Source organism: Mobula birostris, chromosome 3 (genome assembly GCF_030028105.1).
Source record: "Mobula birostris isolate sMobBir1 chromosome 3, sMobBir1.hap1, whole genome shotgun sequence".
Taxonomy (NCBI): domain Eukaryota; kingdom Metazoa; phylum Chordata; class Chondrichthyes; order Myliobatiformes; family Myliobatidae; genus Mobula; species Mobula birostris.
This window is the reverse complement of record NC_092372.1, coordinates 147,272,422-147,343,031: the sequence shown is the minus strand read 5'-3', so window position 1 is coordinate 147,343,031 and position 70,610 is coordinate 147,272,422. Positions and strand designations below refer to the sequence as shown.

Below are 70,610 nucleotides of genomic sequence, written 5' to 3'. Positions count from 1 at the left end.
CTTCTCTTGCGGAAGCTCTGTTCCTGAAACAATACAAATATATGCCTAATCAAACCATTGCAGATAGGACTAGAGCTCCAGAGAACTGTGCAGCATTTTCTCTGTTCATTTACACTGCCAGCTGATTTGGGTGGTCATGATGTACATATGAGGACAGGATCAAAGCTATCTCTAATATTGCCTTGGTTCAACGGTAGCACTTTAATCTTTGAAATTTGAAGCTAAGGTCCTGACTGCCTGAGAGGGAGCAAAAGAAATTTTGAATCATTCACGGGCAAGAGACTTAAGTTACATGGATAAGGTGGGGGGGTTAGGATTGTTCTCCTTGAAACAAGTATTTGAAAGAGAATCTGATAGAGTAATAAAGTTATATGGCATGGAGAAAGGCTCTTGAGCCCAAATCACTCATGCCAAACAGATTGTCTATCTGAACTGGTCACATCTGGATCAACAACACCACTGTTGTTAGTGAAATCTCTGACAGCGACAAAGAGGTGTACAGAAGTGAGATAGTTCAGCTATTGAGTGTCACAACAACAACCTCATACTCAATGTCAGCAGATCCAAGGAATGGATTGAAGACATAAGAAAGGAGAAGTCAGGAGAACACACACCAGTGTTCTCCTTATTGAGGGTCATCAGTGGAACTTCAAGTTCCTGCACATCAACAGCTCTGAAGATCTATCCTGGGTCCAACACATTGATGTTACCATGAAGGCATGTCAGTGGCTCTAGTTCATAAGGAGTTTGACGAGATATGATATGTCACAAAAGACTCTTGCAAATTTCTTTAGATATACAGTGGAAAGCATTCTGACATGTATCAATGAAGTTTCCAAGGGAAATTAAGTAAGAGGTCTTTAGGTTGGCAAGTTCCTTGTTTAAATTATCTCATTTATTTTAATATTTTAAATTATTTAAGTGTTTAAAGGTATTTTAGTTAACTTTTAAAAGTTTAATGATTTTTAATTATTTATTGTTAATGGGGTTTAAATGTCTCTGAATGCCCAGAAACTTTTAAAGCAATTACAAGTCAGTCACAATTGACTGCTGATAAAACCTGCCCTGAACATTGCTACCTGTTATAAACTGTTGAGTGATGCTTGGGGAATCGAGTATCATCGCTGCACTGCCCGAGGCCTAGCATCTGTCTACAGCTCACATTGGACTCTAGGATTGAGAGACCCAGAGAATTAAGTCCTCTGCATCAGTCAAGGAAGTTGGATGTGGGGAACATGGTGAATGAACCTGGGCAGGGAAATGGACAAAAATGATCTGACTCATTTTTTTTTAGCTCTGTATTTGAATTCTCTCTAATTAACATGATTTATCTCTCTCCCAATTTCTTTTGAATATTCATTGGCTAAAAACTGTCGGCCCTGTAAAGAACCTTTTATCCTCACGATTGTCATCTCACACCTCCAGCAATTTTCAACACAAAAATATTCTGAGCTGATGAATTAAGAAGTGCTATAGGTTATGCGGCCTGTCCCACTGTAACATATGCTGGCTTGAGAGGGAACTGCGCCCTCCTGTGGGTCAACAAGCATGCAGCTCACTGTGTCCAAGAGATAGAGATGTGTATTTATGAAATCAGGTGGTCCCTGAGTGTGATAAGACCTAGCAAGTTTGGACAATCAACAAAGCGTACACCCTATTTGCATAATTAACATTACAATCAGTTTTAATGCAAAATTAGAGTGGCACCAGCTTCAAATTTTTAAATCACAGATTCCATAGGAATATGATATAAAGGCCACCTAGCCCATCAATATACCAGATCACAAAGCAATCCTATCCTTTCTCTCATTTTTCCTGTAACCTAGTCTCCTCACATTCCGGATACGAGGAAATCTGCAGATGCTGGAAATTCAAGAAACACACACAAAAAGTGCTGGTGGAATGCAGCAGGCCAGGCGGCATCTATAGGATCCTCCCCCTTCTCCAACTCTGTATCCCTTTTGCCAATCAATTTTCCAGCTCTTAGCTCCAGCCCTCCCCCTCCTGTCTTCTCCTATCATTTCGGATCTCCTCCTCCCCCTCCCACTTTCAAATCTCTTACTATCTCTTCTTTCAGTTAGTCCTGACGAAGAGTCCCGGCCGGAAACGTCGACTGTACCTCTGCCTATAGATGCTGCCTGGCCTGCTGCGTTCACCAGCATTTTTTGTATGTGTTGCTCCTCACATTCCAATCAACTCTACCCTTGTTCTACCACTCAGTAACATACAGAGTGTCCACTTCAGTCAATGTCGTAATTTAGATTATCAGATCACACTGTTTATAAGATCCAAAATTTTGATATTGTTTTCTAACTATGCAAGAGAAATAAGCATTCCTGATGAGGCCAGTACTCATTACTCAGGTCTAGAATAGGATTTTGTTTGTGACAGTGAGAGATCAGCAATAAATATCCAAGACAGAAGGGAAATTGGAAATGGGAAAGTTCCCGTTAGTTGCTCTTGTCCCTACAGGCAATAAACGTGCAGGTTTAGCAGTGCTGTCAAGGAGGTTACTGCACTGTGTCATGCAGATGCTACGTACTGTAGTCACTGATGGCAGGTAGTGGGCAGGGGGTGAATGCAGAGCCAACCAATCAGATTGCTTTGTCAAGGACACTACAGAGCTTCTTGAATGATGTTGCACTCACTCAGGTAGGTGGAAAGTATTGCACCACACTCATTTTAGATGGAGGAAAAGCTTTGAGAAGTGAAGAACTGAGTTGTTCACCCCAGAATGGTCAATCTCTAACCAGATCTTATAGCTTCTGTGTCTATGTGATTGGTCCAGTTAACTTTCCAAACAATGTATTGTTAACAGCGTGGGACATTTTCAATGATAATGCTGTGGAGTATTAATCAAATTAGGTAAGAATCACTTTGGTTGAAGGTCACCATTGCCCGGTACTATCCTAGTGTGTATTGCTTACAATGCTTACTCACATTGTCTGATAACTCTTAGCACTTTTGTTGAAATGCAGATGAAAACAGTGAAAGACAACTTGCAATTCTCAATCTTGTGAGTATCTGGGAATGAATTTCTACTGTAAATTCAGAGGAATGGACCACCAGACTGACTCAAAAGGAGTTCGTAGAGGAAGAAGATTGTGAAGGAAGAGGAAAAGAGAGTTGATGACGGGGTTGGGTTAGGAGAGGTTAGGGAGACAGATTGTGAGAAAGATATTGTGTGTATATCAGATATAGTGGAATGTAGAGGAAGTGTTCTTCAGACAACTGTGGTTAAAATGTGAGGTTAATTGCTCTTTCTGAAGTAATGATGGAAGAGTACTCATTTGATGAAGCTGATCGATATTTTTACTTCTGCAACAGAGCTCCAGGACACCCAAAAAGGAGTGTAACATCTAGAAATTATAACTATTGCGCCACCTCTACAAAAAACTACTGAAATTAAAACTCAAATATCTGCATATATGGGCTTTGGGATTCGATTTCACATTTACTCGAATTCAGAATCAGGATCAGATTTAATATCACTGCATATGTTGTGAAATATGTTGTTTTGCAGCAGTACATTGCAATAATAATAATAATAATAATAGTAAAACAATAAATTACAATAAGAAGACCACAAAACCACAAAACACAGGAGCAGAATTAGGCCATTCAGCCGATCGAGTCTGCACTGCCATTTCAACATGGCTGAACCATTTCCCTCTTAACTCCATTCTTCTGCCTTCTCCCCATAACCTTTCACTTCCACCCAGTGACCTGGCCTCCACAGCCACTTGTGGCAACGAATTCCACAGATTCACCATCATCTGGCTAAAGAAATTCCTCCTCATCTTTGTTCTGAATGGACATCCCTCTACCCTGAGGCTGCGTTCCCCTGGTCTTAGACTCCCCCACTGTAGGAAACATCCTCTCCACATCCACTCTATCTTGGCCTTTCAACATTTGATAGGTTTCAATAAGATTCTACTAAATTGCAGCGAGTACAGGCCCAGAGTCATCAATCAGTCCTCATACGATAAGCTTTTCATTCTCATGCACCTCCTCTGAACCCTTTCCAATATTAGCACATCCTTTCTTAAATAAGGGGCCCAAAACAGCTTATAATACACCAAGTGAGGCCTCACCAGTGACTTATGAAGCCTCAACAATACATTCTTGCTTTTATATTCCAGTCCCCTTAAAGTGAATGCTAACATTGCATTTGCCTTCCTCACCACTGACTCAACCAGCAAATTAACCTTTAGGGAATCCTGCAAGGGGTCTCCCAAGTCCCCTTTCACCTGGGATTTTTGAAATTTCTCCCCATTTAGAAAATATTCTAAGCTTTTGTTTCTTCTACAAAGTGCATGACCATACACTGTATTCCCTCTCCTAATCTATCGAAATTCTTCTGCAGCTTTCCTGTTTCCTCAACTCTACCTGCCCCTCCACCTGTCTTCATATTGTCCACCAACTTGGCCGCAAAGCCATCAATTCTGGCATCCAAGTTAATGATATACAACATAAAATGAAGTGGTCTCAACAGAAACCCCTGTGGAACACCATTAGTCACTGGCAGCCCACCTGAAAAAGCTCCTTTATTTCCACTCTTTGCCTCCTACCAATGCTCCATCCATGCTAGTATCTTTCCTGTAATTCCATGGGCTCTTATCTTGTTAAGCAGTCTCATATACAGCACATTGTCAAAGGCCTTCTGAAAATCCAAGTGCACAATATCCAATTCTTCTTCATCTATCCTGCTTGAAGTATTTGTATATATAATGATTAAATAAGTTGTGCAAAAAAGAGAATAAAAATAGTGATGTAATATTCATGGGCTCATTGTGCAATCTGATGGCGGGGGGGAAGAAATTGTTTCTGTAACATTCAGTGTGTACCTCCTCTTGATAGTTGCAATGAGAAGAGGGCATGTCCTGTGTGATCAGGATCCTTAATGCGGATATCCACAATATGAGGATATCCACACTGCTGGGGATGCTACTGTCCACGATGGAGCTGGATGAGTTTGCTACTTTCTGCAGCTTTTTCTGATCCTGTGTGGCGGCCCCTTCTTACCACATGGCGATGCAACCATTTAGAATGCTCTCCACAGTACATCTGTAGAAATTTGCAAGAGTCTTTGGTAATATACTAAGTCTCCATAAACTCCAAATGAAATGTAGCTGCTGTTGTGCCTTCTTTGTAATTGCATCAGTATGTTGAGCCTAGGATATATCTTCAGAGATGTTAACACCCAGGAACATGAAACTGCTTACACTTTCCACTGCTGATCACTTAATAATGATAGGTGTGTGTTCCCTCAACTTCCTCTTCCTGAAATCCACTATCAATTTCTTGGTCTTACCGACACTGAGTGCAAGGTTGTTGTTGCTACACCACTATCCAGCTGATCTATCTTGCTCATGTATGCCTCCTGATCGCCATCCAAAGTTCTGCCAACGATATTTCTGTCAGCATCAAGTTTATAGATAGCATTTGAGCTGTGCCAAGCCTACTTAAAATTAAAATTAAAATCAACTCAGTTAAAAACACACTTACCAATTTATTGAGCTGTTGACCTGATTCCTTTGACTTCTGGCCATTTGAAGTGAATTCTTTGTATAAAGAGTGGTTTAAGAATAGGGTGCTGGTGATTACTCTGCATTCTTTGGCATAAGAGATAGAACAATACAGTACAGGAACAAGCTCTTCAATTCAAGATTTAATAGCATAGTATGTTGCACTAATGTCGATGGGATTATGAAGTTTTACAAAGCGCCTTCTATTTAACTCAGTAGTTAGGTCCCAATCAGAGAGGAATGCTGACCCACATCATACAGGTTTTATGTCAGTTGAAATGGAAATGGAATTTGGAGTGCATGAACTCCTGGGGCATCCAGTACCAGTCCTTGGTTTTTAAAGCTTGGGGTATCGTCAATATGAAGTGCCTTCTTTGGTGGAAAAAAAGCATGATTTGGAAATCAGGATTCACAAGTGCTGCACAGACAAGTGTTTGAAAAGTAAAAATCTGAAAATGATCAAAATCTGAAATAAAACCAAAAAATGAGAAGATACCTAGCAGGCCAGGTAACATATGCTGTGAGAGAAACAGAGTAATTTTAATATATTTATTTCTTTTTATCAGATCTGGTTAAGTGAGAAAGCAAGAGTGTTTTAAGTTGCAGAGAGTGAAAAGAACAAACAGAATATCAGTGATACAATGGAGTCTAGGATTTTCCAGGTGGCACAAACAGTGTTAGACTATCTAGAGAGGGTTGTAAGTTGTAGTTGATCTGCCTGGAGGAGTGCTGACAGAGGGAGATGAAGAAGAACGGTGGAGACGGAGGGATAAAACGAAATAGTGTGGCAAATGTGAGAAGCAGGCTGCAGAAGTTTTAGGAGATTTAGCATAATAGGAAGTGCTGGAAAGACTTAGCAGAGCAGGTTAAAATCTGTGGAGAGAAAAAAACTGAGTCAATATTTCAATATGACTGCTTCACCCAGAAGGGCATTTTAGTTCATGGAAGAGGTAAAAGCAAGTGCTGATTCTCCTGTGAGTGCTTCGAAAATGCTGAGAATACAGGGGAATTTAGTGGAAATGAAATCCTTTTGCAATGCTGAAGGGGTAGGAGGAAGGGAAGGGAGAAGAGATGAAGATGTGCTTGATGTTTGATTTTAACTGAAAGTGGTAGAAATTGGAGCATAGGAGGTGATAATGAGAGGAATCTAATCTTTAATCTGGCGGAGAGGAGAGGAGAGGCTGAGAGCAGAAGAGCAGAGCCAAGGCTCCTGTGAAGGGTCTGTATCACTGATATTCCAATGTTCAGGTTGGACGAATTTCCCCTCTTCAGTGACCTGTTGCATAATTTCCAGCAGTTTCTTGTTTCAATCCTGAAACCTCTCTCCCAGGGCAGAATAAAACTCAGTTTGAGATGAAGCCTGTGAATAAAGTCAATAGCTCACATTTAACAATTTTAAGAACATCCCAGAACATAAAATGTAGAACATATACAATGGACAGACAGGCCTTTCAGCATATGATGCCTGTGATTACCAATCTAACTAAACCCACCTGCCTCCACGAGGTCCATTCTCCTCCATTCACTGCCTGTTAACATGCCTATCTGCATGCCTCTTAAATGTTAATATTGCATCTGCCTTCACCACTTCCCTGGCAGTGCATTCCAGTCACTTACCACTCCTTGCATAAAAAAAGCTTGCCTTATAACTCACCTTTAAACTCCCCCTCCCACCTTAAAGCTATGTACTGTATACTTTATACTTTATACTTTATTGTCGCCAAACAATTGATACTAGAATGTACAATCATCACAGCGATATTTGATTCCGTGCTTCCCACTCCCCGGATTACAAATCGATAGTAAATATTAAAAATTTAAATTATAAATCATAAATAGAAAATAGAAAAATGGAAAGTAAGGTAGTGCAAAAAAAACTGAGAGGCAGGTCGGATATTTGGAGGGTACGGCCCAGATCCGGGTCAGGATCTGTTCAGCAGTCTTATCACAGATGGAAAGAAGCTGTTCCTAAATCTGGCCGTACGAGTCTTCAAGCTCCTGAGCCTTCTCTCGGAGGGAAGAGGGACAAAAAGTGTGTTGGCTGGGTGGGTCATGTCCTTAATGACCCTGGCAGCACTGCTCCGACAGCATGTGGTGTAAAGGGAGTCCAAGGATGGAAGATTGGTTTGTGTGATGTGCTGCACTGTGTTCACGATCTTCTGCAGCTTCTTTTGATCTTGGACAGGACAACTTCCATACTCTAGAAGAATGCTTTCTACGGTGCATCTATAAAAATTAGTGAGGGTTTTAGGGGACAGGCCAAATTTCTTTAGTCTTCTCAGGAAGTAAAGGTGCTGGTGGCCTTCTTGGCAGTGGACTCTGCTTGGTTGGACCAAGTCAGGTCTTTTGTGATAACTTAAAGCTATCAGATCCTATCATATCGTATTTGACATTTTCACTCTAGGGAAAAAGGCTGACTTTCTACCCTCAACTCAAGAGGTTCTGCAGATGCTGGAAATCCAGAAGGACACACACAAAATACTGGAGGAACCCAGCAGGTCGAGCAGCGTCTATAGAAGTTAATAAACTGTCGACATTTTGGACCAAGATCCTTCATCAAGACTGGAAAGAAAGGGGAAGATGTCAGCATAAGGGGGGGGGTGTAAGGGAAGGAGGACAGGCTAGAAGGTGAGGGGATGATGTCAGAAGCTGGGGGGGGGTGATAGATGGAAAAGATAAAGGGCTGAAGAAGAAGGAATCTGATAGGAGAGGGGAGTGGACAATGAAAGAAAGGGGACAAGGAGAGTGGACATGAGGAGTCTTTGGGCAAGTGAGAAGAAGAGGTAAGAAGCTAAAGTGGGGAATTGAAGAAGGAAGAGAAGAGAGAAAAAAGTCTGAAAGTTGAAGAAATCAAGGTCAGATTGGAGGCTACCTGGATGGAACATGAGGTGTTGCTCCTCCATCCTCAGAGTGGCTCCACCGATGGGTGAGTCCTCTCAAGCCAGGGGAAAAAGTCCAGCTCCCACCTGGAGATTTTCCCTTGAGAGTAGAGAGTTGCAAGTTGGCCCCATGCTATGTGGAACCATTTATAATGGAGAAGCCTCCTATAGACTGAGCCCACCATCATCTATGGAGATTGGTCTCGTGCTCCATGTTTCAGTTCAAGCCCAGTTTTAGATGGCACTGGTGAGATAGACTGACGCTTTACTGGTGGCAAACAAATCTACTAACGGCTCTATTAATCTGGACAATGATCACTGCAGTCAATAGCCTGTAAACCTCCTTTTGGAGCTTTGCTTTTGAACTGCCTGCGTAGCCTGGCATTTTTCTTGTGTTCTGGGGGTTTGGTGAAATGGAGGCTCAAAGGTGCAGTACAGCAGTGTGGCAGCGCCATGGGTACAGGCCAAATCAAGGCAGCAGAGCCCAGGCCCCACAGCAAGGAACGAGCTGATGTTTGGCCATTGCTGGAGCGAACTTGTGGTCGAATTGAAACGGGCCCACGAGCGAGGAATGAGCCAATGCTTGGCCGATTCAAGTGCAGGGCCGGATTAAAAAGGGCACGGTGTCGGGGCCAGAGGTGAGGGACGGGCTGGAGTTTACTCACTGTTCTGTGAGCTTTACTCATCCCTGCACTGAACTGAGCCTATGCCCTGCAACTAACGAGCTCCTGCACTGAGTGCAATGATGAACTGGCTTCATGACTGTGGACTCACCTTTTGTGAACTTCAGTTCTGAGTGTTATTTGTTTGCTTTTTATTGTTTGCACAATTTGTTTTTTTTTTGGCACATTGGGTGTTTAACGGCATTCTTAATGGGTTCTATTGGGTTTCTTTGTTTTTGTGGCAGCCTGTAAAAAGATGAATCTCAACGGTGCATTTAGTATACATACTTAGATAATAAATGTACTTCCTACTTTGAACTTTGAAGCCAGTGATTTTTTCTCCCCCTTGCTCCAGTCACCCCTGCACCCTCCTCCCTGCTTGGCCAACTCTGTGCGGCATCTCCTGGCATCTCACTGGGTGTGAGGCAGGGTCCACTGGCTCGTAGATTGAGAGGGGTATGGCCCAGAGGAACATTCTTGGGTTCTGGCTCATGATCTTCTGGGCAAGTCGCTCATCTGGGACTTCCAGCAGCACAAATCTCCAGCACCTAGGGAGGCTGTCTTGTCACAACCATGGTCTCTGGTGCGAAGTGCGGATGCTTTTTGCGGGTGGCCGCTGAAAGGAATCAGCAATCACGCTCGTGAGTATGCATGCTACAGACAATTAGGGTTTCTTTGTGGTTATATTTAACTGCCTTCCTTTCATTTCAGTCTGGGAAAGTCTTGTCCAAACCACTGCGATGGCAATGCTCCCTGCTTACCTTAGTCCACACTCTGTGAAAGAAGATTATAGCAGGCTGATGTTGTGATTATTAATTTAGTATTAAGTTACTGCTTCTGAGCTGCAGTGTTGGCGTTAGATTTTCAGTCTGAGAGTTTTACTTAGCAACCCTGCTGGCCTAGTGTTTGTTATTTTTCTTTTGTTATGCCCTGTTCTTAAAGTCCAGTGAACTGCTCATCCCACTTCAGTGTCGCTCCCTCTGCTCTCGGGCCATCATTGCACACGGTGTCACCTGTAGTCAATAATCAGCTCTCTGGCTTTGCTGAGAGGTTGTTGTTGTGGCACCACTCAGCCAGATGTTCAATCTCCCGCCTATATGCTGATGCATCACCATCTTTGATTCGGCCCACAATAATGGCAAATCCTGTTGACCTGTTGTGACAGTACGCAGACTGGAGTAGATCCAAATCGCTCCTCAGACAGCAGCTGATATGTCACATCACCAACCTCTCAAAGCCCTTCATTGTCATGGTCCGGATCGGGGTACCCTTTAAATTTAGCTTGTTTATGTTACGATCCGGACCGTTGATTCCCTGTTTTCCCCATGTCCCTCGACTTTGGTGATTAGACGCAATTAACACTCAGCTGAACCGGTAGTTTATAGTCTCCGGCTTTCAGCCGTTTGGTGCGGGAGCGTCTGCAAAGTCATCCAAGGTACGGTGTGCTGATGTCATCTGGCCGGAGCAAGCCTAGTCTCTGCCAAAGCGAGTGCCGGTAATTCGCCTCTCCTCACCGGAGCAACCCAGTCCAGTTACCTTGCCAAAGTGAGCCTGCAAGGTTTCCTCACTGAGGTGGGTCCGTCAGTTAACCCACCGGAGGGAATCAAGAACCGCTGTCTACTGTTCTGGGCCGAGTCGAGAGCTTGCCACTACCTGGAGGCTCCAGGTCAAGTCCTGGCTCCTGCGGCATTCAAGCACCAAGTCTAGTCCTGGCCCTGGCGGCATTCAACCACCAAGCCTAGTCCTGGCCCTGGCGGCATTCAAGCACCAAGTCTAGTCCTGGCCCTGGCGGCATTCAAGCACCAAGTCTAGTTCTGGCCCTGGCGGCATTCAAGCACCAAGTCAAGTCCTGGCCCTGGCGTCATTCAAGCACCAAGTCTAGTCCTGGCCCTGGCGGCATTCAAGCACCAAGTCTAGTCCTGGCCCTGGCGGCATTCAAGCACCAAGTCTAGTCCTGGTCCTGGCGGCATACAAGCACCAAGTCAAGTCCTGGCCCTGGCGGCATTCAAGCACCAAGTCAAGTCCCGGCCCTGGCGGTCTGTGATTCCTGTCCTACCCCCTTGTCTGAATCCCTTCTCTGCCCCTCTCGCCTCTAGCCCTTGTCTGCAGCCCCCGCCTGCACTTTGGTCTAGTTCCATCGCCGGAGCTAGATGGGTACTGTCTGGTGTTCATTCCTGTTAGTCATGTCTTGTCTTGTCCTCGCCTCCGTGGGGTAAGCCTGGCCGTCTTGCCATTGCTCCGCAGGGGGTCATGTCTAGTCTTCACCTCCGTGGGGTAAGTCAGGCCGTCTTGCCGTTGCTCCGCGGGGGTCATGTCTAGTCTTGTCTTGTCCTCGCCTCTGTGGGGTAAGTCTGGCCATTTTGCCATTGCCCTGCAGAGAGTCATGTCTTGTCTCATCTTGTCCTCGCCTCCATGGGATAAGTCAGGCCGTCTTGCCGTTGCCCCGTGGGGGGTCATAAGTCCCGGCCCTATGTCCTGTACCCAAGGAGGGGTCCCGGTTGTCTGTTCTGTGTGTGAGTGTCGCCCCTATGTCCTGTACCCAAGGAGGAGTCCCGACTCTGTGTTCTGTGTATGTGTCCATAGTTCCATGTACCTGCTCTCCCGAGACCGAGGCTCTGATTTCCATGTTCCTCCTCTCCCTAGCCCATGTCCTGTCCACGCCTGGTTCTGGGTCCGAGCCCGAGGCAAGACCCAGGTATTGGGTCCTTGCCCAGTCTCAGGCTCGGAGTCCATACCCTAGCCTCTTCATGTCTCCCCTAGTTCTGGGAGCTGATTCTGAGTCCAAGCCCAGACCCTTGGTCCCAGCCTAGTCGTAGTCCTGAGTCCTTGTCCAGTTCGCTATTCCTGCTTCTGCTTTGCTCTCTTGGTATCGAACAATAAACTAAATCTAAGTAACCTCACAAGATGTGTCTTGCATTTGGGTCCACCCTTGCTCCCAAAGCCCCACCATTGTGACAGAATGCTCTCACCAAACATGGACCCAGCAGACGCAAACTGTTTTTCCAAACTCTTGTCAGCCTTTAAGTCAAGGTGTTGTTCTGTTTTGCCCACCGGCCAAAACCCCCCCACCCACCCAGGTCATCGATAATACAGGCAAATCTGTTGGTCGCCTGGAGGCTCCCATTGGGAGGAGGGTACTGTCATGGTCCGGATCGGGGTCACTTTAAATTTAGCTTGTTTATGTTACGAACCGGACCGTTGATTCCCTGTTTTCCTGTGTCTCTCAACTTTGGTAATTAGAGGCAATTAACACTCAGCTGAACCGGTAGTTTATAGTCTCCAGCTTTCAGCCATTTGGTGCGGGAGCGTTTGCAAAGTCATCCAAAGTACGGTGTGCCGATGTCATCTAGCCGGATAAGCCTAGTCTCTGCCGAAGCGAGTGCCGGCAATTCGCCTCTCCTCACCGGAGCAACCCAGTCCAGTTACCTCGCCGAAGTGAGCCTGCAAAGTTTCCTCACCGAAGTGGGTCCGTCAGTTAACCCGCCGAAGGGAATCAAGAATGGCTGTTTTCTGTTCCCGGGCCGAGTCGAGAGCTCGCCACTACCCGGAGGCTCCAAGTCGTGTCCTGGCCCTGGCGGCATTCAAGCACCAAGTCATGTCCTGGCCCTGGCAGCATTCAAGCACTAAGGCTAGTCCTGGCCCTAGCGGCATTCAAGCACCAAGTCAAGTCCTGGCCCTGGCGGCATTCAAGCACCAAGTCAAGTCCTGGCCCTGGCGGCATTCAAGCACCAAGTCTAGTCTTGGCCCTGGCAGCATTCTAGCACCAAGTCAAGTCCTGGCACTGGCGACATTCAAGCACCTAGTCAAGTCCTGGCCCTAGCGGCATTCTAGCACCAAGTCAAGTCCTGGCCCTGGTGGCATTCTAGCACCAAGTCAAGTCCTGGCACTGGCGGCATTCTAGGACCAAGTCAAGTCCTGTCCCTGGCGGCATTCAAGCACCAAGTCAAGTCCTGGCCCTGGCAGTATTCAAGCACCAAGTCAAGTCCTGGCCCTGGCGGCATTCAAGCACCAAGTCTGGTCCTGACCCTGGCGGCATTCAAGCACCTAGTCAAGTCCTGGCCCTGGCGGTCTGTGATTCCTGTCCTACCCCCTGTCTGAATCCATTCTCTGCCCCTCTTGCCTCTAGCCCTCATCTGCAGCCCCCACCTGCACTTCGGTCAAGTTCCATCGCTGGAGCTAGATGGGTACTCTCTGGTGTTCATTCATGTTAGTCGTGTCTTGTCTTGTCCTCACCTCTGTGGGGTAAGTCAAGCCGTCTTGCCGTTGCCCCGCGGGGGGTCATGAGTCCTGGCCCTGTGTCCTGTACCCAAGGAGGGGTCACAGCTCTCTGTTCTGCGTGTGAGTCCCGGCCCTATGTCCTGTACCCAAGGAGGGGTCCCGACTCTGTGGTCTGTGTATGTGTCCATGGTTCCATGTACCTGCTCTCCTGAGACCGAGACTCTGTTTTCCATGTTCCTCCTCTCCCTAGTCCATGTCATGTCCATGCCTGGTTCTGAGGTCCGAGCCCGAGGCAAGACCCAGGTGCTGGGTCCTTGCCCAGTCTCGGGCTCAGAGTCCATACCCTAGCCTCTTCATGTCTCCTCTAGTTCTGGGAGCTGATTCCTAGTCCAAGCCCAGACCCTTGGTCCCAGCCTAGTCGTAGTCCTGAGTCCTTATCCTGTTTGCAATTCCTGCTTCTGCTTTGCTCTCTTGGTATCGAACAATAAACTAAATCTAAGTAACCTCACAAGATGTGTCTTGCATTTGGGTCCACCCTTGCTCCCAAAGCCCCACCATTGTGACATTCATCACTGTGGATGTAAGTGCTACTGGACAATAGTCACTGAGGCAGGTTATCACATTCTTTTTGGGCACCAGTATAATTGAAAACTGCTTAAAGCAGATGTGTACCACAGACTACCAAAGTAAGGGGTTAAATATTATCAGTTAACACTCCAGCCAGTAGATTAGCCCAGGCCTTCTGTACTCAGCCAAGTACCTGTCTGGTCTAGTTGCTTTCCAGCGGTTCATGCTCCTGAAGGATGCTCTCATATCAGCCTTACAGACTGAAATCACAGGGTTGGTGGGGGCTGTGGAAGTTAATGAAGGTGTCTCTATGTCTTGTCAGTCAAAGCGAGCATAAAATTGTCACATACGGTGTGTTACTTGGTTTTACTTTGTAGGAGGTGATACCATTCAAGCCGTGTCATAGCTGTTGAGCATCCTTCTGTGATTCAAGCTTGGTCCAGAATTACCTATTCGCATGTGAGATTGGGCATGAGTCACCAGATCCGAAGGACGTTCTACGGGGACACAATTGAGACCATCCTGACTGGCCTGGTATGGGAACTGTACTTCCCTCAATCGCAGGACTCTGCAGAGAGTGGTGCAGACAGTCCAGCGCATCTGTAGTTGTGAACTTCCCACTATTCAGGACATTTACAAACACAGGAGTGTAAAAAGGGCCTGAAGGATCAGTGGGGTCCTGAGTCACCCCAACCACAAACTGTTCCAGCTGCTACCATCCGGGAAATGGTACTGCAGCATAAAAGCCAGGACCAACAGGCTCTGGGACAGCTTCTTCCACCAGGCCATCAGACTGATTAATTCACACTGATGCAATCGTATTTCTAAGCTATATTGACTGTTCTGTTGTGTATCTTACTGTATATACTATTTATTACAAATTACTATAATTTGCATATTGCACATTCAGACAGAGATGTAACGTAAAGATTTTTACTCCTCATGTATGTGAAGGATATAAGAAATAAAGTCAATTCAATTCAATTCAATTCATACATTTGATCTTGCCCAGTTTATACTCTACTTGCAGTTCTTTGTGCATATTTCCAACTGGTCTATATCCTGCTGAATCATAGAACATAGAATAGCACCGCACTGCACAGGCACTTTGGCCCACAAAGTTGTGCCGACCTATATATACCTAGTCCACAATCACTCTAACCCCTGCCTCCTACATGGCCCATAACCCTCAATTTTTCTTACATCCATGAACACAATACTCCAAGCGCAGACTGACCAGATTTTACAGAGCTGCAATGTTAGCTCGTGGTTCTTCAACTCAATCACTCTACTAATGAAAGTCAGCACACCAAATTCCTTGTCAACTTGCATGGCAACTTTAAGGGACCTATAGGTCTGGAACCCAAGATTCCTCCATTCCTCCTCACTGTTGTTAATTTTGTTCACCTTTATGTTTAATCTTCCAAAGTGAATCACTTCACACTTTTCTGCATTGAATTGCATCTGTTACTTCTTTGCTCAACTCTGCATCCCTTCAATATCTTGTTGTAAACCATGACAACCTTCTACACAATCCACAATACCCCTAATGTTTGTGTCATCTTCAAACTTACTAAACCACCTCTCCATGTCCTCATCCAAGTCACTTATAAAAAGCACTAAAAGCAGAAATCCAAGATCCATTCCCTTTGGAACACGACTAGTCATTGACCTCCAGACAAAGTACTCTCCATCTGTTACCACCCTCTGCCTTCTGCAAACAAGGGATTTCTAAATCCACACTGCCTGGTTTCATGGATCCCACGTATCATGGCTTTCTGGCTGAATCTACTACGGGGAATCTTTGCAAATGCCTTACTGAAATCCATATACACTGCAGCAACTGCTCTATCTTCCTCAATTTGTTTTGGCATCTTCTCAAAAAACTTCTGCTAATAAGTCGATGCCTGTCCACATGCCCCTAAGAACATTCACTAATAATTCCCTTACCACTGATATAAGGCTCACAAGCCTATAATTTCCTGGCTTTGGCTCTATCTAATCCACCACATCATTTACAAAATTGCAATAATCTCCTTTTATCTTTCTGCTTAAGAAATGCAAATAAGTATCTTCAAGAAGTTCCGAACCTGGACATTGTAAAGTCATTTACATGTGGAGGGAGGCGGAAGAGAAGGGGAGACAAAGGTGAAGGGTCAGGTATTAGAAGATATAATGCAATGCTACAAGAAATACTTAAGTATTTGTGATACTTTCATCGGTGTACAGGTCAAAACTTACAGAAAGCTGTAAATCACAGCTTGGTTCTTCAGGGAAAGGTGAATTTGGGGTCTTTGAAACTGACCGTGTGTTCACAGAACAATGTCATTTGCCAGTGAAGCATTGACCTCTCACTTGTCCAGAAGCCTATCACATTTTTGTTTTTAGTTCAAGAAAAGTTTTTAAACATTTTTTGCTTTCTTGAAAAAATGCAATCGAGTTAAATACTGACTTGTGGACCTTGTTATTAATCTTTGTTAAAGACAAAATGGCAGCCCAGTGATAGGCAAGTGCACTTTTTGATTCCTAACGTATGCCCAAAGCATAAGGAAAAAATAAATTCAATTAAGTAAATTCAATTTCAATCAGCTTGAGAGAGTACTGAGAAATTTTACAACAATATCTCTGGGACCTGAGAACCTGAGTTATTGGGGAAGATTGAACAGGTGTGGACCTTATTCCCTGGAGCGCAGGAGAATGAGGGGAGATCTCATAGAGGTATGCAGAATCATGAGGGGTATAGAAACAGTGAACAGGCATTTTTCTTTCAGGCCGGATGAGACTACAACTGAAGATCACGTGCTTAGGATGAAAGGTGAAATATTTAAGAGGGACCTGAGGGAAAACTTCTTCAGTCAGAGGGTTTGGCAAGTGTGACACGAGCTGCCAGTGTAAATAGTAGATTATAACATTTAAAAAGAAAGTTGGGTAAGTACATAGATGAGAACAGTTTGGAGGACTATGGTTTGGGTGCAGGAAGATGGGTACAGGCTGGCACTAACTTGGTTTGGCCTAACTGCCTGTTTCTATGCTGTGGTGCTCTATGTCTCTATTGCCACAATTACCAAAGCTGTATACTCCAGAAGCTTGAGTGTTTTCATATACACATTAAAACGTTTTAAATGAAAATGAAATACTTTAATTTCTTCTTCCCCTCTTCCATGCTGCTTGATCTGCTGAGCGTTTCATGCATTCTTTTTTTTTGTAATTTATTTTTTATTGAATTTCATCATTTCCATAAGACGTATTTCAGACACTGCACATATGTATCATATAATCATATTTGTCACAAATCTCCACATAATACTTATCTGAGGTATACACTTATAGAAAGGAGAGGAAAGAAAGAACAATCGAAAGAAGAAAACTATGTACAGAGTAGGGAGTGATCTTTTTTTTACAACATATTCATTGACTTGTGAGAATAAAATCAGACCTATGAGGCGTTATGTAGTTAAACCATTTTTTCCAGTATGAATAAAATTGTTCCAACTTATGATTAACAGATGCTGTTATCTTCTCCATTTTGTAAATGTCCATTGTAATTTCCATCCATACATTTAAAGTTGGCCTCTCTTGTGATAACCATTTCCTGGTAAGGCTCTTTTTACCAGATGAACACGAGTAGTTCTAGTTTAATTGACCAAAAACATGTTATATACGAAATGATCATTAGATGGCGGTGTAATCCACATAGTTTAACATTAAATATCAAAATTCTGCTACCATTCTATATATTCAAATACAAGGAAGCATTTATTTAGGTTTCGTAAATTAGTTCTAACAGGATTTAAACAAGCATGTGTCCAAATCGGTCTTTATTTTACATTGTTAGAAAGCGCGAGTCGGTTTTGCGTCTATTTGTGTATAATGTAAATGCTCCGATTTATTTTTCGAGTTGTAAGCCAGCATCGTGACTGTCTTCAGAAAGAAATTCGAAAGCGCTGTCCCAGCCAACTCTAAACCTGTGCCTGACTCAAAATAGTGAATATGGTCGACATACGTAAACCAGTCTCCCCAAACCTAGCCCGCAAAAGGAACTGCATTGTAGATAGCATATACATTAAAGAATTTTTCCTGACCTCATAAATGCATTACAGAATTCTAACACTGAACTTTCATTTGCATTTTTGTTTTTATTTTTCAATGGTAATTTCGGTAAAGGCAAAGGAGCGTTGATGGTGTTCGTAAAACGGAGGTTAGACGTTACAGAGCACATGAACCAGGAGTGAGCTGTTAAAGAAAGATCTCACCTTACTTGCACAAACATCACTTATAAACACTTTGACTATCAAAAACAAAGGTGCAGGTACGCCTTTTGCAACCTTTAAGCCCCGAAAATGAAAATCGTGTAACTCAGCTGTTCCAGAGGCTGCGTGTGCGTGTCCACCATCGATTAAATTGTCCTTTTGAATGAGTAATAGGTGTTCTACAATTTTAACTTCATTTTATTACCATGTAAACTGTAATATTATCCTGCAAAGAAGCCAGTTGTGAATTATAATTTTATATGCCGATACGTAATCTCTTGAGACTAAAAACTGTCGTGTTATGTCATTCAAAGCAATCGATTCCAATTCAAAACAAAATGTCTTGGCTTTAATGGAAGATCCGACGCCAAAAAAAAAATCAACTCCAGATTCTCCTGTTGTCAATTTATATTTAAAATGTTAACTGACAACCAGCGTGGCGGGGAATTAAGATCTGGTTTCCCGGAAAGGCAGTAATGCCAACGGCCCGCGGTGAAAGCTGCCTTTGTTATTAGACGTCGTGCTGTGGTGTTATTTACCAACAATCGCCTTACAACGACTTCATACTTTTGTATTTTAAGTCATACGTTGCTTCGTGTTTAAGAAACTTTGAGCATGGTGTTAAACGAGTTGAGCGAGTTGGGGTGTTACTGGTGGCTGGTTGCAGTATCCAATGGAACACATCCATCTAGTGCGTAATAGCGCAATTAAGAACTTAACCAAGACTTTGCTGTGTCCCAGCCACAGTCCGCCCGATTCCTGTAGCACACGCAGCTATGTCTACATAGATTACTCCCATCTCCTTCCCCCTCCCCCGCGCGCACACACACACACATACACACACACATACGCACATACAAACACAGAGGCATCGACCTCGGGGCTATGACAGCAATATTCGATCGCAAGGTACCCAGCATCCGGACGGACCAACAGGGTACTTTTCAGCACAGCATGCACCACCCGTCGCAGGAATCGCCGACTCTCCCCGAGTCCACGGCCACCGATACGGGTTACTACAGCTCAGGCGGCTCTCATCACGGCTACTGCTCGCCTTCGTCTTACGGCAAAGTTCTCAACCCCTACCAGTACCAGTACCACGGAGGAAACAGCTCGGCCGCCACTTACCCCGCCAAAGCCTACCACGACTACAGCTACCCCGGCCATTACCACCAGTACGGCGCGTACAGCAGGGCACCGCCAACGTGCAACCAGCCAGGTACGGAGCCATTTTTTTTTCACCGTTTCTTCGCTAATTTCTCTAGCACCTCTTGTTTGTTCAGCAGCCACAGAAACGCTCTCCGCACCCCGGATCCGTCTTCATCGATCCCTGTCTCCAACACCCCTTTTTCTCAGAAGTCTTCACTTGCTCGGCGGGAGCAGTGAGCGATTTGTAAATTCGATTCCCCGTGGAATTTTCACAGGAGAACGCCAGCCGCTGACCTATCGAAAGTCGCGGCAGTTAAAAATATAGAGAGACGATGTGAGCAGTTCATGGCACCAGCATAAATAAATAGTACTTTCCTACGTCCACTCTGGCTTGTTCGTCTTCAGCGAAGTGAAAGTGTCGCTGTTTTTTTAATCAAAAGGAGCAGATCACTTTTGTTTTTTTCCGGCGGTAAATCCATGCAGGGAGACATCAGCTTGTTTTTATATATATATAAAGTAGGACCAGTACAGGAAAACAGAATTGTTACATGTGAATGGGATGTAAATTCTGATATAGTCGTTTAATCGACGGTAAGATAACGACCCGCATTCGTTGTGAATGCCCGGAGTGCCGGGCAAAGCATCTTTTCTGTTTTCCGAAGCATTTTATGCCCCAATCCCCGCCACAGTTTATTCTGACGTTGTGTTGGTGAGCGCGTTTCGTTCAGATTTTACAAAGCTAAAGTGTGGATTTTCGATTTCAGATAAAGAGCTTGCCGAGCCCGAGGTCCGGATGGTCAACGGAAAACCGAAAAAGGTTCGAAAGCCCCGCACCATCTACTCCAGTTTCCAGCTGGCAGCTCTGCAGCGGCGCTTCCAAAAAACCCAATATCTGGCGTTGCCTGAGAGAGCCGAGCTGGCGGCGTCACTGGGGCTCACTCAGACCCAGGTAAGGCCATCGATCCCAGCAGCAAACACGCCAGGGGCTGGGATTCCAGTATTTCGCCCAACGAGTGTGCAATGCCGCTCAGTGCCACATTGGCGACGCACTCCAATAGAATCGGCGGCATTTCTGAGCGGCTTCACCAGTTGGTGAGCGTTGTATCTAGGAGAATGTAGGAATCCTAGATTAAACGAGGGTCTAATCCCGGCAGTGGCAAACATAAATCTGCGGAAGGCATACTCAAAATCTTTAGCTGTTCCGGCATGGCTTCGTTCTCCCTGACTAATGCCGCCGACGTACACATAAATCCGAGTGTTTACATGTATGGGCTACAGTTGACGCGATTCAACTTCTTATTTCAGCAGTGTTCTTATTTCTCTCTCTCTCTCTCTCTCTCTCTCTCTCTCTCTCTCTCTCTCTCTATCTATCTATCTCTCCCCCCCGCCCTCCCTTTCTCTCTATCTATCTCTCCGTCTCCTCTCTCTCTCCTTCTCTCTCTCTCTCCTCTCTCTCTCTCTCTCCCTCCCTCCCTCTCTCTCACTCTCCCTCTCTCTTACTGCGTGCGTTCTAGTGGCGAGGGTGTGATAATTCTGTACTGTACTTCCAGCTCGACCGACGATTAAAAACTTGTTCAAATTAAATATAACTCTTACTTATTAAACTCCTAAACTCACCATAAGTGACTTGGAAATTATATTGTTGATTTTGAAAGGGGTGTTGCATTTTTTTAAAAAAATGTTGAAGTTTCCTCGCGAAGCATTTTCAAAATACCAAAGCTGCTTGTGATATAGAGAAGGATAATAGAAATATCGAGAGGGTGCGGAATACTTTATTTGGGTTATTTTTCAATTTAATTTCTGCCGTTGATCTGCCTCCATCCTTGCATTTTTTAAACTATTATTTATAGTAAAATCGCCGCCACGAATTCGGTTCGAGTGCGCAAAGCTCGCTAGACTAGTTGGACCTTGAATAAAACAACTGCAATTCCGGGAGTACGAGGTGAAGAGCAGATGAAACTAGCGTGACGTACGTCAAAAGAAACAAGCGAGCAATAAAATAGGTGGGGTGGGGAGAGGCAGCTTCTGGTGTTTGCATGCTGCATTAGAAAAAATGGTCATTTTTCTTGCAATAAACTCCCTAAGCAGATATTTGTTTACAATGTAAACTAACTACTAAAGGAATCGATGCGAAAATTTACCAATAGAGTTGAATTTCTCTGGCAGCCTTTCGGCGGTAATATACGCCCGTCGCTTTGCTTGATTTATCGCTGCTTTGTGATCAATTAATTAGTTGATTTAATTTGCTTTAACAGGTTAAAATATGGTTCCAGAACCGAAGATCAAAAATCAAGAAGATCATAAAAAACGGGGAGATCCCTCCAGAGCACAGCCCTAGTTCCAGTGACCCCATGGCCTGCAACTCTCCTCAGTCCCCTGCTGTCTGGGAGAGCCACAGCTCCTCGAGAGTTGCTCACGCTCATCAACCTCCCAGCCACAACCCATCCCCCGCGGGCTACCTGGAAAACACCTCCTCCTGGTATTCAAATCCCAATGCTATTCATTCCCACCTGCAGTCTGCAAGCTCACTACATCATCCACTAGCTTTGGGATCTGGGACAATTTATTAATCTGAAGCACATTCCAAAAAGGATTGATCACGGCCGACAGGCGGTGGAGGTATACAAAGAACTGTGTATTTGTTCAGTGGGAATCCTGAGATGTCAAACTCTGCACCTGAGCAACATTTCTGACACTGTCCACTTGTTGGGTGCATTTCTGTTCTCTACATTTCAAAGAGGAGAACTGGTTACTTTCCCAGCGGACTTCATGGCCAATATGGACACTGTCAAAGGTGCCTTTCACTAGTAGGCTTTGACCCCCCCCCCCCAACATTACTGGAGTTTCAGTAGCATCTATTCTGTACATATGTGTAGATAGTTGGATTAAACTGTATATTCTGTTTAAATAAAATTATTGACTCTTCGGACAACGGCACTGTTGGAAGCTTATTTCATACCAATCATGTGGTCAGGTTATTATGTAATTAACAAATGCTTAAATGTAATTTAACAGTGTTCAGAAATGGTGGCTATGGAGGTACTAAAGGACTAACCAACGTGTTTACTGGGAAACTAAAATGTATCTGTTACGTTTATTTTGCAAATAAACTATTACGTCTCAAGCCATAATATTAATTGAGAAAGTACTCTCCTGGAGTTGCAAAAGGAGATCGCAGCAATCGGAGCAAACAGAGAAAAAGATTTAAATGAATGAATCTAATTCTAAGGAGTGTTTCAATGCTTTCCGTTCCTGTTTTTACAGAAGCATGCGCTCTATCTTTTGGAGATAATTAACCCTTATTTGAAAAGAAACATTTAACTTTTGTTGCTTTATCTTGTCTAATAGTTATGCAATCATGATTAAATTGGGTCCCGATTCAAATTTCTGACCCCGGCGCTGCATTCTCCTACAAAAGAATCAGAGGGAATATAAAAAAAAGAATAAATTATTCCTACGGAAACCCAAACATAAACAAATAGAACACGGGTGTAATTTAAATAAGAAAATTCAATTAAAATACGCCGGCCTCGTCACAGTCTTCATTCCTAAATAACCATGCCGATTTACGTGCCTAAAATTATGTTCAAGATATGTCCGGAGCTTTGAAAGACTATTATTGCATGGCCGAGTATTCAGTCAGATATCCTAGAGATACAGAACCAATGTAGGATGTTGAGTAGTCATGAAGCATATTTTGTACGAGTGTGGCACTTCTTAATTACACTTCGTGTTCGTCAAAAGGCAGACAAATATTTCTATCGCAATTCTCAAATAGCGAAGGGGCAATACCTCAAATACTAAGTAGTTGTTGGGTTATTGTCCTTTATAATAACGATAAAATATGCTTTATCCCACTCAGCAAGTTGATACAGTTGTACCGAACTAGCGCGTTTTGAGATTAATTAATTACATTTCTCTATAACCAATGTCTACAGCAGGTTGATCTTAAACTCCCATAAGATTGAACGAGTGTAACTTTTAAACGATTCGTATAAAAAGGATTACAGCAAGTATGCTTGTTAAGAGATACAATCACCCAAGTTAAGATAGCCAAACTTTCGAATCCAATTCTGGTGTTCTTTGCATCAATCATTTTGAAATGGATTTTGAACTTAACCGAGTAAATGTGGCTTTTATTCTTAGTCCGTGTAATCATCTTTTAAAAAAACCTGACGGTATTAGCTGGTTGTATAATGTGAGTTAATTCCATTTTATGTAACGACCCACCAGCAGATCCAACGATGACATGGGAACGACGATAATTGGCTTAACTCACAAATGCATTGGAACTTTATGTCAGAAGATTGATGGCCAGAGTTTTTATTATGCACCGGGCCGATAAATAACGAAGTCCGATCAGCTGTGTTGCACAAGAGAATATTGGTGCCAAAGTAGAGCGAGCATTATAAAGCTGTAAATACTCTGGCAACACACATAAAGGTTGCTGGTGAACGCAGCAGTCCAGGCAGCATCTCTAGGAAGAGGTGAAGTCGACGTTTCAGGTCGACTGCACCTCTTCCTAGAGATGCTGGCTGGCCTGCTGCGTTCACCAGCAACTTTTATGTGTGTTGCTTGAATTTCCAGCATCTGCAGAATTCCTGTTGTTTGCTGTAAATACTCTGTTGGTTTTGTAATTTGTCCATTTCTGCTCCGTCTTGGCGGAAGCGAGAGGACTGGCTGGTGGTGAGGCGTACTTAGTGAGCCGTTTATAATATTGAGAGACATATAGTGAATCCTCAGTCGACGAAGAGAAGGTATTGAATGAGATGGCATATTAACAGTTCTAACCTTGCCTATGGAGGTGGATGGGAAATATTAGTGTCTACAGTGTGACCTGCACCTATTGTATAAATTAATTTCAAAAGGAAATAGTGTAGTATGAAGCCCACCTGAACATGTATTTATGGGAATTATTTTAATTGGGAGATGTTTTAACACAATCATAAGAATCTAACCGATGTTATATTATCACGAAGAACATCCATTTTCATTAACTGTTCAAGCACATCGACATGTCAGTAAAACTATGTTAAATTGAGGATGTCAAATCAGGTTGTAAACGTGGATATAGACATAGCACAGCATAGTACAGGCCCTTCGGCCCGTGATGTGCCGACTCTTAAACGTCCTCCAAAATCAATTGAACCCCTCCCGCCCACATAGCCCTCCATTTTTCTTTCATCCATGTGCCTATCTAAGAGTCTCTTAAATGTCCCTAAAGTATCCAAATCCACCACCCACCACTCCTGGCAGCGCACCTACGTGTAAGAAACAACTGCCTCTGTCGGAATCTGCTATTCTGCGAGGCGATCAAGGATACATTTGAAAAGCAACCTTCTTGCCTTGAGGCAGTAAAGTATTTTAGGTGGGGCGGGCTCTTGCCGCTGGTATTGGGTTATGTTCGCTTTTCTGGTAGCTAAGCTCTCCCGGAGACTGGCTTGCAGACTTCCCGCAGACTTTCTTTCTCTTTGTGTAGCCCACAATTAGCAGCTTTGAGTGGCAGAGAGGAGCCGAGAGGGCGGCAGTTAAGATCACAGAGAGCCGCATTCTTGTGGGGGCAGACCGGCTCCAGTACAGCGCTGCTCGCGGCCACAGCCTGACTCAACCAACACACGTTTGATTCTTTAGAAAAGTAATCTAAAAATAATACATTTAACCATTTTTCCGGCGCGGATCCTTAAATACATACAGTCCTATGTGCACATACAGGCGCACATGCAAAGAGAAACATACGTATCTGCCTGCGGGCAGCGTGAACACATGTCTATTGGAGATGAGTCCACAGGTACTCAAGTCCGGCACCTGTGCATGCGAGAGAAACGCATGGGAAAATGACCACGATTGCTGCCCTTCGACAAGGACCTACAGGACAGCACAGGCTGCGCAAAATAAACTTACAATATACAAGAATGTTTCTCACTTATTAGCCATTTAAAACTAACAATTTATTCATCTTATATTTTTAATGAGTTGATTTCTCCTGAAAGGAATTACCTTCATCAAAAACAGACTGACTGCTCTTGTTCTTTTTAATTAGAGCGGGTAAGCACGACATGGCTTCAGGGAGCTTTCATTTTCTGTCGATGGATTTTTTTAATGGTAAAGTATCTAGGCAAACAAAATGGAAATATGCGATGAAGAAACAAGAGCGTGCAGACGTTGGCGTCTTTGGTTCGCAGCTTATTAACCCTGACTGTTGCGGCCTTCTACAGTTACTAGGTTTGGGATCGCATTAACTCGTGTTTTACTACTATATTACAGGCGAGGGAAAATGAATAACATACAGTCTGTTGACGTTATTCTATCCCTCCAGCAATCGAAGCATTAAAAGCTGTCAAATCACAACCCATTTTAATTGTTAAACTGCATGTCCAACTACAAGCTTGGCTTGCTGTAATTTGATACGGCATACAACAGCAATGTTTAAAGTCTGTGAATGCGACTGTAAGGTTTAAGTATCTAAGAAATACGGCACTTGGCACATTTTACTGCAGGAAATACAGCCTCGGCTAATTACTCTCATCGTGTATTATGCAACCACAATCAAGTTTACTGTCACTACGTCAAGTTTAGTATCTGAATTGTTTATGGGGAGCGTCCTTTTGTGTGGGTCGTTTTCCAGCATACTCTGCATGGATAGACAGAAATTCGTGGAAATGTTAAAGCTTCACCCACAACCGTTTTCTGAAACCAAACTTCTCCTCAAACCTGCACCCTATAATCATCCGTGCATTTTAACTTAAATAAGAGTTACAGTTGAACGTGTGTTCGCATTTGAAATAAATAGATTTCCCGGCACGCATCCAAATAGATCTTAACAGGGAGTAAATGCATAAAGGACTTGGCATAGGAGTGGTGTGCGTCGGGGCGGGAAGAGGGAGTGGGGATTAATTTATTAAAATCTTCACACAAGATGCGAAGAACAATCGGATTATGAATGGAAGGGAAATGTCTCGTTGGTTTCTTGTTCTCACCGTTTCTGTTTTCATTGGCATTCTGTGCTGATTTCTCCCTTAATCGTGTGTTGATGCTCACAAATGTTTAATTCGCTGGTACTAAAGCGAATATTGGTTTTAGGATACATAACAACGTGAATTATTTAGGTGACAATGTTTCTGAAAATGCTGAGGAATGTATCATAGATGTAGAGATTTTTTTCCTTCGACGGAATCATGGATAAATGTAGTATAATTTTACCAAATCATTGTGGTTACGTATGGGAGATGCATTCTGTCTGGAAGTCAAGTTGGGCGATAAAATTCCAAATTTGCAAAATCTCCAAATTTGGAAAGGTCCTGACACTAGACCAGTTCCCAAATAACAACGTGCTCCCCATGCTCAGTGTTCATCAAACAAAGATTCGATGTTGGAAATTATTTTATTGTAATAAGTAGTGCCCAATCTTTTCTTAAGACACGTGAAGGATGCCGCGCGGGAACATTACCTTTCAAACCCGATCTACCAGGCCAAGGACTTGAGCGGACCGCTACCGAGCCTATGAAAAGACTGCAGGATGTATCGTATGCAATTTAAAATTCACTTTACCAATTGTCTATCGAATCAGGGAACTGGCTGCTTATGTTTCAACGTCTCACATGCGAACAACATCAAGAAAGCGATGCATTTTGTTGCAAATTTGCAAATATTCATTGAAACCTACGTTTGTTTAAAGGGACACTCTGATTAGTGACACTACACTCTAACATGGTAACGCACACGTTCTCTCATGAACCGTGGTTTGCATTTGTCCTTAGCATTCACATTTGTTTCTTTCCACTTTTCGACTGCAATTTCGCCCGCTGAGAACAGGTTCGATTAACGATGTGCGTTTTCCACTCAACAGCCATCTGTTCTGTGCAAATAACGGAGAAAACAGCCGGAGTGGACAGTTGCAGCGCTGTAATAACTCGTAGTAATTATCCCTCAGTCTGGATTAAGATGTTATTATCATAATCTGGACATTTACAATTGCCTATAATTTGCAAAGATGCGCCTCTGCTTGATTACAGTAGTTTTTATAAACCCAGTCATCCCCAAAATACTGACAGTAATAATAGCTAATTTTGCTGGCAATATAAGAAGTAGCGGAGTGTGCAAACAATTTCACACCTGGGTATGCGCCAGTCAATCGGTAGAGCCAACGCTTCTGCCCGGTTATACAGCACAAAGGTTTGACCCGTCGCAAAAACACTTGGTTCACAATGTTCTTTGATGGAAGGTTGGAAGGATATGTACTTGGAACAGGCATGCACCGGCAGGTGTGAAACTCGCTCAGTTTGTATAGTTATGTATAGTTATATATTAAGAAATTTCATGATATCTTCTTGATGAAGGTAGGCGAGTTTATGCCTGAGGACAAGGGAAAGGAAAAGTATTTGCGGTTTTGTGAATAATTCGGGACTTCCTGTTTGACGTTGATCACTTGTGGATGGATATTTCCTCCGGACAATAAGACTAAGAGTGGTCGGATGCTCGGATAGAGTAAGTTGAATGACCTTGCGAGGGATGGACTCAATACACAATGTTTAGTAGATTATATATCTGGCCATGTTCTGTCGTGTTGCGGCATCTTGTATTGAACATATTGCTCCAAGACAACCTGGGGAAGACAATCATCGGGAGAGCAGTCTGTCTGTCTGTCTGCCTGTCTGTCTGCTTGCCTGTTTGCCTGTTTGTCTTGCCTGTTTGTCTGCCATCTATCTACAGTAGCTATCTATCTATCTACCTACCTACGTAGCTATTTACCTATCTACCTACCTACCTATGCTTGTCTAATTGTGCAATACTCATATAATTTTAAAGCAGTGCGAAAATGACACATGCAGCTGACAACAGTACTGAGATATTACAAATCCGGGCAATATAGATGAACAGAGTGTTCTCTAAAGGTCTGACTGGTGATCTTGTTAACTACTCATGATCTCGAAAAAATGTATTAAATATATTTATTTTGTGGTAAAATACAGTTGCTATCATTATCATAGGGAATCTTTTCGACTATGCACATGGCATGAAAGTTCTTCCCTAACGTTTCCAAGTAATACTTAGTTTTTCTTTTGTGAAATAGTGTTGTGCTTTATGGTGTCAGACAACTATCAGGCCGTAGTGACGTTGGTAGGAAAATCTTGCTTCGGAGGAGCCGAAGCAGGAGAATTAAACGTGGCTTTGTGTTTTGATTAACTTTTCCCTAGGCAGTTCACTTCGTTGGCTTAAATTATGTGGCGTGTTCACTTTCAGAGAAAGCTATGTATTTTAGTGCCGTTTTATTCGTGTCTGAGAGGGTTGGAGGGTAGTAGAGAGAGATATAGAGAGAATACATTTCCTATTTTACTCTTCAGCGCTGCATTTATGATCTCAGCCCAGTTCACATGCGGGATGTCAGAAGGTATTTCACATTTGCTTCGCCTGCCGTTTCCATTGCTCCACATCAGGAGTCGGTTCGGGGGTCAAGCGGAAATGCAACTTCAGCCCGGAAAAAAAATGGTAAAATTAACTCGAGATTCTGGTGTGCGTCTTTTTATATATAAACAGACACGGTGGGGGGAATGGGATGTAGATAGTTATGGGCTCGCTCTCTACAGGCCCCCAAACACACACAAAAAAAACAAGCAACTCTTCGGAGGGGGCGGGCGTGATTGGGAACGCACTGAGAATCTGCAACTATACATGATATTAAACTTTATCTCATTAGAGGAGGGCTGGGCCTGTCCTGTTTGTACTTTGTAATTTTTCATTGCAACTTTCAGTTCCAACCAAAATGCTTCCAAGGGAACGAGGAACACTAATGTTGGAAAATGTGTGCGGTTCTCACCGTTCCAGAGAAGTACACTTAACGTTTGGATCCAGAAATTCTCTGCATGTTGTCCTTTCATTCTGAATCGAGCTCACTCACTTTGGGAGTTCAACACTGAGCGGGGCAAATGTGACTTATAGTAATACGCTTCCTTTTTTTAGCTAGAGGAACCGAAGCAGCTACACTAACGAAGGGAGTAAAACGTCCCCCGCACATTTGCTCTTCATTGCCTCGTAAAACAAGCGCTAATTTCCCACTAATGTGGCATTCATATGCCATCGACACGGGCTTGAAATCTTAACTGCAGAGCTCACTTAACGTTTAAAACTTCTAATCGAGAGTCCGAAATACGAGAGGGATATCAACTCACTTTATTTATTTTACTTTGAATGAAGTCTAAAAATTAATTTTAATTTGGAAGCAATTGTAGCCAAACACACAATGAATATTCACAAATGTCATTGGCTGATCTTCCTAATGAAAATATATTGTATAACATTAGTGGTGTTGATTTACATTTAATTTATGACAATCTTCACCTTTTTATAAATACATAGTTAATTTACAATGTAAAGATGGATCTCGGTTGCATATAGATTAGAATATAATCTATAGCGTATTTATTTCTCATTGTATGTTTCATTAGATGAATTATCTCATTTTGACCGCACACCTGTCATATTAAGGTGCTCCAGATTTCCCCTATCTCATTTCTAAAGACACCGTTAAAATATTAGCCTACGGGATAATATTTGATACGAGACAGTGACGAATACAGGGGGCGTTGCATCGCTTAGAAGAACTATATTTATGCAGCGAACACAGCGACAGATAAACAGCACGGATGAGGATTTGATGGCCGTTCATTCCGTCTGTTCAGCAACTTGATCGTGGATTCCAAATGGAAATACCACCAAAAGTCTTGGACGTGAAATTGGAAAGTTATAATCATGCTTGTTCAGTAAACGCACAGGTGTACACTGTATGCATTCCCCCGATGTGTTAGAATGTCAAAGTGAAAAACCAAAATCACACCCATTCAGACTCGATACACTCACCCAATAAACTACGTACATCATAGACTGGAAAATACAATGTCTTGAAATCGCGACTTTAATAGAAAATTTGCCCAGAAATGTATGAAATGTGTTTTGTATTTAACTTGTGCCAGTAGAATTGTGGACTAACCTTACTTATTTTAGTATTTTTTCATCCTACCGATCAATCAAATTCTGTCCGAATAATTCCACAAATTTCATCCACTTCTTAAATAGTTGTGCAATTAAAATATGCGTTAAGATCATTAAAAAGACTGGCATATGGTTTACTTGAATTATACAAATGTACCAATGTGCAGGTTTTCTCGGAATTACATGCAAAATGTTTCTCCAGAACCATTATTTGAAGTTCATTTTCTTTTGCAGACGTCTGCTCCCTTTTTTGCTAGGTCTAAAAGCCTCTTTAACTGGTTTCTGAATAACAGAACGTTCTATTCTTTCTCTTTTGTTTAATTCTTCTTCTTCCTGAATTTAAATAACGATACCTCTTTAGTATTAAAAGTGGAAGAAAATTACATGTAATTACCTTTGACTGTAAAAACGCTGTAATCAGCGGGCTACATCAAAAATTACCCTAATTATAGTCGCTTTTATGATGGTCTAAACCTTTCTCGCGAATAATACGGTAAATTGTAGCAAGTATCAGCTTTAAATTGGACGGGGCTGCAGCTGGAGGTTTTTGTTTAGTATTGATCGTGTTGGATTTTTACATTAGATTTTCTCAGTTCGTGAAAAGCAGTCAATATTGCCAGTGGAGTGGCGAGTCCATTAGATGAGATCAGAACCGTGGCTGATAATAGGACTCTGTAATTTACTTCCTTGGTTGCTCACAAGAACCAAACAACTATATATCAGTAAGTAATAATGGTTCTGTACATACTGTCAGTTATTGTCATTTTGGAATTTTGGACATGTCTTTTCTTTGTCAATTGAGATCAATGGCCAAATTTCAAAGGCTTTCATTTGATGCTTATAGCTCCTTGGTTACATAGCTCTGAACACTGCGTGATCTTTAAAAAAACACACATTTGGTTGTTCTAACACAGTTAAAACATTCACGTGTGAATTGCAGTTTATCCTAAAGACAACTGGAATGTCTACAAAGAGTGCGCGTGGTTTCAGATTGTGTAGCTGTTTGTATTCCCTCAGTGTGGTCTTTGTTGCAGAATAAGTTACAGAGGATGTCATGATACTGCTTTAGAATTTAATAAGTTGGCTTAAAGCAACGAGATTGAAATGTTAATGGCGTTTATAGTTTGTTATGGTATATCTTTTACTGGTATGTGGGTATGATGTTCTGACATTTTCATCCTGCAGTGCCTCTCTGAATGCAATTTGAAACCAAACATCACGTTTTCCCTTTCAAAACGGTACAGGTTTTACTATGCGGGAATTATTGTCAATGGCCTCTGTATCCTTGAAGTGAAATTCTTTATTTGTACTTTTTAATGAAGTTAACCACAAGACACATTGACTTTTTTATGATTTATTACTCAATATGAAAAGAAACATAACCCATATAAACTATGTACAACTAAAATTAAACAATATATACATACAACGTGTATTTTATCTGCTTCCAGTGCGTATTAGCATCACCAACCCACGCTGTTTTAAAATCAGCATAAAATCTTCCATATTGCATTCGTATTTTTGTGATCGTCAGATCTTATGGACTGTCTGGAGACAGTGGCGGACTTTTTGTAATGTCTACAGTCACCGACCATCCCTCCATTTTGCCCAGTGCCAGTCCGATTTAACGTGGCTTTTAGCGACTGTAATCGTTGCTAGATCTTCCATTCAACATGGTGACTGGACATCTGGGCAGTGTCTAACGACGGGTTCCCTTTAACCCCATTGAATTCACTCCATTGAAAGATTTTGGTTTCAGGATGCTACATCATCTGTCTTTGCATGTTGTCTTGGTGGCCCGTGGAGTACCAGGGAGAATAGCCAGCCATATAACTGTTAGAGGCCATATTGACACCTTTGGCCGAAGCTGAGATGTCCCACACTGGCGGGATGGTTGGGGAACGAGGGGAAAGACCAGCCGATCCGGACACAGAATCATTCTCCAGGGGATTTCCGCCCTGTTTCATCAGTTTCTTAAATTTTGAGCGTTTATTCTGGAACCATATTTTTACCTATAATAAATAACGTATGAGTGTTAAGCGGTGTTCAGTATCTTTTTTAAAGAGTTAGCAAATGGTCAACAACTCTGATACTGGCATTTTAATATAATATAATACTTAGTAGAAATATAATCAGAAACGATATTGTGAGAAAGAATGAACAAAGCAAATAACTGCACAAAAGCAGATGGCCGGGTTTTTAAACAAAAAGTTCTGCATATTTCTTCCTTGTGTTTCAGCGCTGCTTTGTCGTTTATGTATCATTGTGAGTGGATTATTGCGCCATGGCAATTAAATGGCAAATGAAACGCTTCCTATTTTTCACCGATAGCCAACAGAAGGATCTACACTATTCTGTGATACGGCAATAATTTATAAATTGAGAAGTAAACATCCTGCAATCTTTTTAATAATCTCTTACATGTATTGTATCCTCAGTGTGTATGCGTTAGCAAATCTACCTCATGTCTCGTAATACTGAAAGTAGCATTCTGATGCTCGGGCAACATTGTATGTAACATATACGTCGACACTTTTTGAGCTTATTGTTTATTTAAACATATTTGAGGCACAGATTGTGCGCATATACAGTATGCACCACGTTCTTTCGAAAGGATAAAGCTCAGTCTGCCTCGTATTTCAATGTTCAACACAAGGAGTGAGATTTTAAAAGGCCGAATAAGAAACGCCTTGTGTTTTCAACTCAAGGGCCGCCTGAATCCGAGATGTGGTTAGCATTATGATCATGATTACCGATTTAAACAATATTTCGTTGTAGGATTATGCTGTAGAAGTAATATATTTAAAAAGGATCTTAAAAAACTGTGGTTCCATTCTAGGAAGGTAAACAATGCGGATTTTTATAAAATTCCAGCAATGTTGCTGAGAATGACTACATGTCTACAGTTCCGACTTGCACCATACAATATTTGCTGTTTCATAATTACAGCTACTTGTGACTATACAGTATATGTCATTGAATACGCAGATTTTAAGCCTTTCCTCTTCATTCTTCTAAAGCTAATCATAAATGCTCTTTTACATCATAACTGCTTCTTATCCCATCTCTTTCCATCTCACTATCCCCATCCCCCATTCTCACACCATCGCCACCGACATTCCCCATAAGAAGCTGAGGTGACGTAGAAATTGTTTCGTGTCTAACAGGCGGCTGAAAACAGACAGGCATAATCAAAAATGCAGTATGAACACGACTGGTAAGCTTTATGTTTAAATACGGAGTGGGCTTAATCATTCATGAATAAAAATCTACATTGCTTTCAAATCTGACGTACCTTAGATTTATTACACTGCGCTTTGGTAAATGTATTGAAACATGGCAGCCATCGGAAAAGTATTTACTTAGATCCGGTGAATTTGATATCATTGGATATCGACCCACTTTTGTGAAATTAGGTTTACTTGAAAATTATTAGAAAGACTGGAATCGTAAAAAATTAATCGGGTTTTTTTTTTTGCAAATTAAAATCAAATTAGCTGATTTGGCAAAACGCTGCGCTCATGTATCTTTAGAATTCCGCTACGCTTAAGTTAGCTACTACATCATTCTAATTTCTTTAGCTTGATCTTTAAACAGGCATTTTTAGAAAACAATTAAAATGAACGAGAAAATTGTTAATTGACACATTTAAACTGAGTGCAACATAAATTTTTAATTGATTCCCAGTAAACAATAATTGGTAAAAGTAAAACCGTGTCTGTAACTACGAGCCAAGAGTCACTCAAGTACTGAATTAACTCAAAATTCGATGCATATTTTAGTCTCCAACTATTATCTATCATATTATTGTCAGCATTCAAAATACCTCCCAACACTCACTGTAAATTAATCAAGTGAGCTCATGTTTAAGAAAATTATATTCCAAAGGTCTATGCCAGAAAAATTATCCAAATATTGTTTATCCGGGGATTCAAACTCTTGTAAGGAATTTTACCAACTTGTCTAGCTCAAACTTATTTCTTAGATGGCATTATCCTAACCAAACATACAGCTCTAAGTAGGTGTTGACACTTCCTTCACCTGCGTTTTTAAAGAAAACTCAATCGAATTCAGATCGGGAAAGAATTGCAATCGGCTCCTGTCAAATCGTGCAGTAACACCCGCTTTCATATTTAATAGTTTATTTTCATCTCTGACTCCTCCTGATGGAACAGGACATCTAATTTTGTATCAAGAATATCTTCTGAACTAAATGATAGATAGTTCTGAAGATAGATCTGGCTTATAGGAACGAGGGAAAAGTAATATGTTAATTTTATGTGTACTGTTATTTAAGTGCACGTGGGCAGCACATGTGGTCCACTCGAGGTGAACAAACTTCTTCCATTGCGGCTATGTATAAAACACCAAATTCATAGGCAACAAATTTCTTGTAGCTCTCCGCTAGTACAGTACAGCCAATTATTCTTTCTGAACAAACATAATGTAAAACGGGAGTTGCACTTCAAAGGGCAAAAATTCTTGGGAACGTCGCTTAAATCAAGTTACATCTAATTGCCTTACCTCAAAAGTATCCCGATAAAACGGTAAAATAAAGTGTTGTGATTTGGTTAATCAGATATTCACTACAGGACGAGAGGCACGTGAGCTCTTAAAGCTGCAGTTACCATTTTGTTCTTTGGAACGATTGTTTTGATGTAAACTGAAACTATGCAGAGAGATAATTATCTGAAACTGAAAAGGCGACGCTTAATGCAACTCGGACAATGTGATAGGAACTGAGTAGGTTAGCGTTTCTGTGCCATTACATGCAACGTACTGGTAAGACACCGCCTGCATCGTTAATGAATACTCATTAATGGGTTCTTTGAAATTGGACCTTCATAGCATCTAAACATAACTTAAAAATTTAAAAAAGGGTTGGAGTAAAATCAGATCCAATGTTTTTTTTTCGTGAGTACTATACCTGCGTCTGCGTGAGTCCCAGTGAAGCGGCCAGTTCGGCTCTCTCGGGCAGGGCTAAATATTGAGTCTGTTGGAAACGGTGATTCAATGCCTGCAGCTGTAGACTTGAATAAATAGTTCGAGGCTTGCGGATCTTTTTTCCTTTCCCATTGAAACGTATCTCACCGTTTTCAATCACGGTTGTCTTTTGTTGCTCTGGAAAACAAGAGTGTGCCGACGTGTTTCACGGCTTATTCACAGCTTATTCCTAAATCTATTTAAATGTGCATTGCTTTGGAGATTTTCTTCGGCCTTAGAAGTACATTTCTTTATTGGCTTTTAAAAACGAGTACAACCCGACTAACGATTCCACCGGGTTAAAGAATCTTTAGTTCCACAACACACACTGTGCCTACAGCCCGCTCCCCTCCGTTCCGGCAAATACAATGAAAATATATTTAACAAGTGGCTTTGAAACAGGCTATTTAACAATAGGATGAATCGATTAACACAGTACCAATTGATTATAAATGCACGTACACTATACTCCCTATTGACAGAGGCAGCCGCAGTATAGATTCTTGATGATGAAAGTGTATATTCCATAAAATTAGCGGTCAGATATCTGAACTGCATCGGCATATTATCCCGAAACAGAAGGGCAGGAAAAGGCATACGGTACGACAAACTAAAATTTCAAATGAGAAACTACCAAAAGAAATTGACGTAATTAAGACTAGCACAGTAGGAAAATATCAATTGTCGAAAAAAGAAAGATGTAAGTTGCTGAAGAAGGAGATCATTTTGTGACTTAATAAGCTTGTCGATTTAATCAAGAAGACAGAAGCCCGAAAGTGGGCAACTCTGGGTCTGGTAGAAGACTCACCTGCCTCGTCTAAACGTGTCTGGCTGCCAGTGTTGTTGCTGTGGTAGGACGGCAGGTAAGGACTGTGATGAGAGTGACTCACGTAGGGATAAGGCAGAGGTCTGTTGTAAGTGTTGACGGCCGGGTACGAGCTGTCGTGCTGGTGTGAGTGTCCTGAGTGCAGACAATGCACCGGGTAGTGACTGTGAGACATGGCTGGAGAACTTTGCTGGGACTGCTGGCCAAACTCCATGAAAGCTGATTTGGAGTCCGGGGCTTCCAAACCGTCAGCCATCGTAGTCATGGTCATTATAAAACTCAACCGAAAAAGAAACTCTTAAAAGCGAAATATCTCTCTTTTTCATGAAGAAGGTAAACCTCCCGAGGAGAAAGTGCGAACGTGTTAACTCCTATTGTTTTTAAGTAGAAGGTTTTTGGACTTCCAAGTTGAGTGGAGGACGGATGGAGTTGAGGCAGTCTTTTGCTAAAGTTAAGGCTCTGCTTTCAGACTTGATGCAGATGCTGTAATGTGCCACAAGTCGAGTGATTTGTCTCCAAAGGGCAGCGGCTTCTGATTGGTCATCTCTCTGCCTCGTCATCCTCCTGCCACTTCCACTCGATTCAGTGGATGCAGGCAACAGTGGGTTAAGCAGACTAACTTAAAGCACAGCCCAAACAACCTTTCGCAACATCGCCAATAATTGCTTTCGCTTTGCAAATATCCAAAGGAATTATAACCCCCAAAACCACACTGTTATTTCCATAGCACTGGGCCACAATGCCGAAAGATTATATTTCTAGTGTCAAAGGATTGAACTTTTATTCTTAAGTAGTCTTATTTTTAATAAAAACCACATTCAAAAACAACTTAAACGTTATCTGTGTAATAATTAGGCAATACATTATGTGTGTGTATATATATATATATTCGCGCGGGACTCTACGATAAATTAATCAATACTTTGCACTTAAAGATTTTTTTTAACGGAAGTAGCGGGAGAACGTAGACAGTTAACTCAGTGGACATAATAGCCCCACTCCTGTCTGACGAGGAAGCCCCAGCGCTCTCAGTTAACTCCTCCGGGTCCACGGGAATCAGAATATTCTCGCCATCTTCAAAGATATGCAAATTATGAACGTGGTTGGCGGTTTGGCAAATCTGAGTAAATACGCGATTTAAAGTATCCAGACGTGCCTTACAAAATTAATTAGGTTTAAATTATGAATGGATTCACTGTGTTATCAATATAATTAAATATGTAACAGTGTTATATTTATTTTTGGATGATGTGTGTAGAGATAATTATGGATCTACTTAGAAATACATAAAACTTATCTTAATTGTTCTAAAATTGCTACAATGAATTTCCCCACATTTGTCTTGTAATGATTATGACCGCATTTCGAATAAAATAGTGGATATAGCATAAATTATCCTCTAATTATATGCTACTGCCGCATCAATTATCCTCTTATCAAAGTGGTTGTCTAACTGCAGCCTTTAGTATCAATGCTCATTTCACTATAAAAAGAACTTTATAACTGTTATTTATCTGGTCTTTTAAATCTCATCTCATGGATGGTACTATCCCTTTCCCCCACATTCAACTGAGAGTAAAGATTCTGAGAAGGCTTGCTCAGTGCAAAAATACGGAAGTCTCTATTTGCAAGTGTACACTGAAAAAGAAACTAATTCAGATGACATACATTTCGAATGGACCTTGCGACAATATCAGGCATCCACCTGACGGAAGAGGTAAGGCTAACTTAAGTATCCTTTAAAATGAAATGCAATCTATCAAAACAATATTGATTAGAAATATCACTGTTAACTGGAAGGTTAAACTCGGCAGCAGCTCTTTCGCTTGTATCTGCAAGAAACCCTTAACATTTTAAATAATGTATTAACAATATTAAAAGATTCCACCATGAATGCAACATTGCAAATATGGAACAATACGCTGTATATGTTTGGCATGTCGAATGGTGGGAATACAAGGTGACTACTATCTGTTAATGCCATGTCGGGTGATCACAACACGTCTGTCTATTCAGAGCCCTAATCGGCTGCTTTTTATGGGTTCAGTGCCGAATTATAACATAAATTTAGCCAACTGTATTTTTTAGCTTCGTTTTCGTATTTACATAAGAATTGGAAATATGATCCACTTTACACCATTAACATGATTCAACATAGATCAGTTTACTTTGAACGACGAGAAATCCTTTTCAACCCATTAGGCTAGCTGTCGATTTTGGATCATTTTCCCGAAGTGAACAAACCTTTGAATTTTGTCTGTTGGGTTTCGGGCAGATCTTCAGATTAGTATAACAGAGAACGAAATCATACAGAGGGAAATAAACGAGGTAAGAAGCGAAAGTTAAGAGTGGAGACACAACTGCTTTCATTATCGTTAACAACTAACCCAGGAAAGGGAATTACTGAACTTTAAAATAAAATCCAGGCCCTTTTTAAACTAATGGGTAGTGAAATGCATTCTGGTTTCTTTTTAGTGTAAACAAAATGTAGAACTTATTAGAACAATTACACATTCCAGTATGATTTATACACAATGCACTTTCTTGACTTTATTAGGCAATTGCATCATTATATTAAAATCGTCAAATTAAAGATCAAATTATATTCTTCTTTATACGGCAATAATTAAGCGGTATTGCATTAAATTAACAAATGACTCGTTTGAATGCTTTCAGTTATAGTACAGAAATTGTACAATATAAGCAGCGAGGTGTTAAGATCTAGGCTGCATTGCCAGCAGCGATTTGCTTCCCTTAGCCGTTATTAAAGTCGGCATTGTCCTGAAGGAGATTCGTTGCCTGATGTTATTTCTCCCACTGAGAAGATAATTTGCATCGATGAATAGGATGGCAGCAGTTCAGAAGAGAATAGGGCTAAATTCTAAAACCCTTGCGTTGTTCACCGGCAGGTGCAACCGGACATTGTCATCCCGTATCATTACTGAAGCAAACATTCAAACACATAGTCAAACACAAGGCCAAATACATGTCTGATGCACACGGCTGAACCATGAAAATAGATTAAAAATTATTAAGAATTGCAACGCGCAATAAGAGTTATATGTGAAGCAAGAATACGTTTTATATTTCTGAATCTCGCTGTGAGAGCAACTGTTACAACCAGACCAATGATACACATATCAAACCGCTTTGTACTTCTGGATCTACAGTATTCTACAGGATGATATTTTGTTTATATTGACATGAATGTACTTCTACGAACATTCATATTTTGAGAAATGTTTGAAATTACACAGCCATTTATGATTTTCAATAAATATTTTTAAGTGCATGGAAAAAAAATGACCACTCGCTATTATCTGAGAACTTGGTCATTCTACACGTTCATGCCTCTTTGGCCACCTAACATCTGAAGATTTAATAGGCCTGCACCCATTGTTATTTCCCGTTTCCATCATTCATTCTCTCCTTCAATTCAGCTGGAATGAGCGTTAAACAGATTAAACGATGAATTTAATGATGCCCTATACTAAACAAGCAATTTCTTAAATTAAACGGAAAAGTTAACTTTAAAAATGTGCAGAGATTAAAAATAAAATATTTTAATATAGAATCTTCCCTCGTTGATTTGATTCTAGGATAGATTAGGTGCATCGGCAGATTATTTTCTAATTTACATTGGGTTATCCGGTTATGGTCACAGACAAATATCAGAAATGAACGGAGTAGAGAAAAAATAGGAGAATACCATGAAAAAAAGTTTTGGGGTTCTCTTCCTTTAAAAAAATAGCGGAAACAGGATTACGAAAAGCTAGGAAATATTCTACCAGTATTTCATGGCTGCACCTTTGCAACAGAAAACCGATATTTACACCGCCAATAGATAGCTCGTAATTTTCTGTCACAACAATCGTGTAAACATTTAGTTGATTAAATATTTTTACAGCTAGTTTTATACGTATTACGGAGAAATAAACGCACTATTTTCAAAAACAATGCAAAGCTTTTAAAACGACATAGTGACTGTATAGTACTGGTAAACTGAATTTGTTAAGCAGTGTATGCATCTATGGAAGATCCTGTTTACATCCAACTGGGCTAGAAGGCTATTTAATCGTCTAAAGATACTCAACTTCCTGCAGAGATTATCCGTCTACAGTTAGAAGATACCATTGTGTTTTTGGTTTAAGTTTGGTCGTAAATGGCGAAGATATTTTTTTGCCAAAAATAACACGATAGTTACTTAGTAGACAAGCAGAGTCACCGATTTGCACGCCAATAATATCAAAGGAATTATAAACGTATTACATTCAAATTCTGCACCAGCTTCACTATGTAAGGCAACTCACGTCTACTTGAGATACAGATAATCTATTTTGCTGCGCACCAACTACTTTATCTTGTTATCAAATCAAGTGTTCATAAATCTCTGAAAGTTAATCCACATTGCGGACGGTTGTCGTTGTTATCAGGAAGAGATATTTATTATCCTTGTCATCACTCTCTTTATTCTTGAGGCGTATACAGTGTTTTAAAGCATACCCACTGCGAACAAATCTGCACATCTTGATTCTTTTAATCAAAAATAAAACAAGAAAAAATTTGGCACAAACATTATAGCCGAATATTTCAAAATTAATACAATAGAAACTAAAAGAGTTGTTCCTGCTATAAAGTAGGAATGGCACGTTTAAAAACACGGCTACACGGGGCCTGCTAACAATGAAGCGATTGTAAACGTGAACATTCCCGTGGAGATCCTTCTAAATATGGTCCAGTGAGAGAGAGAGCTACATTTTGCAACACGGTAACAACTAGGCTGCAATTTACAAAAGGGTAACGATTGTCAGATGTTTTGCTGTTTTGAACAAATAAACAAATAACAGAGATTAAACATTTTATACTTAGACAAGGACTCACAAGCCAAAATAAGGCACTTTTCAATGTAATATTAATTTGAGGTCAACTGTAATAGGATAATTTCTGGGAAATAAATTTCCATATCAAAATAGGCCCTGTTGAAAAAGCTAATAACAGTGCGCTTGTTCATATTTCACATTGAATACAGCATTCTCATAAATTCGGGTGAAGTGTGTGAATAAGAGGTTTGCACCTCTCTGGTTTCAATGGATGATTTGGGTTATTGCTTACATTTTTGAGGTTTGGAAAGGAATTTAGCGGTCACTCTTCAAATAATTTAAATTAATGTCGCAATATAATGAATTTTACTCTTTTGCTAAAGTGTTCAGAAATATAATGTTGTAAACAATACACACCGACCCACCCCCACCCAATTCCCATACCACCTCGTTGGTCTCCTAATCAAAGATAGAGAGAAAACAAGCATTTTAAAGAGCAAATTTTAGACAAATATTTACAGTGAATTTCAGTAGCTGAACAATTGTAGAAAACATTCATCTCTAAAGACCCGGATAATAGACATTGTAATTTTAGAAGGTCAATATATTGAATTGTGGTTAAATAGAAATCTTGCCCTATGTATGAGCGAGTGCGCGCACGCGCGCGCGCGTATGTGTGTGTCTGTGTGTGTGAGAAGAGAGAGAGAGAGAGAGAGAGAGAGACAGAGAGAGACAGAGAGAGAAAGAGAGAGAGAGTGAAAGGGGAGAGAGAGAGAGATCGCCTAGGTATGGAAGAGGACATTAGGGAGGTAGAAGGCAGGAGATGCTGGAATGCTCGGTGTTGAAGGTGATTGTGTCCAAAACCACTACACAAATCCATTTTTTTCGCACAATGCTTTAAATCTCCATCATATGTAAACGTGGACTTAGCACAAGATAATTTACAATTTTTAGGAATTTATTGAAATGTACAGCTCCTTTTGAACAACAGATCTTTATATGTAGTTTAATTTGTCGTTAACCACTGCAGCCTGGCAGATTCATTCGTTCTCAGTCGGCAATTATTTTCCATTCAAACCGGTTATTTACTGGTTTCTTAGGCAGCCGAGGAAAATGAGAACCATATATATCATTTTCAGAATGACCAGAATACGTTGTTTGTCAAGATTTAGCCCTTTAAAATCCACATCTCCACCTCTCTTTCTCTCTCTCTCTCTCTCACTCACTCACACACACAAACACACACACACACACACACACACACACACACACTCACACACACACAAGCATACACACACTCACATACAAACACACACATAAACATACACACACAAACGCGCACGCGCACGCACAAACTTACACACTGTGAATTTCGTTGATTTTTAAAAACCATGTTAACATTTTGAGAAAGGTGCAACCTGACTTTGCAAACAATTACCTTTCTTAAAACACCCAAACAATTCCTGTCCATGTTTTAATGTATTGACGCAGTCTATTCTGTTCTGATCCTGATTCATAAGCGTGACTTTTAGAGTCGCTATAATTGTGGCAAATTGTAGTGATGCCTACCCCTTTTCTTGTCTGTGCAATTATCCAAGGTTTTATTTTTAGAATAATTGGTTTCGAAAATGTAACGAGAATACATTTAAGCATTCCGAACATTGGCATCAGGAACCCTTCATCTCTACTCCAAGTGTATTCCTAACTATTAACAAGGAAAAGGTTTTAAGGGACACGCGTGAAAATGCCGTGTATCAATACAAAATGTGAATCTATTATCGCAGTAAGTCTGTTCAGGTTTTAAGGGGCGCACACACACACACACACACACACACACACACGTGTGTGTGTTTGTACCGTGTGATGAATGACAGCCAGGGCAGCAATCATGGGGTGCTTTGGCAGAGCATTTTCTCTCTCTCTCTTTTTTAATATCAGAATGCATTGTTCAATGCCATTTATCCTTGATGATAGAAAATTGCCCTGTTGCCAGGACGCTGCTGAAATAGAGGGCAGAACGCCACATTTCCATATGTAGCTTGAAAGCTGTTCAGATTAATTCGCCAAACGAAGATTCTGTGATAAACAGGGAGATCGAAAGGGATGTGTTGTTTCAGCTACCTCCGTATATTGTATATTTCCTTTCGCCTTTGTTCGCTCATTCAATTTCCATAAAGTCAAACTAAAACGTCCGCCTTTTCACCACATTATTAAAGTTTCAGCACGCGTCGTGAGCTCTCAGTCCGCCCTTTTATGGCTATTAAGAGAAGTCTACAAATAAATTGCCAGGAACATGAAGTTCCCAATAACTCAGAACCAGCAAGTGCAAGTTGAAAGCTTTATCAATAACAAACAGCAGGGACTTTTTTTTGTTATCTCACCGCAATGGTCTAGTCAAGCGTGGTTTAGTGAAAGTTCATCAGCTTTCTTTCTTATTTCATCTGAAGCACCCTCCCCCCACCCCCCAAGTAAAGCCACTATGTGACATTTCCATCGTTGCAGAATAAATTTTCATAATATTACGGGGAGGTTATGGAAAAACAGCCAATGTGACCGTACGGTACCCCTGTTATAGGAAATTCTGCAAATTTGGAAACTCCGAGCATCAACGGCGATTTGCACTTAATAATTGCATATAATGGTATATAATTCTTTTGAAAAATCCACTCTCCCGCCCAAAAAGCGCGCCCAGCACTGTTAAACCGGTACAGTTAAAATACTTGTAATTTATACTTGTCCAAGACAAAATAGTTGCATATGAATTGTACCAAAGTTAATGTAATATTGCCAAAATAGTAGCTGCTGATCGAAGGGGAAGACATTTTTAGCAACAGTCCCAACAGTCACATAAATCTAAAGTCGGAGGATAGCACTTCTTCACGATTCTGTTAACACACGAGTCGATGCTTTCTAAAGATATTTATGGTGACGTTAACGCAGAATATCCATTAATTTCTATTTTCAGAAAATCTTGTATTCATTCGCCCACTTCCTCTGGAAATGTATGGGACATTACTTAACACACTAGCTTTATATGGTGGGAACCGAAGCTCAATAAGGCCACAATGTCAGTCCAGCGTCTTTGAAGAACTGCGCAATGTATTTAGGGTAGTTTTGTAGCCCAAAAACAAAAACACGCAAGGAGGGAGATCAAATTTAAGAAGTTGTGCCCCGTTGTCAATACGCCTTATTGGGAAGATTCTTAGTTCAGGTTTTGCGCCCGAAATCTGGTTGTAAAATTCTAGACTGATGTCTCAATGTAGTACAGAAGGAGAGTGATGCTGACCAGCATGAGGTACTTCAATTACACTTAGGCAGTGCCCCGTCTCTCAGGGAAATGTAAAATATTCTATGCCATCAGTTAATGAGTAGGAAAGTTATCTCTGTTGTTGAGGTCAGCTCTTTCCTTGTACCAGCTTCCCAAAACCATACATTTTGCAAAGGGAAAATGTAAAGCAGCTACTAAGATTCTCAACTTGAAGTCATGTGTAGTTTACTTCCTACAGTAAACTGAGCTAATTGGTTAGTGGAAGAATTTTCTGCAGATCGGAAACAGCTGTGCAATAAAATTTCACTTTGTTAAGAGACAGCAACAGAGGAGAGATAAGGACAACACAAGAGAGAAGAGGGATAAGGAGGAATTTCTTTAGCCAGAAAGTGGTGAATCTGAGTAATTCATTGCCACAAATGGCTGTGGAGGTCAAGTCATTGAGTATATTTAAAGTAGGGATTGAGAGGTTCTTTGTTAGTCAGTGTGTCAAAGGTTACAGGGAGAAGCAGGAGAATGGAGTTGAGAGGGATCATAAATCAGCCATGATGGAATGGTGGAGTGGACTCGATGGGCCTAGTGGCCAACTTCTGCTCCTATATCTTATGGTCTAACAACTGGAATGAAAACAGACAGAAATGATAAGAAAAGATTCAGGTGCAGAAGTTTCAGAAACATTAACAATTTCTCTGCCTCCAAAATGCTGCTCCACATGCTGAGCTCCTCCAGCAGATTTCATTTCTGCTGGGTGCAGAAGGAATGTTTGCCTTTGCTGTGATGTCCAAATCCATATGATCAACATAAAGGATTGGCCATTCAGAGCAGAAATGAGAAAACATTTCTTTATCCACAAGATAGTGATCCTTTCGGACTGTGGAAGAGCAAGTGCACAGCACATTCAAGATAGATATCATAACCAGGGAATCAAGGGATAGTTTACAAAAGGGGAGGGGTATTGAGGTAAAATGTCATCCACCATCTGAGAGAAGAGTGGCAGCTCAGGAGGCCGAATCCAGATCCCACATCTTGTGTTCTTATGAAAAAATGATGAAACTAAAGAAGGACAAATCCAGAGATCCATAAGGTTTCAGTCAGAGGTAAATGGTTTACTTAACAACAATTTTCCAAATTTCAATTCCGCTCTTTGGATTCCTCCCTGTAGTTTGGAAAATTGTGCTTGTCATTGTTATTAGAGAAAGGTGAAAGAACAAAGGCAAAGAATCATAGACAAGTGGGCCTAACATCTGTTCTTTTGGAAATTACTACCTTTTGACTGACTAAGCCTCTCAAAAAGTTTCAGTTGTTCTGAGAGAGCCACCATGGATATGCAAAAGTAGGTTATGCCAGATAAACCAGTCTGCGTTTTTGAAGAAGTAACGTGCAGAGGGTGCATGGATGCACTGTATAAGGACCTGCATTTGAAGGGCAGATGACAGCGAGTAGCAGTATTGGCCAAACCAGGATGATATGATTAGGATTATGAAGACACGAAGTCCTCTTTTATTGTCATTTAGTAATGCATGCATTAAGAAATGATACATTATTTCCTCTGGTGTGATATCACAAAACACAGGACAGACCAAGACTGAAAAAACTGACAAAACCACATAATTATAACATATAGTTACAACAGTGCACAATACCAGAACTTGATGAAGAAGTCCATGAGCACAGTAAAGTTCAAAGTTTCTCAAATGTCCCACATCTCATGCAGATGGGAGAAGGAAGAAAAACTCTCCCTGTCATGCCGACCACAATCCGACTCTGAGTCATCCAAAAACTTCGAGCTCTGATCATCTCTCCGACACTGAGTACTGAGCGCCACCTCTGTCCGAACGATTCGACCTCCTTCTCAGTCGCCAAAAGCAGGCAAGGCCGGGGATTTTGAGGCCTACCCTCCGAAAGATTCTCAACCACACAGTAACGACAGCAGTGAACGGGCGTTTCAGAAATTTCTCCAGATGTTCCTCTGTGCTTTCACGTCCATCCTCCATCAAATCAGAGTTGTCCACGGCCCCTATTTAACAGATACAACATCATTTTTCTCCGGGGGGCTGCGCACACGCAGGCACGCTGCCATCTTCTCCTCCCGCTGTTGTCTTCATGGATCTTGATTGGCATAGCAAATATTTATCATATTTATATATAATGTAAGATGAAGGGATAGAAGCCACCTGTTTAGGTGTGCTGGAGAGATGGATTAATAAGTATCAATTGAAGAATAAACTTACAGAGAAATTAAGTGGGTGAGTGAAAATGTAGTTACGGATTTCAGCATGGACATCCACATTCCACGTGAAAAATTAAGAACTTCTTAAAACTATGAAGAACTAAAAGCAGTGGAGGTCCAAAGATATTTTACCTAAAGATAAAATATTTCAAAATAATTAACAACATCTCCATTAAATAATCACAAAACATTAAATCATTTATGATTTATTACAAATACCTCAACAACTCAAAACCATCTGTAACAAATCTTGAGTCCAGATTTTGCAGTCTGAAGTTACCTCAACTACACATTTTAGATTAGAATTATCAAGAACATTGGAGAACCACATACCTAGATCATTAATATATTTTGGTCAGAAACAAAAAAACAATCATCAAAGCTTATGCAGTGTTGACCTTTGTCTGCAGAAGACATGGAGAGCTGTGAGCAGTTTTGACACCATTCCTACGGAACAATGTATTGGGGGTGTACAGAGTAGATTTACCATACAGTTAACTGGACAGCAAGGGATAAATTGTGAGGCAAGATTAAAAATACTGACACGCATTCATGAAATTTGGTTAAGGGATAATTTAGTTGCAATTTCACAATATTATGAGGCAATGATAGACTTGCTGCAGTTCCAAACCAGGGGGAAAAGTCTTAATCATTAGAGTCAGGCTTTTTACTAGGCCACCAAAAGTGGTAGAAATGTCAAGCTCACTTCCATAAGTGGAAGTTTATGGCACGTCAGCTGTTAATTTTGAGCCTTGAGATCGATATATTTTTGAAATCCAAAGGAAAATAAGGAAAAATTGGGCAAACAGAGGAAGCTCACCAATCAGACATGAAATAGGCTCAAGAATGGCAAAAAACCTGTGTTACTAGGTTGCTATGGTATACCAGCAAAGAATAAATTTCCAACTGTGCTTCCAAACAAAGTTGTTCATTAGCTAAAAATCACTTAAGAGAAATATAAAGTTATGAAAGATGATAAATGCAAACTTTTCTTTCTATCTTAGCTTGAGTACTATTGATTGAGGTTCGAAGGTTGGCTAGCAACCCATGTGAACTCTTCTGCTCCACCATTGGATATTTTTTATATCTATCCAAATAGATATGGTGAGTCTAGGTTTATGGTCTCACCTCTAACAATAAACACTTCCTTGGTTTTCACTGAGTTGCTAGCCTTGAAAACCTTGGCAAACTTCTATAGATGTGCGGTGGAAAGTGTGCTGACTGGCTGCATTACAGCCTGGTATGGGAACACCAATGCATCTGAGTGGAAAATCCTACAAAAATAGTGGATTCGGCCCAGTACATCATGAGTAAAACCCTCCAACCATTGAGCACATCTACATGAAACATTGCCATAGAAAAGTAGCATCCATCATCAAAGATCCTCACCACCTAGGCTATGCTCTTTTCTCACTGCTGCCATCAGGTAGCAGGTACAGGTGCTTCATGACTTATATCACCAGGTTCAAGAACAGTTACTACTCCTCAACCATCGGGCTCTTGAGCAAAAGGGGATAGCTACGCCCATTTAAGGAGTCTGTTATTTTGTCATTTCATGCTTGTTATATATTGCTATATATTTATATCTGCATTTACACAGTTTGTTTACAGTTAACAGTTCCCGATGTTTACAGTTTACAGTAACAGTTCTATAGATTTGCTAAGTAAGCCCGCAGCAAAAGAATCTCAGGGTTGTATCAGGTAACATGTTTGTACTCTAACAATAATTTTTTTTGCATTTTAAACTTTGAACCTAGTTTATAAGCTAACTCTGCAGAGGGAATTTGAATGAATAGCTTGTAAACTTGAAGGTGAGAATGCTACTAATAATCAATGATTTAATTAATTAAAATTCTACCTTTCATATTTTTCTATAAAATCAAGATTGAGTGCTATATGAGTCATGTATGACAAGATTCATTACTATTTAAGTATAAAATTGTGACAATTCAGTTCGGCGGTTAAGTACAGTGCCTTTACCAGTTCTTATTTATAGATCAAGTATTTACCTACTAGAATTATATATATTTTGAAGAAGATCAAGAAAGCAATAGATTCTTACTTCTAGTTAGGCAAACCTTATGGTATATATAGTACCATTCTGTGCTGTGTGTTAGGTACACCATGCCTTTCATGCTAGTCACGTTTTTTTTAAAGCAGGTTATGGATGTCACACTTTAATGAGAACAGGCAATCTATTGTGCTGTGTTTGATTGGTGTCAATCTTTCTGCCCTCACTGTATAGCAGCTTTGACACATTAGTACTAAAGTGACCCGTTGGTGAGAGTGGTGCAACGTGAATTGAATAAAGGTTGGTGTATACATGAACACCAACACAGCCCCCTCACTGTGCAATTACACTGAATTACTTATTCACACTGAACTCCATGAGTCTCATGTACCCAAACAACGTTGATGCCTGTTAGGAGAGAAAAAGTACCAAAGAACTCAATTTATTTTTCAGTTGTTGTATTCAGATTTATTTTTAGTTAGCTAGGATGGTCAGATATTTAACTAATATCAAACATTATTACAACATATTTTTGCAGAATATTTTCAGCAGAAAATAAATGCATTTATTATGGTTCACCATCTTGCCCTCCACTTCAAGCTTCTAATCATATTTAGTGTTCTTTAAATTATTATGGATACATAATCAGGAACAAAACTGAACAAAACATAATGTGTTCACATATGTCTTTTTTGTAGTGTATCTGGCTCACAGAAAATAGTTTTCATCCATATGCTGACCAGAATTAACAAATACAAAAACATCAAAAACAATCAATTTTTAAACAATTTTGCCATTCCAGGCAATTATGCATGGTGGTTTAATGGGATTAATAAATGTCAATCTCATTCTCATAACTGCAGAAAAAATAGTGTATATCCAGAGCCAATGAAATAATTCATAAAGCATCTGGGTGGGAAAGGAATATTAGGAGACTGGTTAGAATGTCAACAGTGAACATGCTTGATTAGGTAAGTGTCATGTTACAGCAATCATGGCCAGCAGGTATGTTAATAGATTCATTGCATCTTAATTAAAAATGGTTATCTTCAGAATGGACTGAGTCAGTATTTAACAGCACCAATGTAGGCTGGAGTTTCACAAGTTCAACTTGTCAAGACCACAGACATTGTTTAGAATTCATTTCCCATCAAAGAGTTTGCAGATTACAGTTTATAATTTAACTCATTTGATTAGATATCTAAGGACAGGTTAATTTTGAAATTACATAAATTACAATTTACAATTCAATTTTCTAATAAAATTTTGATTAAGTTCAGAATGAAAGGTGATGAGATCAAGAGTGTGTTTGATGAAGAAAGGAAAAATATGATATACATTTAATTAAAATAATGTAAAATGATAACTATTCCCTATAGAATGGTTTATCTGAGTACAAAGGCATTATTACAGAGTAAATACATTGAAAGCTCAACTCACCATGGGAATATTTGTCCTTTTATCACAATTTTATTATATTGAAAATTTTAACTTTGGAGGTTCTTTTTTTTTACTTCCTTTCTATTGACTGTTATCCTGAAATTCTTTTGGATGTCGGTGAAGAACAAGAATTTCAGAATGTATATCGTATACATTTCTCTGATATTCAGTGGAACTATTGAATGAGCTGGGGCATCACCCTGAAGCCAACATAACATGCCCACAATGTTCAGCAGAGAAACGTAAGCAATAACAACAGCAATAACACAACAGCAACAAAAGAACAACAGCTAAACAAGACCCTTTGCTGATTCCTATCCACCTTACCACTCACACACGAAGATAGCCCTCTAACCCTGGCACAAGTCACCTGTAGGCCTCCAACCTCCAATGGGCTCATGACCTCTCAGACATTAGGCTTCTGACCAGTGCCGGATTAACCTAGTAGCAAAAGTAGCATATGCTATGGGCCCTGCATTAAATGCTTGCAAGCTGCAGTCTGGTGAAATCGGCATCTCACCATATTCTCACGATGATCTGGCAAAGCTGTTGTTTTCATGTCAGGGGAGCTGTATGCTGCATGCTATGTGTGTGCAGGCGTGTGTCGGCTCCTTGCTGTGTTGTGGTGACCTTTGTGCTATCTCCCACGCTCTCAAGTCGCCGTAGCGTGCGCTGTTACACCACTGGAGGGTGCGCCGCGGCGGCGAGCCTCGACATGGGATGTGCGACTCAACAGTTTTATGTGACCCAGTTCATGATACCTAATTTTTTTCCTGATTTTAGGTAGTCTGAACCAGCTCAGGAACATACAAGATCGGATTAGACCGTGAGTTTCAACCTGTATTTCCCAATTGAAATGAGTTTCAATAAGCAACTAAACAGATAATTTTCAGAACTCTATTCCTAGTTGGTTGTTGAGTGCATGTGATCCACATGTGCTCATAGCCACAACAGTCACATAAATTTGTTATTGTTCACTAGTCTTTGTTGATACCACCACTTAGCTGAAATGTGCTGCTGAATGTTGTCAAGAAGCATTAATTTTCTTTCAATTTGTAGAAAGCCTGTACACATTTTTTTCTGCTTCGACTTATCAGTGGGATCTCCTTTCTGCTGCATTATCTGATGGTGGTGCTTATTTGCCCATTGTGAAAAGAATGTCAGATACCAGGTGGTCAGCTCGTGCAGATGTAACAAAAGCACTTTTACACAGCTTTTCTGCAATAAAACAAGTCTTGGATGACATTTCAAATAACAATGATCAGAAGGCAAAGTGTCAACAACAGGCTCGTGGACTACTTTCAACCATGATGAAGTTGGAAATAGGAATAATGGTCATATTGTGGGATCAAGTATTACAACATTTTCAAGTGACCAGTGCTTCTTTACAATCTTCTGGCTAAGACTTGAACACAGCTTGTGCACTCTGAATCCTTGCATGGATATATTCAAGCTATGCAGTCTACTTTTTCAGACATTGAGCAAAAAACCAAGGATCTGACTAAGTGTGAAGATTATCAACAGCAAACTCGAAGAAAACACAAGCAAAATTGCGCGTATGATGATTTCAGTGGTTCCAGCACTCTTGATCCACTTGTTGAATCTCAAATGCCTTCTCAGAAGTTTAAAAGCCGAACATTTCTTGCCATTATTAACATCTTGCTTTCTGCCTCAAAAAGGCAGAAAGCTTATCTAAAGGTGAATGGTGTTTTTGGATTCCTTCATCAGTTACAGTCATTTACACTTGAAGAGATCGTAAAGAGGTCATCAAATCTTATTAAATCATATCCGGAAGATCTGGAAGAAGGTTCTGATGAAGACTTTGTGCAGTTTACTGAACTGTTGAAAACTGATCTTGCTTCTCATATTGGCGCCAAACAAGACCTTGTAGAGTTACAGTTGTACCGTTTGATAACTGACAATTCTTTGGAGTCCATGCGTTCCAAATGTAGAAAATGCCTTGCACGTCTATTTGTCACTCATGGTTACCAACTGCAGTGGAGAACACTCATTTTCGAAACTGAAAAGGATTAAAAATGAACTAAGGAACCCCATGGGTCAAAACAGATTGAACAATTTCACTCTAATGAGAATCGAACATGAACTTCTGTGTGAAATAGACATTTCCAGTATCATCAACAAATTTGCTCATGCTAAATCTAGAAAATGTAACTTTTAAATTGTAGTTTTGTTACTTTTGACATTTGAAATTGATACCTACATGTAAATAATACTATTACTGAAGTGTCAGACATTTGTCGTATTATCTGGCTGTATAGCAAATGAAAACACTGAATTACTTTACTATACAAGTAAATAATTTATGTTTTAATACTTACGTGCATTTTTAAAAATTTAAGGCCCCTGTAACATATGCTACAGGGTCAGCACTAGCTTAATCCTGCCCTGCTTCTGACTTCCCCAGTAGACTCACAGTTTCGCAGACCCAGGGCTTTGTAATTTGGACCTTGCACTTCTGACTTCTCATTGATCATTGGGCTTCCATCTTTGGTACTAACCCCAGGATCTGCACAGTAATGGGACCTTGAATTCCAGGTTTCAAACTCCAGACAAGCTGATGACAGAACCCTGAACTTCAGGCCTCGAACTCCAGACTCACTGACTTGCATAGCAAGTAGATCATCAGCTGTCGTGCCTCCTGCCTATGTGGACTTCCAATCCTGTGGAGACTCACTGACCTGGGGACCACCGGCCCTTGCCCTCACTACTTTTTGTCCACAGTGCTTGGCAGCTCAATATCCACCCACAGATGTCCTTCATCACACAGCCATGTCAGTGGCTTTCACCCTTGTTTTTATCCTGCCGAGCCTCATAAGGATTTTGTATGCTTGACTCACATCACTATTCTAAATTTATTTAGTACAGTGATAATTGTCTTCAAAGAACAGTCTCCTCATATCAGAAATCAATCTCGTAAATGTTTGTTGCACTCTCTCGATTCCCAAAAAAAAATCCTCCTTTGGGCAAGAAGGAAAAGTCTGTGGACATTCTCCCAGATTGGGTTTCACCAGGGCCTTGTATAATTGCAATCAGACTTCCTACTCTAGTCTTTCAAATCCTTTTGCAGAGGGCGTCAACATGCCACCTGCTTCCCAAACTGCTTGTTTTCATAGAAATTTAACATGATTTATGAGGCCTTTTTCCTCACTAAGACACCCCTGCCTGGCTATACTTCCCCCACCACCTGTACCAAGTTACCAAAGTGGTATGTGCCCTCCGCAGTTTACAACAGAATGCTGATTTTGGGAACTGTTCATAATTTGGAAATGGATAACAGTGTGTGGGAGAGGATCACATAAACAGCTGTGAAGGGACAGTGAGCAGGAAGAGCAGCCACCGGCTGGCCTCACTGACTCGATGAGCGAGTGAGAGACGTTCTTACAGCACAAGCTCTGCTTGGCTCGACCCAGTCCCCAGTTGTTGCAATTCAGTAAGGGTGGGGGTGGGGAGAGAAGGTGCATGGAAAAGACCTCGTCCAGTCCCACTCACTGGAGGATGCCTGCAGTGCCTTAGCAACCCGTAAACACATCTTACCAAGTCTCCGACTGGTTATTCATAAATTGAGAACTCATTACCTGGGAAGGGCACGTACTACATGGGCATGTCCTGATGAAGAGTCTTGGTACAAAACATCAGCTTTTTATTCCACTCCAAAGATGCTACCTGACCTGCTGTGTCCCTTCATATTTTGTGTGTGTTCACTGGATTTCCAGCACCTGCAGAATCTCTTGTGTTTAGAACATGTGCTGTATTTTTGTATTAATGTGCCCTCACCCCTTTTAGGATCTTCTCCCCCTTATCTTGTTCCAGTCTTCCATGTCCTTTCTCAATGTCTGTCTTCCAAGCACAGTTCAAGTTCCTCAATAGCAGATCCTCAAACTTTTTCTCTTTCGCTCTGTACAGTAACCAACCACTTTTACTTGGTTGCTTCCATATCTGCACTGTCTCCACACAACCTCTTCCCATAACCTGGAGAATGAGGAGTGATTGGCTAAGCAGAGGTTTCTACCTCTGGGGAAAAAAAGGAGAGTAAAGAAACTTGAAATTAGATGAAGCAATTTTCTGATAAGGTAAAAGATTCCGTGGCACTGTTTTGAAGAAGAGCAGGGGATTATTCCTAATGTTGTGACCAACATTCATTCTCAAGTAACAGATTTACTGTCTAGTATAACAGTGCTGCTTGTGGAAGCTTGATGTATCCAAGTGGGATATTGCAGTTTCCACATCATTTATTTCCAAATACATCCTGATGGATGTAAACTGCATTGAGATGACCCGAGTCCACAAAAGCCTGTATGTAAAAAATGCTTCATTTCTCCAAGGCATACTCTGGTGCTCTCATCTCCCTATTACCTCATTCTTCCACAACCCTGCAAGCTCCTCGAGCCACATAATCCTTTGAATTCTGCATTCCTAATTGCCTTTGCTCCATTATTGACAACCTGGCATGCAAACTCCTCAGGATTGAGTGGGAATCTGCAATTTCCACTGAAAATATTGCTGTCTTCCTTTGTGACCCACCCTAAAATGTACCCGTTTGATCACGCTTAAAGTGACCTATGCTAACAACTCTTCCCCGACTCACTTCATAAAATCTCTTTTCGTTCATCTTAAAAGTATCTCAAAGGGACTCTTGCAACATTCCTGTGCTAAAAGTGCAAAATAAATGTAAAATTTTCTTCTTGCTGGAAATGTGGTTACTTAACTAAGGAAATGTATATTTCGTCTGTTTTAAGATGCATGAAGATGCATCCAGTGTGATATTATGCTCAAAGAAGTATCTCTCTTCAATACTTTTTAAAATGCATATTTTCATACACTTATGAATGCTGCTGCCAAAAATTTCAATGTCTGATTTTTACACTCTGGGAAAGGATTTCTGAAGCTATCACAACATAAGCATCACTCTGGAGAAGAGGAACAGTGTTTCTAGGTAGCAGTTATTAGTAATGTACCATATTGCTGGAACCAAAATAGCAGATACCAGCTTTGAACAGATGTGATGATATAATCACCAATTTGCATTTAAAAGTACTCAAAAGCAGAATTTTAAATCCAGTGTTGCATTGGATTTTAAGTGATCTATGCAGGGAGACTTTCACCTAGCCGTTATAAGATCTGACCAATAGTGAATTGAACCAATAGAACATCAAACTTTGACTTGGTTGATTTGATAATCTCTGAGCCAGGGAGGCATAGATTCAAATATTATCCAAAGGCTGGAGGAACTCATCAATATTGACACTGCAGGCAAGGAGGGAAGAACATACAAAGATCCATTTGCCTGCTCCAGTGGTTTGTATTGACGTGAAAGATCCAGCTGCATTATTTGAAAACTAGTTTTCTGGGTGTCCTGATAATGTTCCTTTCTTTAAAAGAGCCATTGAAAATACGATTGGTTTCATATTTATTTGTAAGATCTTGCTGTGTGGGAGTCTATTTCCTTGTACAGTTCTATGTACTATATAGCAGCAGTCACTGCACTTCAAGATAATTAATAGCACATAAATTACTTTGACATATATCTAAGGAAAATAAAAGGAACTCTATAAAGACTTCTTTCTCTCACTGTTCATTTCTAACGGTAATTCAAAGAATGATACAAGATTTTGAGAGTTCCACCCCAACTATTAATCAGAAACAATGGCAAGTATAAGGGGCTTTATTGAATAATGAGTAATTGCTCTAGTCTAATTAAGGGTTTTAGCTTACTTCATAAACCAGGGAAAGGAAACAATAGACATTTTTCATATCAACTGTAATAGTTTAAAATAAATACAATTTTCAAAAATAAAAATACTTCTTTCTCCATCTGCAATGCTAAAAATGACATGTTAAGAATAAGGAGTGACTAAAACTATAAATGTTGAGCTACTGTTTCCAAAAATGTTTTTATTACTGAGAATATTGTAGTGTAATGTCAGAGACGTGGATTCAATGGGTCATCATGCCTGTTTCCATCCTGCATGACTTTATAAGTCTGTGATAAATTTAGGTTACCTTTTATAGCATATGGGGGTTGGAGGGTTAGGTCACATCCGAAAATTGCCAGAGCATCAAATTTTTATAAGGGATAATTTACACATTTTGAGCTTCTCATTTTAAGCTGTCCCTTGTTGTCCTGAATTACTTGCTTCCACTGCAGTTCTGAAGAGTCAGAGAAACATGTGTGTGCACTTTTTGAAGGTGGTCATCAGTTATCACATGGTGTTGATAGAGCAGGGGCGCCTATGACAACTAGAGACCATATGAACATTCAAATTAGAAGTAGGAATAGCTACTCTGCCCTTGACCCATTTTCCTGCTTACTAAAGTCATAATTGATGTGTTTCCACATTCCTGTTATCATTCACCCACTTGCTTATCAAGTTTCTATCTGCTTCTGCCTAAATATATTCAAAGACTGCTTCCACTACCCATTGGGGAAGATAGTCCCAAACACTAATAGACCTTGAGAGACAAGTTTATGAAACATCTCATTCTGAAGTAGGTAGCATCTAACAATGTTTTCAAGTTTCTGGATGTACAACAACCTCTTTAGTGTTAGGGTCCACTAAGGATCTTATATATTTCAATGAAATTCCCCCTCACGTTTCTAAACACCAGCGAATACTAGCCTAGCTTGTCCAAACATTTCTTGTAAGACAACTGAGATATTACACCCACAAAATCTTCTTTGACTTGCTCTCCATGCAACAGAAAAATAAGTAAGGATCTGTAGACGATGCTTCAGATGCAGTATTGTATAATAGAAACATAACTTCCCAATTCTGTTTGGTTTTCCTTCTAAACAACTCAATTATCTCATTAGCTTTCCTACATACTGGCCTTACCTAATGACTAACTTGGCAAAGCATCCATTTGGCACCCACTGCACCTGAGATCCCTCTGTATCTGAACCATTAATTCCCCCCACTCCACAACACTATCCCTTTCTAGCGTTCCTGCACTTTGCTCTTGACCCTCACCCCACCTTCCCATCTTTAGCACTTCCCAACCCAGCATGGATTCTACCACTCTTCCCTCCGCATGTGCTCCTCCCAGCTGCTCCACCATTCTATCCTCCCTCCTCTCTGAGCGCTACTCCGGACTCTGGCTTGTATCAAAGGCACATCTGGGGTTCCAACAATCATTGTGACCTGAACCAGATGTCAACTTCCTCTGCATGTGTTTTTGTTTCCATTTCCCAAAAGCTAAGAAGGGAAAGAGATTTGCCTCTACTTGAAACCTCTCACAACCCAAGATTGCCCCACTTTGTAACAATCAATTAAGTATATCTTTAAGTGTAACTAATGTTGTAGTGTAAAATAGATTTATCAGTAATGAGGCAAGGTGGATTGATTTGAACTGCTAAGCTGTTTTATTTAACAATAGCAATATCTGGTTAAAGTTATATGTTTGGAAATATATAAAATAATCAACATACTATATCACCTGTACGAGTCATTGTACCGAGGTTATATCACTAACAGTTCTGGCTTAAACTTCCTCTAAATGCAGTTCCTTCTATTTCACCATGCTTCAGTGCACGGATCCCTTTCTGCCATCTGTTTCTCTGTTCTTAACCCATGATTTCACAAACTAAAAAAGGGTTGCAATGAGTGAAGATGGTTTCTGATCCAATGGAGAAGTTAACGAATCATTTACTGTTTAATCTTTTGGATAAACAACAGCAGTATAGCATAGCAAACTCTTTTTACTTAAGTACTCTTTAAAAAAACACAGCACTAAGAAATACATCATTTTAAGAACCCAGCATTAAAATAACTAACAAATTATGTCTGTGAAAAAACTTCTGAACATTTTGGAATGTGGCAGTGACATTTAAAGCAGTGCATTGGAGGGTTTGAAGATTTTACAGTGGCTAATTTATGAATAACAATATACTATTGTTTCTCTGGTAATATAGGTTTAGAGCATATAATACTATTTCATTTTAATTTCCATCTTATTTGGGACATTCCAATTTAAGGCACCCATGCTTTCCCTCTCATAGGAGTGTTTCTTCTGTGTCTCAACCCTTCCTTGAACTCCCCTCCTCCCCATTACTCATTTTTTAAAAATTGATTACCTCTGGTTCCGTTTTACCTTTTCAACTCGTGCATGATTGTTTTATTTGCACATCCTTTATACATTCCAACTTTTATACAATTATTTATTGCAATCATTGTTTACCAGATGCTTACTTGCTGAAACTTAAACAGCCCACTTTTTCCCCCAAAAATGTGGACTACCAAAACAGATATGGGAGCAAAGCCACAGACAAACTACTCAAAGTTGGAAAAACATAAGAGAAGATTTAAATTATTTTCATAGAGTCTGGGGGTATGAAATCCTTAAAGTACAATATTAATTGACTACAAACATCCTAATAATAAATAGTCTACTCTGCATATTTCTTCTTTCTTTGATGAATTCTTTGCAAACAAACACATACTTAAAATCTCAGGGATCTTGCTCAGCTCTACTTCTTATGCAATTGCATTCATTTGGAGGTATTTTCACAGTAGGAAAATAAATTGCTTCAGATGTTTGAATGTACCATGCTTTAAAAAAACCAAACTTTTTGTTCTCAGTAATGATGTCACAGGGTATATGACTTATAAACTGACACTGCTTAATAAATTAACGTTGTTTTACCCTATAAAACATATTTTTGTAGTTGTAAAAATAATTCAAATAACTTGCTTACTGGAAAACTTAGTCCCCAGGAGTTTTGTTGTTTGGATTACGGAGCAGCTTTGCAATCAGGCTGATATTGTCACCAAGTTTCAGTTGAAAAGTCAGGGGCCACATGCATTTCTGTTCCAAGATTCTAATTCCTGCAGCTTTGGAGCTTGATTGTTACATAGCTGGATTGAAATCTTCCTGAAGCTTAACCACTGGAATACTGCATACAGGATTAAATTTAACAGTTGACTTACCAGACCTTGTATATTTAACAGTCAGTGTGCATTTTTATAATTTCTTTAATAATGCACTGCATTTATAATAATTTTAGAGTAGACTTGCGTAATATCACTTTGTAAGTTATATTACCCATTCACTGCTATCATTGAATTCAGTACTATTATTAAATGTTACCTCTATAACTATAACTTTAGAAATATTGATTGGAAATAGATTTTCAAATCATGGCTGCCCATTTCATATCTATGAAACAACTGGTAAATCTGGTAGGCACTTTGTGCACCTACTTACTTGTTCAAACCAACTTGTGCGCTGCCTCCAAATGACTACGGAGCACTTCCACCCAAACTAGGTGGTAAACTAAACTCTTCACCAGATGTAAGGACCCTTCTAGGAATATATGACCTGGATATTTTTACTTATTCTATTCTCAGTAAGTGAGTATTGCCAACAAGGCTGGTATTTCAGATTTAGATTTTTTTTAAACCACATTAAATCAAAATACACAGTGAACTGTGTTAATGACCAAAACAAGTACACACCTAAGGATGTGTTGCAGGCAACCCATAAGTGCCACGACACATTCTGGTGCAATATGCCCACAATGCTTGGCAGAATAACCCATAACACAAAAAGCAACAAAACAACAACAGCAAAGACAGCCCCTTTATTCCCCTGCCACTCAGCCACCCCAACACACGTACAGTTCCCCAACTCCAGTCTCCAGGCTCCAACCACCAGGTGTCGATTTCTGGATCTTCGAAACTGGCCCCCAGATCAGCCAATGACAGAACCCCGAGCCCCAGGTTTGAACTCTGAGAGCTTCGACTCGCCAGACCTTGCTCATGCCTCCTGCTCGGACAGACATCCCATTCCGGAGCCCACTGATTATGGATGCCGCTCGCCACCCATCCACGTCGCTGGCCTTTGAAAGCAGAGCGCAGAGTGGAGGCCTAGATTTTGATGTCCTTCATTGCCCGACCACGTTGCTGGATACTTAATGTTATTTTAGATAAAGAAAGTAATTTGTTGAATTTGGTAGTCATATTGCTTAGGTACTAAAAGCAAAAAATGGAGAGAAATAATTCCAAAAGATTATGTGTGTGTGCGTGTGTGTGTGTGTGTGTGTGTGTGTGTGTGTGCGTGTGTGTGTGTGTTCCAAAGAATACTTTCATGAGGCCATGAGTGATCTTTGGTGCTGATAAAGGTGTACTATCTTCTTATGAAGGAGGCAGTAGATAAGTTCTGCAGTCATCTAATATTTATTTATAATAACTTGACCACTCCTTTACAAATGCAATGCAGAAAAATAATTCAATGATTATTTTATTTCCTGTTTGTCCATTAGGTTTGGCCTTCTTGCAATTAAATGTGAATTAAAATAATATACAGGTGCATTTCACATAATTCTAAATCTATAATATCCCTCTTTTGATTTTATAATAAACAAAAATAAAAAAAATCATGTTTTCTTTAATGCAATAGAACTAAACTTTAAATAAAAACAAAATCGCTAGGAAATACTGAGCAGGATAGAATGGATGAGGAGGCAATATTAACTCTGTTTCTAATTCCATAGAATGTTTCCCGACCTGCTGAATATTTTTTTCCCTTCTGTGTGCATTTCGGATCTTTTTATCTATTTCGGATTTCCCACATTTGCGGCATTTTTATTATTATTTTCCTTTGCTAAACCTTACTTGAATGTCAATGTTGAGATCAAGCTCTTCTCTCCACTTTTGACATTTATGTCAACTTTAAGTGCACTTGGGCCAACTATTGTTTCCAGTGTTCTGCCTGAATAATGATTTGTTGAAGCCAACCTTCAAGGAAGATCCACTAATTTACCAGTCTTAGTTTTTCCACCTCCCACACTAGCCACCCTTTAATGTTTTCTGAACTGGGAATCATATGGAATTGACAATCAGTGTTGCATTTTGGACAGTTACATGTTAAGAGACTGACTTGTTTGCATTTCTGATCAGAATATGTCAAAATCTCTGGCAGCTGAGTCAAGACTCACACATTGATTTTTTTATTGGGTGCTTAAAAGTAAGGAAACATCATTGAGGATCTGGTTGTATCTGTATTTATCCGCACTTGCTGGAAAATGGTGTGCTAGTTCATTGCCCTCTTCACCTTCGTTATACATTGGAACATCTTTAAAGGAGGTTTCCTGGTCCTAGATCCTGCAGCTACCATGAAGTGGATATCTACACCTGCACTTTCACAACTCCAGTCACTTCTGCTCTTGATGTACAGGCAAAGACAAAGGGCTGCAGCACCAGTGGTGAGGACAGCAAAGTTATGCTCAGGGGATATGGAGGAGCATTTTTCAGGACTGCTTTGAATCAGTGGACTGAACCACATTCAGGGATTCATTTTCAGGTCTAAATGAACTTGCCACAGTTGTCACCAACTCCATCAGGACCTGTCTTTGAGAACAGACCCAACATACCCAAAACAGGAGCCCTTGATGAATTAGGAAATTCACAGTCTGGTAAATGCTAGATCCGTGGCATTCAATAGTCCAGAACCTTATAAGAAGTCCAGGTATGACCTAAAAATCCTTGAGAGAGTGAAAAGACAATTCTGAATTAAGCTAGAGACATAATCAGATGCACAGCAGCTGTGGCAGGGTTTGCATGCCATTACTACATATAACACAAAACCTAAGAGCATAAATGGCAGTGATGCTTCATTCCTCAATGAGCTCTACACCTTTATTCATACTTTGAAAGGGAGAATAACACCACACCTGTGCAAATCCATAGAGCATCTGGTGACCCTGTGATCCCTGTCTCAGAGGCTGACATCAGACCATCCTTCAAGGGAATGAACCCTCGCAGGGTGTCATGCCCCGATGGTGTACTTGGCAGGGTTCTGAAAATCTGTGCTGACCAACTGAGTGGAGTGTTCAAGGACTTCAAACTCTTATTGCTACAGACGGAGATTCCCATCTGCTTCAAAATTGCATTAATCATTCCGGTGCTCGAGAACAGCTGGATGAGCTGCCTGAGGTGCCCTGTAGCACTCACATCTACTGTGATGAAGTGCTTTAGGAGGTTGGTCAAGGCTAGAGTTAATTCCTGCCTGAGCAAGGGCCTGGATCCACTGCAATTTGCCCACAAGTCTGGAGCAGACACCAATCTCACGAGCTCTCTATTGGCAATTGCAAAATATACATCAGGCTTACAGCTTGGCATTCAACACCAACGTCCCTTCAGACCAATTAACAAGTTTCAAAACCTGTGCTTCCCTCTGCAACTGGATCCTTGACTTCCTCATCGGGAGACCACGGTCAGTGTGGATCAGTACAGGCTGAGTATCCCCTATCCGAAATTCCAAAATCCAAAAACCTCTGAAGTCCAAAATATCTTTGAACGCTAACGTGACGTCACAAATGGAAAGTTCCACAAGGCGCTGGGAAGGTTCCCAGGTGATGTGCGGGTCTCTGTGCAGCACATATATAATCAACAGAAGTTAATGAAAAATAGAAAAACACTGCATAAAGCAAAAATTGAAGATTCGATCATGTATTGAAAGAGTAAATTAGTCAGCGTCAGAGTGAACATAGAATGGTATGTTGGTCATGAAACAAGCAAAGGTCTATCACAATGAATTGTAAATTGAAGGTAATTATTGCTATTCAGCAGGCTGGTTGCAGAAATTTAAGAAAATGCTTAACATTAAATTTTTAAAGATTGAACAAATTCTAAAGATAAAGTACATGGTACATGGAGCTCAGAAAAACAGAGGGCTATGTGTAAGCCTAGGTAGTTCTAAGGTAAGGACATGTTTGGCACAGCTTTATGGGCTGAAGGGACTGTATTGTGCTGTAGGTTTTCTATGTTTCTATGTTTCTAAGTGGCTTCTGATCATGAAGCAGCAGAGAAATTCATTTATGAGTTTGCCAAGATAATTGCTGATGAAAATCTAACACCCTGACCGGCTGCATCAGTACATACCTGTGATGACCAAATGTAAGGCAGAGACTGTTTACTGATCACTTGTCACTTAAACTCAGAGTCAGAAATGATGGTGATCCCAAGCTGTCTCATTATATATTCCAAAATCTGCAAAAATCTGAACTATGAGCACTTCCGGCCCAAGCATTTCAGATAAGGAGTACTCAACCTGTAATAACACCAGAGGATGGGCAAGGAGTATGGTGAGAGGGACAGAGGGAGAAAAAGGAGAGAGAGAGAAAGAATGTGTGTATATAAATAAATAACGGATGGGGTACGAGGGGGAGGTGGGGCATTAGCAGAAGTTTGAGAAGTCAATGTTCGTGCCATCAGGATGGAGGCTACCCAGACAGAATATAAGTTGTACCCCATCCGTTATTTATTTATATTCACAATTTCTTTTTCTCTGTCTTCTTTTTCTCCCTCCCCCTTTTCTTTCTCCCTAGGCCTCCTGTCCCATCCTCCTCTCATATCCCTTTTGCCAATCACCTGTCCAGCTCTTGGCTCCATCCCTCCCCCTCCTGTCTTCTCCTATCATTTCCGATCTCCCCCTCCCCCTCCCACTTTCAAATCGCTTACTAGCTCTTCCTTCAGTTAGTCCTGATGAAGGGTCTCAGTCCGAAACGTCGACTGTACCTCTCCCTAGAGATGCTGCCTGGCCTGCTGTGTTCACCAACTTTGATGTGTGTTGCTTGAATTTTCAGCATCTGCAGATTTGCTCATGTTTGCGCTCAATATTTTAGGGACAGCTTCTACCGCTCTGCCATAAAATTTCTGAATGGTTCTTGAATATTACCCTGTTCTTCCTCTTTTGCACAATTTGTCTATGCATTTTTGCAACTTATAGAAGTGTTGACGTCTTGGACTGTACTGCTACTGTAAAACAAGAAATGGCAATGATAATAAATGTGATTCAATTCTGATTTTGACATCTAAGAAATATGCCACCAATTTAGCTTTTTAATCTTATCATATTGAATTTCCATCTTGTTGAATCACACTAAATTTAATGGAGAACTTAAAGAAACACACAATGTCATTAATAAAAAGTATGTTTGTGCTTGAAAGCTCATGCTAACTTGTCACATGGCTTTAACTGTAGTCTTCTATTGATATCATGAAGTGAGTTCGGTGCCAGCAAATCTTCAACTAATTGTTGGTTCCTCTGAAAAACATATGCCCCTCCATTGAATGCGAAAGTTATACCCCTGTGCTAATTATATCTCTACTTATACAGTATATGCACTGATGTCATCAATATCCACTCTATGTACTTAGTGTGCAAATTGTCAATTTAGACATTCAGGTATGTATGCATTATGAACACTAGAAGCTGTATTTAGAGATCAATTTAAAATCAAAATTAAGTTCGGCACATTTTGTGAGTGGATTTCTCTGCTTCTTGGCTTGAAGCTCAATTGTGTGATACTTGTCATTTCATATCCAAACTTTCACTCCATTGAAAACTAGGAATCCACTGAAAACAAAAGTAATGACAGGTTCTTTAGCCTAAACCATGAAGAACTACAGATCAGATCCACAATTATTTAGCTAACCACAGATCTTTGATACAGGCTGTGTACTCCTTATCCAAAAATCCAAAATCCAAAATCTTTTTTGAGTGCTGACATGACATCACAAATAGAAAATTCCACAAGGTGCTGGGAAGCTTCCTAGGCAATGCACAGACAGCTCTGAGAACTGACCTCACATATGTAATGAATAGAAATTAATGAAAAAAATGAAAATTGAAGATCTTGAATGTGTATTGAAAGGGTGGATTAGTCAGCAACGGAGTGAACATAGAATGGTATGCTGATCATGAAACACGCAAAGATCTATAATAATGAACTGAAAATTAAAGATAATTGTGAATCTTCAGCAGGATGGTTGCAGAAATTTAAGAAAAGGCATGGCATTAAATTCTTACAGATTAAAAAATTTGAAGATAAAGCCTCTGTTGATCATGAGGCAGCAGAGAAATTCATTAATGAGTTCGCCAAGGTTGTTGCTGATCAAAATCCATCTTCAGGACAAGTCTACAATGTTGATTGTTTTTATAAGTTACATAAAACCCAAGACAAAGTAAAATACAGCACAGTGTACTGTAGCCTTTTAATCAAAACTCAGTATCGTAGGTGGAAACTGAAAGCTTGCCGTTGTTCGTTGCTGTTCAACATCTGATTCAAGTATTCTCCCAATGCTGTCGTGCTGGTTTTGTTACCCTGCACACATTATGCTTTCATTATATTAACGGTATGTAATAATTTTTATGCATGATGAACAAGTGTAAGACAAAGTGCTTAATGGTAGCACATAAATTCAGAGTCAGAAATGATGGCCATCTCAAACTATCTCATTTTATAGTCTAAAATCTGAGATAATCCAAAATCCAAAATACTTCCAGCCCCAAGCATCTTGAATAAGGGGCATTCAAACTGTATTTAAAGCTAAAAAGATTCATGTTATATTTAACATACCTTGCAGATTGGTTTGTTTACATTAGTACTTTTCAAATCATGACTTGTAATTTATTATCATTTATTTAATTAAATTCATTTCCACTGCAATAGCTTTTGGAAGCAGGACAGGAATGGTAAATTGCATGATTTAAATTGAGAAGGGCAGGAATAAAATTATTTGCTTTGGTAGAAAAGTCCTGGAATAAGTAGGGAAGTCCTGGTATAGGTAGGAAATGAGGACAAAGGAGACAACCAGAGAAAGAGAACAGAGAGAAAAAAGGAGGAATGGATTGGGAGATGTAAGGGTGAGGGTTCAATTTTATCGCTGTTGAATTGTCAATATTAACAAGGATATAAAATAGGAATAGTGATGGGGAGAAAAGTAGGTATCTGCTAACTAGAATAGTTAAAGTAAACAACAGGAATTCTGCAGATGCTGGAAATTCAAGCAACACACATAAAAGTTGCTGGTGAACGGAAGCTTTTAGTTAAAGTAAGCCAGTTGTATTTTAATTATGGAATTAAATTCTTCGCTGTGTGCACTGATTTTTATGCCGGATCCATCAAAAGACATTTCTGGATGTTCAGTGCAACGTGTGACTGAATGTTGTAATGGTACAGGGACTTCTTTAATTTCTATTGACAAGTCTTCTTCTATGAGACCCTGCACAATGGAATGAAAATTATTCGAATTGTGTTTTCACCCTTGTCAAATCCAAACTGAAACCACATGAGTTTCCATTCTAGCCGCAGAGGTTTCTAGCAGAATCCTTGTCTGCACTCGACATGTTTCTAATCAACAGTGGCTTGCCATCAAGCAGAGTGCAGAAGCAGCTAGGTATCTTACTTCATAATGCCAGTGTGTATTTAAATCTGCTCTGTAATCAGCCATTTCTGATTTTCAACTACACTTCCAATTTTAAATGACTAGAAAAAGCAATGAAAAATATAATATGTTCCAACTATTTCATGATGCTTATGAAGCCTTAGAAGAATTTCACAAATATAATAAATAGGAAATCGTTTTCTCCCCAAAACCATGATTTCGCTTTGAGTGTCTCAAACCTGTGAAAACGATGTTTGAATTTCTGAACCGATTTGAATGTGTGTGCAGCAGGTTTGCTCAATCTTGAGTTTCTTTGATTGTACTGTGCATGTATTGTTACCATAGCAACAGTTCAGTTCAGCCTATTTTTAATAGATTTACTTCTTCCCACTTTTGCCCTTAGCAACATTTAGGACCAAAACCAATTAATTTATAACTTGAATCCTGCCTGACGAGTTGCATCAATACTTCTACTTGACATATGGCTTATACAGAAGAAAATTAAGAATAATATTAGCTCCTTATTCACCTCACTCAACCTACTTCTCTACATGTAAAATTTCCTTTTCTTCCTGACTTGCCTCCTCTCTTCTACCCTGCATAAAATTGAGATCTCCCAGAACACTGCTGCAGTGTCCTAATGCACTGTCTGTTCTCCTGGTACCTGTTGTACCTGCTGGTTCCTAATGGCTTCTAGTAAAGCAAAAACTCAATGATCAAAAAAATTTGTACTTTCAAAGCTCTCTATGGTCTCCCAGCTTCCTATTTTGTTGTGTCCCACTTTCTCTCCACAAATACCTCATCTTTTGCTGAGTGTTTCCAGCTTTTCGGCATCCAACTTCACTTCATGAACATTATCAAATGTAATTACTATGCCATTGTTGGCCATAGCTCCAAATTCCAAGGCCTCAGCTCTGGAATTCCTTACCAAAATCCCTCTGACATTTCATCTTAAATTTTATTCCTGTTAAGACATTTCCTAAAACTTCCCAAGTTTCTGGTCATTTGTGCTAATATCTCCACACCTGACCTGCCTATGATATTGCTCTGATGCTGCACAATGGGGAGTTTTGTTGAATAAAAGGTGCTGCTTCATAGATATGAATTGTTGTTCTGACAAAGAGAAATTGGGAAACTGCCTTCGTCTTTCGATGGTTTTTCTTTGTATTTCCTCACAATTTAAAAAAAAATTAATATTTATGAAAAAGTGGGCAGCACAGACATGATGCAATCACTTGTAGGGACCTTCTTTAAGATTTCTTTTATTCATCATCATCATCATCATCATCAGGTGCCATGCCCAGTTTGAGCTTTGACTGCCATGGCCCACACACTCCTGTTTCGGGTCAAGTGGATCAATTCATTGGTATTTATTTACAGTTCTCTGGCTGCTGTCTCCATCATCATTTCTTTTATTACATCATCATAAAACTATTAAAAACTTAAGGCCAGTTAAATTTCTTATGCAATTCATACACTTAATTCTGAAAAACATATTTCAAAACAGTCTCAGTTACAGGATAAAACAATTATTTAAATTTAATTCACCTTGTGTTATATAGAACTACCTCTGATGTCTTTCAATTTATGTTGCAAGGAAATCGATGAAAACAGAAGTGTTAACATTGGGATTGGGATCTCTCTAACATAAATCACAATTTGTTCCATGTAAGATGTAAAGAGATTTTAATTCTTAAATTCTGCAATTATATAGAAAGAGCTTTAGAGGAGCTTATTACATGAAAGTTTAGGAATGTAATTTCAGTTCTGCTTTCTGCTCATTGAAAGAGAAACTTTGGTGGCATTGCACTTTCTGGATCATAAAGGCAGATTTAAACTATGTTATGATTTGAATGCAGCAATGATAAAGGAATGGCGATATATTTCTAAGGCAGTATGGTGATTGACTTAGAAGGAAACCTGTAGGTGTTGGTGTTCCTTTGTGCCCAGTGCCTTCGTCCTGTTTGATGATAAGACCATAAGACCATGAGACATAGGAGCAGAATTGGGCCATTTGACCCATCAAGTCTATTCTCATTCCTGCTGAAGGGTCTCGACTCGAAACGTCGACTGCACTCTTTTCCATAGATGCTGCCTGACCTGCTGAGCTCCTCCAGCATTTTGAGGGTGTTGCTTGGATTTCCAGAAACTGCAGGTTTTCTCTTGTTTGTAGCTGCATTTCATCATGGCTGATTTATTATTCCTCTCAACCCCATTCTTCTGCCTTCTCCCCATAACCTTTGACACCCTTACTAATCAAGAACCTATCAACCTCCCTTTTAAATATACCCAGTGACTTGGCCTCCAAGGCAGTCTGTGGCAATGAATTCCACAGATTCACCTTTGGCTAAATAAATTCCTCCTCATCTCTGTTCTCGTATTCTGAGGCTGTGCCTTCTGGTCTGAGACTCATCCACCACAGGAAACATCTTCCCCATGTCCACTCTATCTTGGCCTTTCAATATTCAATAGGTTTCAATGAGACCTCCCTCATTCTTCTAAACTTCAGTAAGTACAGGCACAGAGACATCAAATGCTCCTCATAGGTTAACCCTTTCATTCCTGAAATCATTCTCATAAACCTCTTCTGGACCCTCTAAAATGCCAGCACATCCTAAAACTGCTCACAATACTCCAAGTGCGGTCTGACCAATGTCTTGTAAGGCCTGAGCATTGCATCTTTGCATTTATATTTTAGTCCTCTCAAGATGAATGCTAGCATTGCATTTGCCTTCCTTACTGACTCAGCCTGCAAGTTAACGTTTAAGGAATCCTACATGAGGACTTCCAAGTTCCTTTGCACCTCTGATTTCTGAATTTTCTCCCTGTTTAGAAAACAGTCCACACCTTTATTCCTTCTACCAAGGTGCATGATCATACACTTCCTGGTACTGCATTCCATCTGCCACCTCTTTGACAATTCTCCTAATCTGTCTCAGCCCTCCTGCAGACTCCCTGCTTCCTCGACACTATTTTTGCGTTGTCCCCAAACTTGGTCACAAAGCCATCAATTCCATCAGCCGATCAGTGACATGTAAAGTGAAAAGCAGAGGTCTCAACAAAAAACCTTACAGAACACCACTAGACACCAGCGGCCCCCTCCTTTATCCCCACTCATTGCTTCCTGTCTGTCAGCCAATCTTTTATCCGTGTTAGTAATACCATGATGTCTTATTTTGTTAAGCAGCCTCGTGTGTGGCACCTTGTCAAGTAAGCAAAATCCCCTGACTCTCCTTTGTCTATCCTCCCTGACATTTCCTCCAAGAGTTCCGACAGATTTGTTCATGCAAGAATTCCCCTTGAGGAGACCGTGCTGGCTTTGTCCTATTTTATCAAGCATCTCCAAGTATCCCGAAACCTCATCCTTAATAATGGGCTCCAACATCTTCTGAAGTCAGGCATTTGCTCTATTATTTCCTGTCTTTTGCCTTCCACCCTTACTGAGGAGTGGAGTAACATTTGCAATGGGGATCTCAGTTTAGGGAGGAGGCACTGAGTGATTCAAAAGAACAAATGCAATGCATTTTATAGATCACTCTGGTCGCTGCACCCAGGGTGTGCTGGTGGAGGAAACCTTGGCCAGGGTGGTTGGATGGATCTGATGCCAATGAAGCAGGTTGTTTTGACCTGGATAGTGTTAAAGCTTCTGAGAGTTGTTAGGGGTGAACCCATTCATGCAGGTGACGAGGATTCATCACATTCCTGACTTGTGCCTTGTAGATGGTATAAAGGCTTTGGGGTGCCAGGAAGTGAATCTCTTGCTGCAGGATACCCAGTCTCTGACCGCTTTTCTTGTAACCACCATAGCTTAGTGACATGTCTAACTGAGTTCCATCCTTTGAGCTACACTGACACAGCGGCGTTTAACAAACTTGCTCCTCGGCTCATAAATTAGCTGTTAAATCATCATCTGATGAGCTCCACTTGTTCTACTGCGTATACATAGGCAGAGTGACAGGAAATAGGGTTGAGTGAACACTCTGCCGTGTAACAATAACAGAAGAGGGCTCAACAAAATCGCGGCTCATGATGTGAATGTGAGAGTCATAGTCATAAACATTAACAGCAGAGAAACCGGCTTTGTGCCCATAATGTTCATGCTGATCTGTTTGATCATCAACACTGGTTCCATTTCCTCGCATTAGAGCTTCATCCATCAATGTCTTGCCTATTCAAGTGCTTGTCTAAATTGTTTTTAATATATCCTGCTCTTCCACCTCCTGGCAACAAATTCCAAGTATTAACCACTCCCTGTGTAAAAAAGTAACTTTCCCCTTGATTCTCCTTCAAAAACCCTGCCTTTCACCTTAACCGTGCCCTCTTGTTGTCCTGCCGAAGAGTCTCGGCCCAAAACGTCGACTGTACTTTTTTCCAAAGATGATACCTGGTCTGCTGAGTTCCTCCAGCATTTTGTGTGTGACGCTCAGATTTCCAGTATCTGTAGATTTTCTCTTGTTTGCCCTCTTGTTTTTGATGCCCCTTCCAAGGAAAAAAAAAATTCTAACCTATTTATGCCTTGTTTCTTTAATCTTCTGAGTTCCTCCAGAATTTTATGTAGGTTCCCCCTCAGCCTCCTGCAGGGAAAATCCAGCTGATCTAATCTCTC

At 40.6% G+C, this 70,610-nt stretch overlaps 2 protein-coding genes across 2 annotated transcripts; one reads left to right on the top strand and one right to left on the bottom strand.

Annotated features, from left to right (window-relative positions):
• Nucleotides 1-18,960: 18,960 nt before the first annotated feature.
• On the top strand, nucleotides 18,961-22,075 carry dlx5a (distal-less homeobox 5a). The gene is made up of 3 exons (XM_072251992.1): nucleotides 18,961-19,323; nucleotides 20,018-20,202; nucleotides 21,509-22,075. The coding sequence occupies exons 1-3, from the start codon at nucleotides 18,990-18,992 to the stop codon at nucleotides 21,821-21,823; spliced, it is 834 nt and encodes a 277-aa protein (XP_072108093.1). The 5' UTR covers nucleotides 18,961-18,989; the 3' UTR covers nucleotides 21,824-22,075.
• Nucleotides 22,076-32,002: 9,927 nt separating this feature from the next.
• dlx6a (distal-less homeobox 6a) lies at nucleotides 32,003-36,319 on the bottom strand. The gene is made up of 3 exons (XM_072251991.1): nucleotides 36,031-36,319; nucleotides 35,167-35,360; nucleotides 32,003-32,251 (listed from the first exon to the last, which is right to left on the bottom strand). The coding sequence occupies exons 1-3, from the start codon at nucleotides 36,317-36,319 to the stop codon at nucleotides 32,003-32,005; spliced, it is 732 nt and encodes a 243-aa protein (XP_072108092.1).
• Nucleotides 36,320-70,610: the final 34,291 nt, after the last annotated feature.

Coding starts and splice junctions, on each gene's coding strand:
- dlx5a (XM_072251992.1), top strand. CDS start 18,990: ATGACAGCAATATTCGATCGCAAGGTACCCAGCATCCGGACGGACCAA. Junction 19,324..20,017: donor GCCAACGTGCAACCAGCCAG/GTACGGAGCCAT, acceptor TTTCGATTTCAG/ATAAAGAGCTTGCCGAGCCC. Junction 20,203..21,508: donor TGGGGCTCACTCAGACCCAG/GTAAGGCCATCG, acceptor TTGCTTTAACAG/GTTAAAATATGGTTCCAGAA.
- dlx6a (XM_072251991.1), bottom strand. CDS start 36,319: ATGACCATGACTACGATGGCTGACGGTTTGGAAGCCCCGGACTCCAAA. Junction 35,361..36,030: donor GACACGTTTAGACGAGGCAG/GTGAGTCTTCTA, acceptor CTTGTTTTCCAG/AGCAACAAAAGACAACCGTG. Junction 32,252..35,166: donor TGGGACTCACGCAGACGCAG/GTATAGTACTCA, acceptor TATTTATTATAG/GTAAAAATATGGTTCCAGAA.